The 72089-nt window shown below is 40.9% G+C and overlaps 3 protein-coding genes and 1 long non-coding RNA gene across 4 annotated transcripts; 2 read left to right on the forward strand and 2 right to left on the reverse strand.

The window, feature by feature from the left end:
- The first annotated feature begins 16205 nt into the window (after positions 1-16205).
- SLC24A5 (solute carrier family 24 member 5) lies at positions 16206-37244 on the forward strand. Its single transcript, XM_080394693.1, has 9 exons — positions 16206-28526; positions 28698-28874; positions 30275-30358; positions 30450-30553; positions 30872-30972; positions 31752-32035; positions 32764-32970; positions 35930-36031; positions 36592-37244. The coding sequence occupies exons 1-9, from the start codon at positions 28442-28444 to the stop codon at positions 36912-36914; spliced, it is 1467 nt and encodes a 488-aa protein (XP_080250819.1). The 5' UTR covers positions 16206-28441; the 3' UTR covers positions 36915-37244.
- LOC308066848 lies at positions 29583-30556 on the reverse strand. The gene is made up of 2 exons (XR_013929346.1): positions 30428-30556; positions 29583-29868 (listed from the first exon to the last, which is right to left on the reverse strand). It is a non-coding gene; the product is annotated as an uncharacterized lncRNA (long non-coding RNA).
- Positions 37245-37264: 20 nt separating the features above from the next.
- MYEF2 (myelin expression factor 2) lies at positions 37265-55813 on the reverse strand. Its single transcript, XM_080394692.1, has 17 exons — positions 55482-55813; positions 50196-50425; positions 48922-48974; positions 47647-47654; positions 47444-47537; positions 46387-46578; positions 45569-45722; positions 45102-45151; positions 44955-45018; positions 44702-44803; positions 44452-44502; positions 44309-44377; positions 43924-44022; positions 41225-41296; positions 39808-40010; positions 39647-39698; positions 37265-37800 (listed from the first exon to the last, which is right to left on the reverse strand). Exons 1-17 carry the CDS (start codon positions 55712-55714, stop codon positions 37637-37639), a joined length of 1890 nt encoding a protein of 629 aa, XP_080250818.1. The 5' UTR covers positions 55715-55813; the 3' UTR covers positions 37265-37636.
- A 9469-nt stretch (positions 55814-65282) lies between these two features.
- CTXN2 (cortexin 2) lies at positions 65283-70338 on the forward strand. The gene is made up of 2 exons (XM_080394691.1): positions 65283-65347; positions 69946-70338. The coding sequence occupies exon 2, from the start codon at positions 70000-70002 to the stop codon at positions 70246-70248; it is 249 nt and encodes an 82-aa protein (XP_080250817.1). The 5' UTR covers positions 65283-65347; positions 69946-69999; the 3' UTR covers positions 70249-70338.
- Positions 70339-72089: the final 1751 nt, after the last annotated feature.

Raw genomic sequence — 72089 nt, forward strand, 5'->3', positions numbered from 1 at the left:
TCCCACAGTCATACCGCCAGAGCTCCTTTGTGGCATATAAGTTTATTAAAAAAAAAAAAAAAAAAAAAAATGCCCGTTGCAGATTTTCTGATCAGAACCTAGTAATGCAAGTCAGAGGCTTCTGTTCAGCTGATTCAGTGATAGCTCTCTTCAGTAGGGAGAAATTACTTTTGTGTAAGAAGCAATACCCAGCTTGTTTCAAACCTCAGCCTCTGGCAAATCTGTCATAGCAGGAGACATTCCCTGTTTCTTTGACAGATTGCCCTGCAGCTGAAAGTTAATCTAACATGTCAGAAAAAGTATACAGTAGGTAAAGAAAAAAGCCAAAGCTAACCCTCTCAGCATTTTACATCAGGGCATATTTGAAAGAAACACTCATTTATAGACAGTAAAAAATATTGCTTTAAGTCTTCAAATTAAAAGAAAAAGAAAGCATAAAGATACGCTAGCAATAAAAAAAAAAATAAGCTTACAGAAAGAACAGACCAGAGTCTGTAACCTTCACCAGGGATAAAAAAATTAAAAAATACAACCACGAATTAAGATCCAAGACTGTTCATTTTTGTTATTACAGATCAATTTTCTTTCTTCTTATCGCTCAGAGTGCCAAATAAATAACTGGTTTCAACTATCATGATGCATAAAAGCATGAATTCTGGCTACTACAACAACAAAACAAAAAAAATCTCACCTGGCAATGCTATATGTAATTTTGTTGTTGTCATTCTTTTATATATCACTCCATCAGCAGCCCAAATTTGCTTCAAGTTTCTCTGTTCTTTCTTGTTGACAAGGTCCCTGAAGTTATATAAAGCACCATTCTCAGAAATGCACAAACATGTAAACACACTGAAGTTTTTGCTTTAAATGGTACCCCAGATCTTAGGCAAAGTCAGTAGGATTGCTGCTGGCTAGCACTAGTCTTAGAAAGCCAAAGTGAGCCAGAACTACATTCTCTGTTGGAAATACAGTTTTATCAAAAGCCTAAACATTTTGTAAGAATAGTTCAATGACTGAACTCCCTTGACAAGTACTGAAGCAAGAAATGTTTATGTTATTTTTTCCAGTGATGTTATTTTTTCAGTTGTACCAAAACTGTAAGATTATATTTATGATTTTACATTAGTAAAATGAAAAGACTGAGTGTCTCAAAAATTACTTTCCATTTAATGAAAAACCTGAGAACTGGGGGGAGAGGACTGGTGAGAAGAAGGGTCTGATATAGAATGAAAATACATTTAACAGTGTGAGATTTTCCCAGGCAGCCACATCCAGACCATTAAAACAGGATGAAATACTGCATGCTTACTGCTATTCTAAACATGTAAGGAAAATTTCATAAAAACTTCTCGTGTTGCTAACTTTCTTAAGCAAAGCAACACTCCCGATTCATCTCTAAAGTGTTTATATTAAATCACCAAAACTGTGAGAAAGGAGCGTGATAATCTTTAATCTCTGTATCATTTTATAAGTTGAAAAGAACACAAAGAATGAAGCAACTCACCAACCAGTCTACAAGTTGTATTAAAGCTGTGAACGCCCTTTCTCATTGTCACCTGAAGCATCATTTTCCACTTTTCAGGTCTTTAACTTCCTGTTCCAACACTCTGACAGTTTTTCTCTTAATCCATTAATGGCAAAATAAGGGCAATTGCTAAAGCAAAGCGTGTTTTGTACCAGAGGTCATTTGACATAGTTGGGCTATTTTTCATTCCCCTGTGCACCGCAATGGAAGGTGCAATGGAAGGCACAATGGAAGGCCAGCCCGTCCCTACAGCTCTGCTCTCTGCTGGACACTCCTGCACTTGCACAGCTATGGACAGAGCACAGTTCACATGCAATTTTTGTTCTCATCACAAATCATTATCTGAAAGAACAGAAGCAGCAGACCTGGGCAGTATCTGGAAGGAGGCAGCAGAGCCAAGCCAAGAGATGAGTAGCCAAGAAGGCAAAAGGCAGCAGGAAGTACAGGGAACATCTAGAGGGGAAGGCACCACCTCAAGCCCCTTTACTGCTTTTTCCACCCACATACCTCCCAGCTTGGTGGCACTCCAAGTCCCTCCTGACCTCAGTGACAGAGTGGCTGCCTTCCCCACCACCTGTCCCTGCTCCTTAGTCCCAGGTGAAAGAAAAACTGGAAAACAAAGAAAGTGAGTGAGTCTAAAGCAAGAGTGAAAGCAGAACTTTTAGCTCAGGCAAGCCTGGAAGGCCACTTCAGACCCCCCAGAGACAGGGAATCAGGCCAAGCTGGATAAGGAACAACACTTGGGACAAGCGTGTAACATTCCTCTTCTGTAGGGCACCTTCTCTCCCAGCCAGTCCTACCACCCACAGCAACATCTGCCTTGCCACCTTCTCCTAGTGGCTCTACAACAGTGGACCAGTTGGGCACCTCCCACAGTGTTCACAAGTCTCAAATAAGGATGACAGTGAGCACAAGGACAAAGGGAGAAAGTTAAAACTGTTTGAGAATCAGAGTCTTACTGGTTTCTACAATGACTAAGTAAATCTTGAATTAAATGCTTTCCGAACTCTGCTTTAGCACATCTTTTTTATCTCTGAGGATGATTTCATTAACGGCTGAAAGCACCTTGAAAACATAAAACATTAAGCATTATTCTTTTTATAATGTAAGTTTTGAAAAATTGACCAGGCTCATATTAATCTAATAAGTGGCAGCTTTCCAGCCCGATAGCTTCATAATGGGTATCTTGGCCTTTCGAGAGTCTGGGTTTTTAATCCCTCAGAGAGTATAAATGTGCAATCACATGTGAACTATCAGCCTTGGGAAGGAGGAAGTTCCATGCCATGTTTTACTGCTAGCAAGCTGCTTCTCCTAATAAACACACCAATCTTCATCCTTCCCATTATGATTTTTCAGGGGAGTATTTGTGACAGCACACATGAAGACTCACATCTGCTTTTGTGTGTATTTTGTTCCCCCAAAGATTTGGGAGAAGCTACAACATATGAAGAAAAAACCGTGAGATTTCTTCTTTAGATAAAATGAGATAAATATGAGTATTGACAGTTACCCATCAATGTAGCTCTCAGAATAGTTATGGAATGGGTTTCACGTGGATACCTTGTGAAACAATTTGCACAAGCTAGAGTCCAAGCTTCAAGAGACAAAGTTTCACAGACTTTAATAGTACTGAAAGCAACTTCGGCTCCTCTTTTAGATGAGCTCTCCTGTGGTGCACTTGTAGCACTGCACTGACAGATGGTTGGAATGAGCCTGTATTTTAGAGATTAGGGATTTCTCAAACTTAATTTCATACAAATGCTCAAAATAATCATTAAATACTTCGTTCATACTCCAAGCATTACAGTCAATAATTTTGACAGTCACCAGCAAGCAACAGGATCGTATTATCAGCTAATTGTCACTGCCAAATTTTAGCATCACACAAGTGAAAACGCAGGTGTTCATATGGAGAGGACCAGAGACTTCACACCAGGCTGAAGCCTTTGCTGCACATGTAGTTCTCTCTGCAGTATACTGCAATAATCTAGGTGGAAGGCACTGCAGGGACAAGCATGAAAGCTGTGTGAAGAACAGAGGTTTGGTTTCATGAAAGGTTCTGAGCTTTCAAACCTTTGGCTTTCTGCCAAATTCAAATGGAAATTTATGAAACCATTTCCCATAAAATTATTACAAGTCAATCTAAATGTCTGTTTTTCACTTCAGTTATATACTGTACATATATTTAAAAAATTCTGTAAAATGAAAAGGTGCTTCCAATCATGGGGGGGGGGGGGGGGGGGGCAGGAACCCAAAGAAAATAACTTTCAATTCCCAAAAGGTGAAATGTGAATGACATCAGTAGAATTTTTTTCATCTTCTTCCAAAACAATGTCCCTAATCAACCTAAATCTGGCATGATATTTTGGTTCATATAAAGCACTTACCCCAGGAAAACATCCTTCTGTCAGAGATTTGGACTAGCTTTGGCAGGCCTACTAGTCCCTAGAAAGAAGGGTTGATACACTACTGTCACGAACACTGTGGCTATTGGTTACTGGAGAGAAGAAATCATGTGAGCTACATAAACCTAAATAAGCAAAAAGAAATTAAAACAAGACCCTTCATGTAGAAGTTCAGCCCAGACACAATCACTGGCTGTGCAGGAAGCTCTACAAGGAGCTTCCAAACACGAAATCAGAGGAAAAAGAGTTGATGTTGGCCAGGGAGCTACACAGTATTCATGAATGCTGTAACATGAGGGTGTCTCTGAAAAGAATAACCAACAATGCAACCTCAAAACTAGTATATTTAAGCCCTAATCTTCTACTTAGGAAAGGACTACAGCCTCTGGCACTTTATGAACAAGCTGTTATCATTTTACACATCAAATATACAACAGGCACAATCTAGTTACTGTGTCCCACTTTCCCATGTGAGGCAAAGGGTCTAAAACAAATTTTGCAAAGGTCCTTGTCTTTTTATTCAGAAATACAGCTTCATAGAAACTGCTGCCAGCAGTCAGATAGGAATCAACAGAAGAAAAAAATATTTCCCCTTAGGACACTCTTCCTAAACACTGCCAGTAAAAACCTTTTTATTCTAAAGGTTTCCTTTGGGGATGAGGTAAGTTCAGAGTTTTGTCCCGTGTAGGCTGGCATTTACAACAAGAGCAGAGGAACTCATATGAGCAGTCCTTTGATTCCAGGAGAACAGTTGCAGTGCTGTCAGCACAGCACATGTGATTTTGCATGTGTCTGAGCAAGAAGGGAGCAACAGATGTGAAGAGATCACTGCAATAGGGAAAGGATCCTGTTTCTAGTCTGAATGCACAGAAGGTTTCACAGTGCAGCTTGCCCTCTGTCTCAACACTCCTTGATTTTGGTTTCTAACATCACAGGCTAAATCAATTTCCCCCTTCTGGACCAGAGCTGGAAGAAAACCTTAAGTAAAATGTCTTTGTCATAAAGGATATTACTCCCCTGCAGTGCCAGATGGGTCCACAGACATGCAATTTATCCAATATCAGGAGTTGAATATGGGGTTAGCAAAACCATTTTCTCACTACTCTCTTAAGACTTTTTTTGCTTTTGCTATCCCAGGCTAAGGTTCACGATTTCAGGCTTTTCCCATATTGCAAGAATTAAAATCCTGAGCATGTATACAGGACAGGAAGGGAGGGACAACACGTGCTGAAGAATATTAACCTGAATCAGCTTTCAAAACTGAATGATTAAATAGAGTCCCTCTGCAAACACTCTCAATCAAAAATAAAGTATTAACATACTTGCAAAGGAAACCAAATCAAATTATAACCTTTTTAATTCTGAATAAGTAACTAACTAGATTTTCATGGGCTGAGCAGCCTATAACTAGCAGTAGGCAAGATGGTGATAAAGGGCACCCAGAGGGGGAAGCTTCTCTACACATAGGGAGGGAGACTTTTTTTAGGACATGGTATGGATCCACATGCAAGGGGTCTGCACCACCCAACCTGCCCAGAGGAGCCTGGCAGCTTTAGGACCATAGCCGTATGCCTCTAGAGAGACGGACCAGATGCAGACTGTAAACCGTCCCCTAAGACTCTGGTAGCCCATGGCTTGAGCTGAAACAGAGAGTAGGCTTCGTTTCCTCCAGGTAGGGGCAGGGGGGCAGAATCAGATAGGTTAAGCCAGCCAACACAACAGATTTGTGACCCAGTCTTCAAGGCACACAAGCTGGCTGTAACGTCCACTTCAGGCAATTTAGAAAGAGAGGAGTTCACAGAACTTCATGACAGTTAGGAACAAGTAATTTAAGACCATATATCTGTTTAAGTGTCACCTCTTCCTTAGCTGCACAATCCCCTCTCTATTGATACAGTACACAATTCCTTTGCTCAAATTTGTTTTGTCTAACTCAAGGGTTTATTACTTTCCGGAATTTGCAGAAGACAGAACACCCATACAGTGGGAAGCATGAAGTCTCAAACAGTATCAAAGATCCTATGCTCTCATCTGCAGACAGGAAGAAACTGCATTGAATACTTGACGATAAGGGAAGAGACTTTCCTTGAACTCCCACCACTGCAACTGGGATGCATCATCTATACTGCTCCTACCTCGGACCACCTTTTTGGCTTCCAAGAGGAGTAGCTTAACACCTTTCCCAAGCAGGAAGGTAACAGTCTTTCTAGTCTAGAGAGTCTAGAAAATTAAGGGGATAAATATTCTTTGGCTTGACAACTGCCACACCTAGGGAAATACCAGTAGAGAGACTGTGGGAAGACACCACTGGGTCAGGCTTAGATTCTGCCCATACCTAGAAGGTGTTTCTACATGTCTAAGGAGCAAGTGTGTGACTGTTAGAGAAAAAAAAACATCCTGTGCAGGTAGATAGCACTCATCTGCATAAATTTCCTGCTCCTCATTGTCAGATGAAATGCATTAACCCCAGTTATATTTTCATTGTTTCCCCGCAATTTTGGAAGAGCCATAAAGATTTGATGAACATCCTCTTTAAGCCCCATTGCTTGCAAGTAGTCAGAAGAACATCAGAACTCTCCTAACCAACTCAGTCCAATTTTGCCTAACCATTATGTGCCACTAATTAAATGCAGGGCCACATGCTTCGGCCTTCTCTCCCCCATCACAAGTAAATATACTGCTCATACACTATAACATGATAAGTGGGAAGGATGGCAGAAAGGAGATAGCTAGGAGTAGGCTACCCCAGGCAAAGAACCACTTCTTTTGCCTACAGACCTCTTCCAAATTATCCTGGGAAGCTGGCCAGATTAATTACCCTGGTAGACCACACACAGCCCATGGGTAAGCAGTCTTTCCCTTGAAAACTGACTTGAATTACAAAAATTTCTTGAAAGCATTGTCAAAAGTGCCAGGCTTGAAAAATAATGCTGTACAACTCTACCTTCCTTCAACTGCTGTCTTTTGAGTTGTACTAGTTTAGGATGCAACCTACTGCACCATGTTAGCAGACTGCTGTTGGAAGGGCAGTACAGATCTGTAGGAGGGGAATTACAAAACTCACCAGATCCTAGCCTGCTGGCTGGATGACTTCCAGAATACAGAGTCTTTTTTAATCACAAACACATGTATGCATTTCCCACCATACTTTGAATCTCCCTGCCAGGTCCACTTTTTATGAATGAGATATTGAAACCAGCAGGAATTTTGCTTTCACAAGGTCCAGAAATGGGGGAATTCTTGTGAATCTCAAATCCTGCCAGGTAAGAGATGCTAAGGGACCACACAATGCACACTGGACGAGGGCTGAGATTACCGTTAACTCAACAAGCTCCTGGGAAGGCAGAATTTTGTCAGTTACGCACTTCAGTGATCATTTCTGGAAGCTTCCTTTGAATATCATGCAGAAAGGACTAGAATTTGACTGCCACACAAAGCTGAGCTTTCTTTGGGAACCCAAAGTGCTAAATGACCTTGAGAGTATCCTTACTATGGTACTAATTCTACTATGGTTGTTTCTCTCCAACCATATAGCCTCTGGGCACCATGTGATTTGTACAGGCTGGAACTGCTTAAAGGTGGCTCTCACTGTTCCAACCCTTTGTCCTTACATTATAGTCCACAGAAAACCACTTACATCCCTGCATGAAACACATGGACATGTGTCAGTTTGGTCTAAGAGTGAATTGTTCTAAGGTGCTGGACTGTGAAACAGAGCAGCTGTATTCCCTTACACCAGCTCTGCTGCAGGAAGGCAACCTCTAGCAGAGGGACAGAAGCAAATCACTGCAAGGCAGTCACACCAGAACTTCTGCAGCTGTTTCTCTGGGCATACAGAGGCCACAGCAGTCAGCCTTACGTCAATGAACAGCAACGGGTTTGATGACTCAGTAGCAGACCCTTCAGGCCACACAGGGAGACTGAATCCAACCACCCTGAGAAAGAGAAGTGTTAAACAAAGTCAGGGAAATTCAGGGTCCAAGAAACAGCTTGGGTGAGAAGAGGATATTTAGTCCAAGGCAGTAACCCACAAGTCTGCCATTATTAAAAGGATTTAAACATCTTCCAAGGTTGCTACCTTAGATATGGAAGAGAATTCCTGCTGGGGACATATGGACAGCTTGCCATCTTTATTTTCTGTACCTTTCAGGAATGTTTTCCCCTTGTCTATCTGAACTCATTTTCACAAAGTACTTGACAGTCTGGCATAAGCTTGATATCCTTAGTTTAGTTCTTGCTAATTACACAGCACCTCAGCAACTGATTGTACACTAGTCAAATAAATCCAGAAAGGAGTTATCTCAGTAAAAAATTGTTTGCAGCAAACCAATGAGAAAAAACTTTAAATCAGTGTTTATAATATTTTTCTTACTGCTGGTGAAATTGCAGCAACTTAATTAAGACTATCTTGTTAAAAGCTGAGCAAAATCCTCTGCCAGAAAGGAGGCTTCAAAGTGGGTGGAAGAAAGAACACGATAAACAAGAAAGGCAGTACTGGTCTTTTGGCTACCTCCCATCAGAGAGTAGCAGGTGGTTCAGTGGAACAATTACAAACTTCCTAGGAGAAGGAAGTTTTATTTTCTAAAGACAAAAACCTTTTCCCGTGACAGAAACATCCTCCAAGAAAGTCTTAATAAAACTGCAAATACAGTGAAAGCCACTACTGTCTTCCTGACAAAGTGATAAAAGTCTTAAGTCACCAAGGAAAATCACTAGAAAACAGTCACCGCAGTGACTCTCAACTGTCAGGACACGATTTAAAATAGCCCCCTTCCATCTCAAAACTTCAGTCTAGGCTGACAAAAGCTGAGCAAAAGGCTCAACAAATAGAGATCCTCTCTGGAATAAGGGAAGAAAAAACCCAAATCTAGCCCAAAATCGCCAAACTAAAACCACAACAGAGAGGCCAAGCTAAGCAAGATGAGTCTCAGCTTCAACCCTGACAAGAGTCAGGCATGACTGCTATCAACACTACACATCTTGAACGATAACTGAACCATTTGGCATCAACCGACCACTTGAGGAGCCCCTTTCCACTGATCTTGAGTAGAAGATCCAGAAGCAATGAAAATATGAGATACTTGAACTTCAACATGAACAGACAAGATGAAGGAACCCAGTAAAAGCACAAGAGTTCTAAAATACGCTAAGTATATGGGGTTACATGATTTGTTATTTTTAAACATCCTCTTACGAATGTAATAAATCTTTATATTCAGAAGTCATCATAAAATCAAAGCCATTTTAATAGATATATAAATATATATACAGGCAAATCTATCTCTTTCATGTGGGATGATTTAGAAATAAGTAAGGCAGATGCATATGCAAGAAATTCTACTAGAAAAAGCACCTCAGCATGACTAAGAAATACACAAAATATGGACCTGGCTGTGCAATACCCAGCTTCAGAGTTCCTCACAGAGCTCTGAGTGAGCTCAAACACCAACATCTCTGCATAACATTGCAGAATTAAGGCCTATTTTAAAGATCTCTAAACAAAACAGCCTGTAGTATAATCTCAATCAAAACCATGATGAAACCAAATTTAGGTTTGAATAGTACAAGTACTTTTTTTTTTTTTCTTCAGAAAAAAGGCAGCAGTTACTCATTCAGACATGAGATATCACTACACTAACAGGGGAATGAAGTGAAAACATGATACATAACACCCTGAGCTCTAGGATTGTAATCTCACAGTTAACACCGGAATCCATATTTGCTGTTTGAAACCATCTCTAATTCCACACTGTCTGAAGGGGTTAAAGCCGCCTGAGCTGATTTCAAAAATGGACAGCAGCCGTGAGAACAACTAGTTCCCTAGACAGTTTAGCACTGATAGCTAATCTCTTGTTTCCTGCCTTTTTCTCCCCTCATTCTCTCAAATCCCAGCTTCAGAGGATACAAATGAACGATTTAACCTGCTTCAGTGCTGTTTTCTCCACATCACATTAAAATAGTGGCATGTCAAGAACTCAGAAAGAAATGTCGTGCACCAGAAAAAGGATGTTTATGCTCTATTGTTACAAGACTTTCTGTCCAGTTCAGGATTAATTTCCAAATACTAAATATTTGACACAGCATTCAAGATTATTTGAGAAAAAGACAAAGATGTTTATGAAACATAGCAGATTCAGCTGGTGTTTTGAAACAAAATGTAGTAAGTGCTTCTGAGTAAACTACCATGTGTTTCTAGCACTCGGTATGTAGCATTTCAGAGAGACAATTTGAAACATGCAAAGGAAAACACACCAGCATTTACATTGCTAATTACTAAGCTCAGTAACCAGTGAGCATGGGTTTTCTATTAAAAAAAAAACAACACACACACTCAAAACAAATCAAATAAAAAAAAACCACACACACACAAAAACACCACACACACACCACACAAAAGCTTTAGAGCTCCTTTCCTCTGCTTGGATACTCAGGTCTCCCTGAACACAGGGCAGTGCAGGGTTATTCAGACTCAGGTAAGACCTTGTAACAGAGTGAAACTGTTTCCTCAAAAGTACACAACTAAGTAGGTAAGGGCACTGGTACCACTTTGGCCTTTTGTTCCACTTTACAAAAGAAGGAAACTTGTCCGTGTGTCCACTGAAAATATTTAAATAAGATGCAGATTCTGCAGGCAACAGAAACCAAACAAAATATTTCTGTATAATATGCAACCAACCAACCAAGGCTGCACGCACTTTCAAAGCAAGTTATGAGAATACAACGTTTTTGATAGATTTAAAGATATCAACAGCCATTCAACTATTACAACTTTATATTACAAGGAAAAAGAAACACAAATAAAGAAAAAGAATTACTTACCAATACTACTGACTGCTTCTGCCTTAAAAGTGAATTACCTTTTGGATCCAGAAAGGGTATTAGGCAAGTTCTGGCACATATCCGCTGCACTGGCCAACTGGGAATTAGCAACACTTAGTCATCCACATCAAAAGCAGAATGTTCTTTTTTCCAAAGGTAAAGCCCACCATTTAAAACAAAAAAAAACACCCTTCAGTCATGTTTTAAGTAACAATACTGCTGCTGCTATTTCTGCCGTGAGTTTTTCATCAGTTCTTGGCCACTTACATCTGTAAGGAGCCCATAAGGCGACAGCAAGCAATGCTCTCCTGGACAAGTAATTAACAAAGTCCTGGTCCATCTAAGTTACAAATACAGATCATGCAGAATAGAGAGTGAGAGTGTGTGAGACAGAGGGAGGGAGACAGTCAATTAATTATAAATGCATCTAATTTGGCTATAATACAAGCTGCACATGTGGACTGAGAAAAGTGTGTGTAAGCTGTCACCAAATTGCATTTTGCTAATAATTCTTATCCGTAGCCATCAAATTAAGCCAGCCAAAGTGCCACCTACCCAGGTAGCTATGCCGGCTGTGTTTAGATAGCAGTTAAACAGCTACAGCTTGGTTTTGCTTAATATGATTTCTCTTAAAATTCTGACAGCTGGCTCAATGCTCTAGTAGTTTTTAGCCAAATTATTGCAAGGTTTCAATTTTCATCTTAAACCCTGCATATATAGGCATGTAATCACATTACGCTAAGAAATAATCAGTGCTTTCAAGGTCAGCAGAGGAAAGTGATCAAGAAAATTGTACAAATCAAAAATATAAAGCAAAGTCTTAAGCAGGCACAAGTTCTACTTTATTTCACATTGATGCTCAGCACTGTTGGCCAAAGAAATGCTGGTTTGCTTTAATTTCTGCCATTCATTTTGATATATCCTGAGGTACTGTGACCAGCAGGAGAACAGCATTAGTTATGATGGAACATTTGCTTTCTGAGAGCTCTTAAATTCCCCAGGTGTCCTCACTGCATATTTGGGTATGCAATGGTAGATATATACCTGAAGCAAACAGAAACGTCAGAAAAATGATCTGTTTTATATGCACAACCTTACTGTTTATTCAAACAAGCTAGTTACCTAATAACAAAATATTTAAGAGTATCTGGCTGAGATTTTTCCCATTTCAAACAGAGCATTATGGCAGTATCATTTACACACATAGATAAATTGCTAGATCCGCAGTGACCTCAAAACTTAAGTATTTTATTAACAGAGTAGATTATGTCCCTTCAGAACTTGATACAACATCAGAGCCTGGTTCTTTCTAATGCAAATGCACAGGACCTATCACTTCTGTTAAAGGGATGTTCTTGTAACATCAGAATCTGATATACACGTAGCATAAGAATCCAGGCCACAGAGGAAAGCAGTATTCCCAGACTGACCAGTTTATAAATCATGTTATTGTCCAAACTAAAAAAAAAAAAGAACAAAAGAAACCCATAATGCTTTGCTACCTCCATTAATTCAACGTGGTTTAAAAGTCTGATTTTTTTATTTTATTTTTTTTTACTACTTAGGGGGTTGGGGGGAAAGGAATAACTACAAATGTTCATAAGCACAGCTGCTGATTAATAACCATTCTTCTTGCACTTGAGATTTGTCTGCAGTTGGATACAGCACCCAAGCATCTGGATCTCTATTGGCAGCTTTGAGATTAGGAACTAAAGGTCACCAGGATTTGGTTTGTGAAATTTTCTCTCATGAAATATTTTAATTATATAGCATATCACATTCAGTGCAGGAGAAGAAAATCAAATTAAGGTACTCAAATGCACAAATCTGATCATCTTTTTTTATTCACTGTGTATATTCTATCTCTAAAAATATACATGTGTAAGTGTATCTATCATCAACATTGGTACAAGAACTTCTTTCTTTCCTTAAAGCTATTAAAAATGATATTTAATTATTTGCACACTGAACTTGTATGCACTCCAGTAGGGAACGCAGAATAAGGCAGCATGTGACAGCAGCAAGCTCTAGGGAGACAGGGTTACTCCAGTAATAAATCCACCTGGACTTCAACAGATGCCATCTCCTGTCAAAGCTATTAAAATAACACTTGATCACTTGCTCCTGTTCTGTACCATGTACAGCATAATCAAGAAAATGACTTCTCAAGCAGCTCTTATCTTCAGACATTACAATTTTTTACCCCTACACAGAACACTGACACTGTCTTAATTTTAAAGGCCAAGATACGGGAGGGAATTGCTAAACTCATCCAGCCTGGCATTAGCAGAGCCAAGTAACTATGATTCCAGGGTCCCATCCAGCAATGGTGCATTTGTATATCACACTGCTCTCTGTGCTTTGTGTGGCCACCATCTCCAGATAGCTGTGAAGAATCCACCTGCACATACACACACACTCGTACAGCACGTATCTGTGTAGCAGCTGTGCAATAAAACACACAAGAAAACAGTGGGGTGAGATGCTGAAAGGCAAAAAGAAAAGAGACCTGCCAGGAATAAGCAAGATAATGCACATGTGCCTGGAGCAAACACCAGACTACTGCACAGCTTCAGAGACCCACTTCCCACCGTTCATCTGCCAAGCGAAGGCTGCTAATAGCACAAAGCCTAGAAATCACTGTGGATGTAGAAGAGTTACAAAGAATAGCATGAATTATTTCTCACCCCCCTCCAAAGTCACAACAAGTCTTCAATACAGAAAACTTTCCATCTTTTGAAAGTCAAAGTACACTAATTATGGTTATGGAAACATTCACTGTACATTGTTGCTTTACCTGTCTTAAGTCTCTTCTCCCACCACTGGACTAAAGACATGCTTGGCATGGCTGCTCAGCAATATCTGAAGATCTTAATACACCCATTCTACATGAGCACCAACTGAACAGAAATTGCAGCCACAGCACTCAGCCAAGTATGAGTCGTGCCCATCACACTGAAAGCTTGCTGCATTGAAAGAGACAAGACTGCAATAACCTTGGGCCTTTAGGACAAATACTAATCACTAACTGACACCAGCAAGTCCTGCTTTCTAGCAAAGTGCTTTCGGTTTTGTACGTGTCATCTCAAGAATCACCACATTTTTAATTGATTCATACACTGCAATGATTGCACCAAGGACCCTTATCTCAAACTTGTAAATCACTGGGTTTGCTGTGCAATAACATCAGGAGGAGACATTGCTAACCGTGGCTAAACACTACCCACAGTACACCTGTCAGACAGAAAAAATCATTTCAATTTTTTTTATATGGCAAGAATAAATTTATTGAGGAAAAAGGAAACTGTAGAACTTTATTGCTTCTATAATCGTTTTCAGTTATCTGATTCTTTCCTGTTTGACTGCACACACAAGTGCCTATAAACATCAATGGGAAGTACATGACAACTACTTGGGGAGAGGGGGGAACAACCTTCACTAATCTTCCCAACAGCTTTTAAAATTACCCTTTTTTCCCTTAGTTTTGGATAATTTATGTCCACACAGATAATCTGAAAAAAAAGCTGTAGCCTGTAAACTCTTACAGTGTAAACTGGTATGTATTTCCTTATAGCAAAGGTTACTACCTTATTTAATTTGTTTTTAGACCAACATACACTGTAATATTTGCTGGTATCAAAGAGGGCAGATAATGTAATCAGTGACTTTAATAGGCATTAGGGAATCATGCAACATAAGGAAAGCACAAGTGTTCTATGACCACAGGTTGCACCTGACCACAAACACCTGGATAAGAGTCTCTCAACCCTGGAAATAAGGTCACCACCCCCCAAAACACACAAAACAAACAAACACACACACAAAACCACAGCAAAGAACAGAGCAGCTGTTCTACATATGAATTAAAACTCAGCTTGATTTATCACAAGACACCAGAGGAAGGTGGCATCAAAAATTTGTAAAAACATAGTCAGAAATGGAAAAGGGCGGTTGGCCTGTGTTGCACAGATGCACAAGGTGTCAGGCACTAGCTATGCAAGATAAAAACGTGCCAGGGCACTCTGAAAGAGCGCGCAGCTCACAGATGACACACTAAGAGCATCCACATCCCTGGGAAAATTATTCCCCAAGCAGAAACCATTTTGGATTGATAACAGAGCCAGCTATAAACCTCTCTCAGAATTAGATCTATCTTTTACTTCTCAATTCCAATACAAATAAAAACTACAGTTTTCTATCCCTATGACTGATATGGATTTCACATAGGTCCAGCACTCTACAAGGTGTGACAAAGTGGGAAATACCTGTATCACTTTATGAATATTTTGCATAGCTCTGCTTGACTGTTTGAGACAGACAGCTTGCTGTAGGTAAGATCAAAGAGGGGTGTAGGAGGAATCTGACAAGAAAGAAAAACTATGACCTAGATAAGGAGCATTCCAACAAACATTCAAACTACAACAGACAGGCTATTAGCTGTGAAGAAACAACCTGTCTGCAGAAACCAGTTACATGGCTGCTTTTCAAAGCTAAAGGAAGAGATACAATATAAATAAACAAACAAACATAACAAACCATTGGTCTGTTAAAGGAAGGGAAGAGCAAGGCCACACTGACACTTTCAGAGCATACAGCAGTCAGCAACCAATCCAACCTGCAAGTGCTAAAGTCAGCTGGCATGCAACCACCACAAGAAAAGGTCAAAGGTGCAGTAAATGCACAAAGGCCCTTCCTTTGGCTACTATCAGGTGAAGAAATGAATTAATGTTTTCGGCATTGCACAGACAAATCACTTTGCTTACCCTACTGGGAAAAACTGCTCTAGCAACAGACGGCAAGGCACCTAGGCAGATGAGAAAGGTAGTCTGACATAGTGCAGAAGCATATTAGCACTGCAGACAGCATCATTACCAACATTAACTAGTCGAACAGAACATTAGCAACCAGGCTTGAGATCCAGAGGCAGTCCAGCCAGGCGGAGCAGAGCTCAGCCACAGCCAGCTAATGTGAAATACCGCCCTCATGTGCACCAAGGCTAGACTCTGCACGCCAGTCCAACCCACGGCAGGTGCCCTGAGCTGGCCAGGAACTAAACCACAGCTGTAGGCACCCAGCTGAGTCCTTGTAACTCTCTCCATATGAGCTGTCAGAGATAGGGGAAAGCAACATTAATTTCTTACCCACTTCCAAGGAGGTGCAAGAAGCATACAGGTGTTAATTGCTTTCTTCCCTACCTGCTTGCCTTCTATGATGAAAAACACTTTATGCCACGACCATGTCTCCCTTGGCACAGAAGCGACATGATGACTATTACCTGACCAACAGGATCAGTCAAACATATCCTAGAAATCTCTAGAGTACTTCTCAATGCAGTACAGACTGATGCTGCCCAGGACAGTCAAATGTTTAGCCAGTTTTATTTGTATTCAAGCTTGCCTAATACAAATTTTGTAAAATGAATTGTTCTGTTCCCTATATATATATATATATATATATATATATATATGAAGTTCTACTGGAATGTGCTTCCTTGTCATATACCTCCCTTAAAATGCTGAGCCCAAGGCCAGAATAGTTCTGCTTTCCAGATTCCAGTCTTGTTTTTCTCTGGGTGAATATGGGTGTAAGCAGGTTGACAAAGAACACAGTGAAACCCTCTTTAGGAGGAATGAAGGTCAAAGCAGCAAGTTTTCTGCTCCACCAGCAGCAGTAGAAACACTATGACATGTTCTGCATAGATAATGATTACAGTTTATATTCACATATTCACATTTGCAAACACTCTCCTGGTAATATGATGAACAATACATGTGGTTCCTCTCAATGAACTATGCTTTCAAAGTTGTCTTCTCTGAACAGCTGGAGGAATACTGGTCTCCCAGTTGTCAGGCAGGCCATAAAACATAAGACTTACTGACAGTCTAAAAAAAGCTTTGTTTAGGTACTACACAACAGAGCCAGCTTCTCACAAGCCATTGCCAGCCCCATGTTGCAGGGAGATTTTTATGCTGTCAACTTAATAATGCAATAAAAGGCAGAGGACAGCTTTAGTTATAAGTATCAAAATATAAAATTCTACTACAGATAGTGCTGGGAAGATAAAGTCTCTTCTCACAGACTAGAAGTGACAGCTTTGCATTAGAAAGCAGCAGTAGATATCCAAAAGCTCCAGGAAAACCTGTAGTAAAGGCACCAAAAATCAAAGTGCAGCTGCTCTTTTTACTGTTTAAATCATTATATATTAGCAACAAATCTTGTTGTTGGCCAACACTCAGAAATGGCATATGGCCAATAAAAGGTTCAGTGGAGTTTTCCATCTGTCACTGAAATCAGCTATGGCTCCAACTCATACATAGTAAGTTTAATGTCATAATTATTTGTGTACTAGACATCAGCCATTCAGTCTAACATAATCATTTGACTACACAATTTGCTAAATATACTGCCCAAGCAAAGCACTACATAACCACATAACTGAAATGCATGAGGTGCATTTATAGTATATAACGCTAGCACTAATAAGAGGTAAGTGTGTGAGTAGAGGGTGCTGTCTTGCCACAATAGGCTATGCAAATAGAAACACACTGAAGTATCCTCTTGGTATGTAACAGACACAGTAAGAGGCAGCCATGCTCTTATTAAAAAATCAAACACATGCAAGACAACAAGTCACGTGAGCGGTCACCACATCTTTTTTTGCACCCCTGCTTGTCCATTACAAATACTAAGCACGTGGATTTATTTTGCTGTCTTCGCTGTCCTGCCAGCATAAGAAGGCTGACAGACTAAGCTTTAAACTACTTTGCTTCACTATGGGTCCAGGAAATACCTTCGTAAGAGCATTGTTTGAGGTTTTTTAAAATTCTTTCTACAGCATATTCCATTTTTTAGCAACTATGGAAACAACAATGGTATTTTTTCTCCCTCCCCCACAGCACTCTGGTGCTATGAATCCTGCCTGCACTGATAGGTCTTTAAGGCTGTATTTAGACCTGGATTTTCCAGACACCCAGAATTATATTTCAATCAGCCAAGAGTCACAGTCTGCTTGGCCCCAGATTTGGGTGCAGGCACAAGCATATTTTTATTTTCTAGTTCAGTCAGAAAAATGTGTAACATTCCCAAATGCAGAACTTCAAAGGGAGGGGGCGAAAAGATGTTCTAAACTGTGCTAGAAGTCAAAAGCAAGAACATTTTTGTTTGTGCAAGTTTGCAACAGTACTCTTCCTCTTTCCTAAGCCTCACTGCTCTGCATTTGCTCCAAGAGAACTGCCAAAGTAGTTTAGAGCTACTGGATCTGACCTATGGCTGGCTTTTAACATTTATAACCTGAGAAGCTGGGAGCACAGTAAAGAGGGATGCAGGAATTCACTGAAACTTTTTATAATATTTATTAATCCCTCTGTGGTTTGGTTAGAGCTGGCACAACTTCACAGAAATAAGCTAATTTGCACAGAAATGGGCTCAGGGCTCCAACAGATTATGGCAGTTCACAAGAACAATTTTTACTGCAAACAAGGTCCTATCCATAATGCTGTTTTGCTCATCAGAACAGGGAGAATAAAAACCGAGTAACTTTTAAAAAACAATAAAAAAACCACCTCAAATAACTTAAATGCTCAACTCGGATGCCTAAATGTTAGTTATCTTTATTAGCAGTGGAAACTTAGAGTACCCAAGACATGTGAGGCTAGCAGACATAGCAGGGCAGCAGATGAAAAGACAGGTAGGATACCCTCGAGTATCCAGAGGTCAAACACCCACAGTTATGGAACTGAACTCTATAACACATTTAAATTCTTGGGCAGCAGATATCCCATTAAGCACATCCAGTATTCAATATCTCAAGGACAATTAAACTGAACATTACCCTGGTTTCAGATGGGATAGAGTTAATTTTCTTCTTAGCAGCTGGTGCGGTGCTGTGTTTTGGAATTGGTGTAGGAACGATGTTGATAACACACTAATGTTTCTGGTTGTTGCTGAGTAATGTTTATCCTAAATCAAGGACTTCTCAGTTTCTCGGCCTTGCCAGTGAGAGGGCTGGAGGTACACGGAACATTGGGAGGGGACACAGCCAGGACAGCCAACTCAAATTAGCCAAACGGATAATCCATACTGTAAGACATCATGATGAGTGTATATAAGCTAGGGGAAGAAGAAGGAGGGAGGGGACTGGAGTATCCAAAGGTCAAACACCCACAGTTATGGGAACAAGACTGGAGTCTATAACACATTCAAATTCTTGGACAACAGATATCCCATTAATCACATCCAGTATTCAATATCTCAAGGACAATTAAATGGAACATTTTTAAAGCCTATTTAAATTTGCATAATTTTCTTTAATGTTTCTGTAATATTGAAAGAAATATTTAAATCAGAAAGCATACAAAAAAAGTATTTCTAAGCAGGGCTTTTAAAAGCCTTGAGTCTTGCATTGCCAATTGTTTGTCCTGTCTTGAAGGTTAGAGATTGTGCAAGGTATCTTACCAAGAGTATCAGCTCGTTAGAGTTGATGGAAAATTAAAGTAGAAAAAAAGGTCGAGGAAGTCCAGGAGACACAAACAAATCCCAGAAGGGAACCAAAGAATACACTGTTCACAGTGTAAGGACAGTTTCCCTCACCTCGAATCAGAGGGGTCTTCAAAACTGTTAAATTGAGTAGAAGAATCAAAGTGGGCATGGTCAGTGGTCACTTCAAGAGGAAAGCAGAGGGGAGGAAGACCAGACACTTTATTTACATAAAACATACATAAATACACCACTCCCCCACAGAAAGAAAATAAGCATAGTAGGGAATTAAAAAAAAAAAAAATAAACTAGCAGTTTCCACTACCTAGAAAATGACCAGTTCTAGGACAGCTGAATGTTGCCAAATACTCTTCTGCACTTCATTCATTAGTCTGCTAATGAATGTTGGTGTCCCTAAATTGCAAGGGAGCACAGGAGCACAGATGTACACATTCAACTCTTCCCCTAGGAGACACTACTTCCTCCTTACTATTAACCAGAGGATTGTATTTGATCTCTCAAAGTTTTCACAGGAGAAGACACACCTAAAGCTATTCCTTGATTCCAAGTGATTTTGCCTTGACTTCAGCTGGCATAAACACCATAAAAGCACAATGAGAGGCTCCACATTCTTAGCTCAGCCCAGCTAACTTCAAACGCTAACAAAGATGTATTTCCACTTAATGCAAATTATATAGTGGGGAAAATGTGGAGCTAGTTCACAAAGGTGAAGCTGTCACCACTGCTTCTCCTCAAACAGATGGGAAAATAGGGCGAAAAAAACTTGACCGTTTAACTACAGATTTCTCAGTGTGGCAGATGAAATTCAGCAACAGCAAACCTGAGAAAGGAAAATACCAGCTTTACATTTATAATGACTTCTGAACCAGCTATTCTCATTCAAGTGCAGAGGGTCAGGGGTGGACATAACAGATTAGAGCCAAAGCAAGTGAAAGCAGATCCACTGGATTCACCAGTAGCCATCAACAGAGTGTCTATTCCATTTCTAGTTGATCCACTTCCTTATTTCCTCACAATTTTTTAACTCCTACTGGTGGCTTCCAGCCTGTTACACTGGATCAGCTATTCATTCAGTCAAGCTCTAGCTGAGAAATCTTTGGCAATGGATAGGAACATCTAAAAATTATCCAGGAAAAGATAAGCTGGGAATTGTTTGTAAAAAATGTTTATCAGTAAACCAGTCAGTACTGAAACAGCTTTCTTGGAAAGCAGGAACAAGACAGCAGCTGGGGACCTGGCTGCCATTTCCATCCCCTGCTTACAAGAACGGTCCGTGGAAGAAGTCATGTAAACTTGCATATACTATGCACATTGTCTCCACGGCTGCTGATTACACTTAGTAGTGACAACTGACCAAAACAAAATTATGTTTCTAGTGGCCATGGAACAGATGCATAAGCTAGAAGCTTTCAAAATTATGAGAAAACCTGAAATCACAGAGAATCCATGCTATGTGAGAATATGAGAAACCAGCTTTAGTGACATTAGGATATAACAATCATTCTGTCCTGAGGGAAAAAAAGTTTCAGCTCTATCACATCAGTTCCTCTGTCATTACAACATGTTTCTTGTGAAAGATACAGTATTAGCTAAATATTCTGTGCTAGCAATTAAGACATCAATATGTTCAATTTTTAAGGTCTGATAAGAACTTAAAAGTTGCCTTAGAATATTAAAAGCGTTATGTTCCAGCATATACAGCAAGTACAGAATTACTGTTAAATGTGTGAGGTTTTAAATATTCTTCATTTCACAGTGGAGCTTTTTAAAGTTAGCATTGTGAAGGAATAATCAGTAGTAACTCACCAGCAGTTTATGCAAGCTTGGGAGAAGCTAAATCCTCTGACAAAACAGAAACTGCATTTCTAGTGATGAGATATCTCATGAGGAAGCAGTGGGGGACTGCACCAAAGCTCTCTAAAGAGACACATTCTTAGAGTTTGCAAGAATTTTATGCTTCAGTTGTCTGCAAGGCTCAGTTTGAGCAGTAATAGTTCTGTCATCCCTCCAACAGAAGCACAGAATTGATTTTGTTCATTCATTCTCATGTAAAGTTTACAGTGTTTCCAGAGGAATGGCAGGCGTCTGCACACATTGTATAACTTGTATATTAGTCTGGATATAATTTACATGAACTCTAACCAAAGTATAAACTGGGAGAACCAATTTATTGAGAAGTTCCAGCTGAATTTCAGCCAGTTTTCATAAACTCCAAGTTCACAGAGCTATCTACCTAGGCCATCTTTTTGGCATGCAGATCTGTTTTGGTCGCTCAGCTATGTTTTACCAGAATTTTCTGCTCTTCAGTTTGCTGCCCTCTCTCTCCCCACCCCCTGTTTATTTCAGAAGACACAACAGGCTTATGCTTCATTGTCTAGCCAGGCTGCCACAAAGGGCCCTGCTCCAACTCCTGAGAAAACTGTTCTCCACTCCCCCCTTTTCCTCTCCTCAGCAAAAGCACAGCCAAAAAGCAACCAAGCTATTTTTTATCCTGCTGGCCTCACCCCTAAGGCTGTACAGGGGTGAGGGGAGGAGGGGAGAATTTCCAGGAGCGTATCACAACATGCTCAAAGTAACAAAAGGTTAGCATCACAGATACTGCACCAAAGCCTGAAGGTACTTTAAAATGCATGGAGTCTCCTCTAGACTGATGCACAGTAACATAACTACTACACAAGTAGTATTCTGCAACACACTTTCAGCAATCAATTTCTGAAACAAAGACACATCCTCAAACCAACAACATCATATTACATTGTAAATAACATTAGTACATGCTGATGTTATCTGGTGAAACAACTTGGTAGCCTATAAGATAGAATTAGATGTGTCTCTTCTCTAGTATGTCAATAATAATTATTTTTCTAATGCTTGTTCAGTTATAGGAATACATGAAAAGAAGCAATTGCATTGGAGAAAACTTGTTTTGACATTGTTTATATACAGACACTTGCGTACGGAGAGTTTGGTTTATCTCCCGAGATATCACTGAGGTTACAGAACTTGCAGGCAATAACCATAAGAATAATATTATAATCATAAGAATAATTATTTCCATTTTATTTATGTAGAATGTAAATTCCTAAGTACTTGCAAACTCAAGGTCAGCTGAAAGTTGGAAGAGCAGCTAGACTGTTTCATTAGCAAGACGATGAAAAACAACAGCAAGTCTTTAACAAACCCAGCAGACTGAAACCACAGAGGCTGTGACATACAACCTTCAATGCACATCTTTATCTCCAAAACAGTTCAAGAGAAGTACACTGAAAGGATGGCAGGCAGCAGATGAAGCCAAGCCTCAAGACAGCCGGAGCGAGAACTAAAGCAAAAAAAAAGTCATAGAAAACACAGACTTGTAAGGGTGGAAAAAACAATTGTATACTCCAGTGTAAGTACAAGCATAACTGTTTGTTGAAGGGTCTGTGTCAACAGGAAGAGGAAAGAAAACAAGTGGAAGCCAAAGTCACTGAGAAGGACCAGAAGTTCTTGGTGCACAAAACTGGCAGGAAAAGAGAAGCTTAGAAACTGCAGGCAAGGAAGCAGTTTTCTTCTCTCTGGTTCTCCTTTGACCACAGAAACACAACCTTGCATAAGGGGGGGGGGGGGGGGGGGGGGCGCAGAACATGACACCACACTACACAAAAACAAAGAACAAAACAAGCCTTTATCAAATAAATATGTAACTCCCATATGTAGTCTCCCATATGTTTTGTGGTGTATTTACCTGCCCCACTGACATAAGAACGTATTAGAAATAGAAGAGATGGATGTGTATTTGGTCTAAACATAAACTGCTGAAAGAATGGAACAGAGCAACCTCAAGTGACCATGGTGCAATGTTACTATTATCCATAGGACTCCCCTGACAAACCTCAACATTTTGCTCCAATTTTTTGGCCATCCTGCATGCAAACTACGTGCTTGAAATATACTGGCTCTATTTGCAGAGCATCCACAATTTTCTATCCTTTTTGAATTATGTGCAGGCTGCTGAGCTTCACAGACTTAAGATGTTCTAAAGCACTGGGTATATTGAGATACTAAACGAGAACTACACAAAGAAGCTTCTCTACAGGATTATTACTGGCTAGCAACAGCCCTGCTCTCCTGGTATATATAGGTGTATTTATATATAGGCAGTATATATAAGCGCATCTAGCCTTAGTGACAAGATTTTCTGGTGCGATCAGTCTAGAAAGTCAACCACCATAAGATGTTCAGTTTCATGATACCACAAGCACTGACATCTACAATACACTCCAATTGTCTTAACGAGGACTTTTAACCAAAGGAAAGCAGTTAACATGGAGAAGCATTCAAATACTGCTGGAGAAGTTCTTACTGACTTGAACCTTAAAAGCATTTAACCTGGGGCATTTCATTTTCAGTTTGAAAGATTCCTTCAATGTCCTGACCAGACAGATGATCAGACTACCCAGTGAGCAAGCTAAGACCATGAGAACTACTGTAGAGCTTCACCAAAGAGACAGCAGAGGAAGTGAGAGGGGCCTTTGGGCCCAAAGATGGGAGGCACAATTTTCCACACTTGAATTAACTGGGAAAATGAACAGATTCAACCTTCTGCAATTAACAATACAACACTCTCCTTTTAGCAGTCATTCACCTGAGAACAAGCAAGAAAAAAATTTGACAAGGAGTTTCTAGCTTTTTTGACATTGTAGGTAGCCCCAAGTCAAGCTGTAGCCTGACAAAGGCACAATCCACACTATCACAGGGAGTGACTTTACTCCACAGCTTACAATGAAAAATACTCCACAACTGCAATCCCAACAGAAAAGAGCAGCCTCAACAACTCCCCACCCTCACCTGCCTCCTCCAGACTATGTAACCTGAGCTTCCATGGTCTGCCTGCCTGCCAAATATAACCTCATCACTCACTCTGAAATGACTGAAATACAGCTGGAGACAACCAGACAGCACAATCAAAAAGCTGTAAGCTTCCTGCATTTAGCTCACAGATGCATTAACACTGAAGTCTAATTACGGACCACCTAAAAGCATACACCATTCACAGCTTCACAGATTAGGGTCAATAGAAACCGTTCACCACACGTGCAAGGTCAAAACATGAAGTCCTAGAATATATTTGGCTCATGCAAGCTGGCTATCACATGCCATTCTTTCACAGCCCAGCACCTTTCCTGGTTGTCTCCAGGGATTGCAGTTGAGTTGTATCTTCCAGTGATCTTCAGAGGTATTCACAACAAAAGCATTTGGCTCTTGTGTACTTCAGGAAGCTAAAGGTCAGAAATCAAATTCTTCCCTTTGAAATTGTACTAAAGCCATGAATCAACCCATCACCCCTTCCTCAAGTCATGAGATTAACTTTGAAATAATACTGCAATGTGTTTATTTGCCTCCAGCGTTAGATGTTCAGATTCCCATTTTTAAGCTTTCTCTACAACTATTTATTCGAAAGAAAGAGGAAGCAAGCTAGGATTCTTGTCTGGCTAATGTACATCAAGCTGATGCTTTAAGAAAAACAGCAGCCATCATGAGAGTTGGCAACTCTCAAATCACTGGTTATGGAGGAAAGAATATTAAACAGATATCATCAATCTATCTAGATCCAGGAAGTGAGCCATGAAATGCTGACAAAGGGGAATATCTGGTCTGACAATGACGGCATATTTATCTTTTAAATGAAGAATAATGGAGTTACACTGAAGAGACTCATTTTAACTTTGCAACAGTAAAATATCTATCTCATCACCTAAGGGTGATATCTGAGCCCCTCAGGGTAAGAGAACTTATTCCATCAGCTCTTTTAGAGACCACCAATTTACAGAGATAGTTACTCTAGCCTTCAAAGCAGCCACACAAACAGCACAAACAGAAGAAAAGGAGTATGGAAACCAACCTGAACAGTGCTAGCACAGCCTCCCATTGCAGCAGTAGGCCAGGCAGTCAGTTCATCCTCAGCTTCTTTTCTACCAAGTAAGGATAACACCAGATTACCACAAGAATGATGGAGTTTGAGGGTTGGTTGGGCTTTTTTTGAAGATGAAAACTTCTTCACCCATTTTGTTTCCCAGCACATTAGGCCTCGTGACTAGGAGCATAAATGGTGTATACATGAAAAGAACACCACTGTGCACAGGGCCCCCATACTGGGACAGGAGACATAACACTAGGGTACAGCTAACACCAAGCTGCACTCCTGCCAGTGCTGGGGCTGCATGAGGGCACTCATCCAGATCCAGATTGAGCTAATTTTCTACAGACCACTTACAAAAACAAACCAAGCACCCAACCAACCCCAGAAACCAAAAACCATAAAGGAAAGGATGACACAGACATGGAGTTGTAATTGAAACAGTAGGTTGCTGCTTCAGTTAGAAGGAAAATTGCAAGAACTTTTATCATTAAGGAAGCCAGAGAAACTCAGCCTTCTTGTACAGGTACATACAATCACCTATACCTAAATTAGCTACAGATCATTTACTAGGATCTTTACCTCCTTTCCCCCACCCCCCCAGCATGACCAGAACCCAGCCCACACAAAAATCTTCTTGTTGCTGTTGTTGCTTTAAGCTAGTCATGAATTCATCATGCCATCCCCATATCTTTTCTATCCAAAAACTGGATCCTACCAACAACTACTCCCACTCCCCTTAAGTTCTGATAAACTCACCTGCTTTTTTCCTTCACTATCCGTGTCCTGTTTGCTAAAATTACGAAGAAAGTGGGAAAGAAAACCCTCAAACAATACTAAGCAAATCTATTGCTTATAGAAAAACTCCTTGGACTTTCACAGAAACACTAAAGTCCTACCCCACTCACAAGAAATTTACTACCTGCTGTGTGGAGACACAACAGCTGATCCCAATGAACATTTTCTCCCACCTGCCCCCTAAATAGCAAACAGCTGGAGTCAGACCTCTGGACAGCCCAACCTCCTTTTGGGGGTAGCAAAACAAATCCCTGCCCTCAACCGAATGTGGCGTTCAGCAGTAGCTGGGAAAGTTCACTGGGAAAGAAGCTACAGCTGCTGCAGTTTGATGCTGCCTTACCTGTTAAAGAATGTTGTGCTTGGGCAGCCATAAGAGCCTTCCAGTACATCCCAGTGGGTGGCAGACTGTCAGTATTAGCACCCTGACTAGCAAACAGCTGCCCCTGTCTCTCCTTCAGAAACTCTGAAAAATTTATTTAGTTATTATTTTTACTAGTAAAGACAGTAGGGCTTTATCTTAACAGCAGCCCAAAAAATGCAGCAGCATGTGTTACATACGCAGCAGTAGTTGACGCACCTCAGCTTTGCAGAATGCTCTCTTAGACTGAAATAGCTCAGACCAGGCAGGCAGCCATGCTGAGGACAAAACACTCTCTGACCATCAGTATTCTTGCACTGGGTCAAGCATGCAGATAGGTAGCACGTGGTTCCTCATGCTAGGAGACTAGTTTTTTGGGTTGGGTTTTTTTTTCTGTTTGCTGCTCTCTCCAGGGTGTGCTTGTCAAGGAGAGGATAGCACAGCAACCTCACTCACAACTTCTCAGCAAACTATGTGGGTTTCACTCCAGTAAAACCAAAGCTCTGGCTTTGTTTCAGCTATGCATGGAGAGGGGGTGTCTATAGTAAGGAATTAGAGCTTGAACTCAGAGCAAAACCAGAGCACAGTGAAACCCTCAGATCCTGAGATGACATGACTGAGCTTTCCTAACTACATGGCAAGTGTGTTGCTGTACCAAAGAACTTGTTCCCATCAGAAGCATGCTTGTAAGCAACTTAAAACAATAAGAACAGTCCATCAAAAAACATCTAATTGACATGAAGCAGCTGATATTAGAAAACTGTGGTGAGGTTTTAAGAGTAGGCAAATAATAAGCTGTAAGGAAGAAAGGCAGTGGCAGAGAAGCCACTTACCTTGATAACGAAACCCTTTCTGTTGACCTGTGTAAGGAAAGTGCTGCCAGTAATTTAGACAGCAAAATTTGTACCCTTTTGCTCTGGTGCAAAGTGGGATTCAAAAGAAAATCCTTAAATCTTTCCAGATGAAAATGATTTATTTTCTCCTGTAAAGCAGGAGAAGCAGCAGCTGCTGTAACTCTGCTTGCAGTCTGCTTTTCAGAGAGTACACAGAACTCATTTCTGAAAGTTAGTTGTCATCCCTAACAATCTTGTCCATTAAAATAATTCTTGGTCTGGTAAAGAGCATTCTGGGCCACAGAGGGGTCAGGAATAGGCAACAGTAGTTGCTGTAGAATTTGTTGTTCCAGAAAATTTTTCTCTGAGAGCCAGTGTTCATATTCTAATGGCGGACATACCGTTCTGTTTGGTTCAAGCCAGAAGAAAAATATGCACTTCTACACCTTATCTCTCCTCCTGTATCCTAGAGAGAGGCTGATCACGTATTAGCCAAACACCACAGATGCAAGGAATGAGAAGAGTTTAGAGGGATTAGATGCAATGAAGCAAAACAGTATTTTCCGGTTTGCACTTCTTTTTCACAAAGACAAGCATCAGCCCTGCACCAAACAAATTATTAGTAACAATGCAGGCACCTCAAAGTGCCACTTGGCATAAGGGGGTTGGAAACGTTGTGGGAGACAGGTCCAAGGGCAATGCGATGGAAGCATGACTCTGAGAAAGCAGTGGCTGGGGGCAGCGGGGGGAGCAGCCTTACAAAGCCATCTTGCTAAAAGGCTGTATTTTACTATTTAATCCTCAGTTACACACATGACTTCATTGTGAAAAGGTCAGCAGACAAAGCGGTTCAGTGAAGCGGGTCTGAAGGGAGGGCCTGTGCGGCAGGTCGCGGCTGCGCTCCCGCCCGGTCCTTCGGCCAAGCAGCACCGCGGTCCCCGCCGCGGGTCCGGCCCGGCCCGGCCCGGTCAGGTCGGTGGATCCGTGGGAATAAAGCGGGGAAGCGATACGGGGAAGGAAGGTTCGGTGCACCTCCTGCCGCTGCCCACCCCCGCACGGCAGCCGCAGCCCGCACCACAGGCCCCGCAGCCACGGGCGCGGCCCCGCGCTCTCCTCACGAAGGCGGAGGGGGGGCGGCGGCTGAGGCGGGAACGCGGGCCCGGGCCGGGCGCGCGCGGAGCTCAGCACGGCCCGCGCGGGGGGTGGCCGGTGCCCACGGGGGGGGGCAGGGGGCCGCCCTCACGTGACCCCGCCGGCCCTAGCGCCGGCCGCCGCCCGCCCGCGCTCAGAGCCGCGCCGGGAGCCGCCGCGATGCGGGCGCTGCTCCTGCCGCTGCTGCTGTCGCTGCTGTCCCTGCCGCGCGCCGCGCGCGCCCAGCGCCTGGCCGCAGACGCAGGTAGGGAGCGGGGGGCGCTGCTGCCGGACCCCCGCCCGGGCCCGCCGCGCTCCGCCGGCGCTGCCACAGCCCTGCCGCCGGCGCGGGCCCTCGGTGCGCGGGGAGGGCTGGGCTGCAGCCCCCCGGCAGGTGGGCGCTGCGGGGCGTAACACCTTTGCGCGCGATTTTCAGCAAACGGGACCGGCTGCGTCCTTCCTTCATCGGAGTTTCCTGAAGGATTTTTTACACCGCAGGAGAGGAAGGATGGAGGGATCGTTATCTATTTCTTAATTATCCTTTACATGTTTCTGGCCGTGTCCATCGTGTGCGACGATTACTTCTTACCCTCCCTAGAGATCATCAGCGAATGTAAGTGAACATCCCTGTCTTTTCCCTGCAAAACTAAGCACCTCTTTGTAGAACAGTCTCTTTTTAAAAAGCTTCCAAGTTACAAGTGCTCCGCGGGCAAAACTAAGTAAGTTTCAGTGTCCGTGCATAGACCTACCAATACAATATTTAATTTGATACAATATGTTGATAGGGATCGAAAAAAAATCCATACTCTGATTAGACTTTGCACAGGCAGTCTAAAATTTGCTTTCCTTGTGCCTGGAGGAAAATGGTAAAACTTCCTCGGGATTACCTGAGCTGACGGGCAACTCTGGGGTGAGCAACAATGCGCCCAGGCTGCCGGCAAAAGGGAAAAACCACAAGAGGGAGGGAAGGGAAACAAACCAAGAAACCAAAACTCTCCCTATATTAAAAACATGGGAATTATGTACATTGCCAGTTCCTGTATTTCTCTAAGTAGTCAGCAAGGAGCAGGATGACCTACTGTTTACATATTAAAGGCAGGACGCAGGAGGGGGAGGAATACCACGGATACAACTGTCCTAAGTAGTCTAACAAACCTGTAATAATTCCCCTGGCTTCAGCAGACCACCGAAAGAGATGGTCTTGGCTGAGAGTTCAGTATTTCATTGCCAAGAATTAAAAAAAAAAAAACAACCCACCCTAGGGAAACTTATCCCTGAACACTGGAAAACATTTTCCAGACCAGAACACTTACAGAAAATGTAAGCTTAAACACTGCTGTACAGCTGTATTTTATTGATGATAAATAAGCATTTGTCAGACTTTTTTCCACAGTTAGCCACACACCCCTGTGCTCAGCGGGCAGAACTCAATCCACAGTGTTGGTTACATTTCAGAAACAGTCAACTTACCAGAACAAAAATCTCATTTCACTCAAGCAAGACACAGGCTCTTATACTGTCCGTACGAAGTGAAAATTTGATTTTAAGATCGTAGCACTGGCTTGAATTTAACTAGTATTTCTGAAGACACAGTAGCATGGATTTCCCTGGAAGATAGACAGACTTGACATGGATCATGTAGCAATATCACACCAGAGTCCAAGGACTCTCCCCACAATTATTACCCATATAAAACAGATAAAGCCTGCACACATATGCCTATTTTACGTTGCAAGATCATGCCCAAGTCTCTTGTATTATCAGTACTTTTCTGGTATTTACACTGATTTCTGTAATAAAGTTAGAAATAAATTAGCCCAATAAATGAGGCTGTGTTCTCAATGTATTATTTTACCAATTTCAAATAAATGTATTAACTGTATGAAAGTAAGCAAACTTCATTCTATTAATCTGCAGTAGCTTCTAACATTATACACTAATGCAAGTAAAGGGTACAGACTACTTTAAGTTATTTTATTCTTCTTTTAAGCAATTCTTTTGCTCTATCCTCAGGCCTTGGCCTCTCTCAGGATGTTGCTGGAGCAACTTTTATGGCTGCTGGAAGCTCTGCTCCAGAGCTTGTCACTGCTTTTCTAGGTAAGAGACATATGTTTTGATTCCTCAGAATCTAGAATTCTTTTCCTTGCATGCCAAACTGAAACATACCAGGGAGTCATTTTCCTTATAGGAGTCTTCGTGACAAAGGGAGATATCGGCGTCAGCACCATCCTTGGATCAGCAATCTATAATCTTCTTGGTATTTCTGCAGCTTGCGGGCTGTTTTCCAGCGTGGTATGTATCAACTTTGATAGTTCTGCTCCTAAGAGCCAATGGTTATCCTTTCTCATTTACCAACAAAAGCCAAGAGAGACTTACTATGACAACTGCCAAGTTTATTATTTAGTAGCAAAACCAGCATGTAATCAGTTAAGATAACTTGCTATGAAAGTTTTTAAAAACACTACCTTGTTAAATATCATACTCAAGTCATTCCTAAGAATCTTAAATCTTTACATAATATAGAAACAACATATTGATGCAGCATTTACAGCACTTAGTGAAAGTATTACAGACAAGTTTAAGAAAAGTAAATGAATCTGTGATCTGCAGGTTTCGAGGCTATCCTGTTGGCCGCTGTTTAGAGACTGTCTGGCATATACAATTAGCGTAGCGGCGGTCCTTGCGATGATATCTGACAACAGAATTTACTGGTAAGAGCACAAGTAGTGTCGAATTCATGTTGACTGGAGATTAGCGAGACAGCATTTTGAAAAACAAACAAAAAAACCCAAACTTCAAGTAGCGTGAACTGCCATTCACTAACAGAAATAAACATCCTGTGGGTTTCAAAAAACAGAAAGTCACAATGCTTGTAAAAGATTATTACCTAAACATTCAAACCCTGCATATTTATGAAGTTTGATCTGCATAGGTTTGTCTGTACAGACTTCACAATTTCTGTAACTGTTCTGCCACAGCAATTAGTCTTCATAGGTTACTCCTTTTGAGCCTTTCTTTTGATAGCATCACTGTTAAGAAAAACATTTGTCTACCAGAAGCAGCGGATCATGAGCTTCTGATGTTTTAACTCTTCCATCAACACCGAAACTCCTGTTGCCTCAACAACTCAGGTCCAGCACCGGATCTCTGAAGTTCTGAACTCAAAATAGCACATACTATCCCTCTCTATCATATGAAGTCTCGATTTTGCAAACGTCAGTAAGATACCCTGGAAAACATGCAGCTATACAAATACACAAAGAAGATTAAGCAGGGGAGGGGTATTAATCGAACTCCTGAAAGACATGGGGACACTCATGAACTTCCATAACACCAGCCATACAACTGCAAATATATGCTTTTGTGTGTTTTCCTTTTCCTACTCATGCAAATTTTCTCCCTCTCCTTACAACAGCCATTTTAGCAAGTTAAGAGAGTCAGAGGGTATCTTTATATTACATGTTATGTAAAATCTATTTTTTCATTCTAGGTATGAAAGTGCATCCTTATTATTGACATACGGGTGCTATATTCTGGTACTGTGTTTTGACATTAAAATCAACCAATACCTCATGAAAAAGTTCAGTCCCTGCTGTACATGTTTTACAAAAGCTATGGAAGAGAACGCTGAGCAGCAGCCACTGGTTGGATGGAGGGAAGAGAGCGGACCTCTGATTTGTCAACAGTCGAGAACAGATAGTGGAATTTTTCAGGACGAGCTGAACTATTCCCAACTTTCAACAAGCTTGCATGGGCTTGATAAAATCTCTGCAGGTATAAGTGTTATTACAGTTGTCTCTGGCGCTCCGCATGCCTGTCTGCATTAGTACTAATAAAAGCAGATTCTGATACACTAAGATTTTGTTCACAAAAAAACTCCAGCATAGTATTTAATTAAATGATTCTTCCCTGGAATATAACATCAAGCAAAATCAGAGTGGGAGTATTTATATGAAGTTAGCTGCTAGAGGAATGCTAGGAAAGTTGCTCATTTGTGTCAGTTGTAACAGCAGACTTCCATCAGCCTTTGCAATGCACATATGAAACTTCCCAGCAACACTGCTTGTAACATGCAGCCGAAAGACACATCGGTACAGTACTAATGTATACTATTTTCTTACGACAACGGCAGGTCTGTAGCCAAAAATATGCATGATATCAGAAGTAGAGGAATAGCTATGATGTAGCCACAGATCATTAGATTCCTCTTTACTTAGGCGAAAAACAGCAGTTGGTACTTACTCTTGGTAAAAAATTATGTAAACCTTTACAGAAAAGTTTGCTTTTCATCCACATTAGTTCTCTCCTATAGTGACATGGTAATAAAACATTTCAGAGTTTTGTCCAGTGTGATGTAGATACTGGGTAAGACTACAGCTAGAACTTCGAAGTATTTTTTACCTTTTCCCAGTATTCTCACAAGCAGAGGCCAGTAATATGCCTGTAAGCTATGGATTCAAACTTAATGCTACAATTTAAAATAGTTACTTTTTCTTCAACAGATCATCCAAGTGTCTTCACCATGCCTGAAGCAGACATGAAGAGAATTTTGTGGGTGTTATCCCTTCCTATTATTACAGTACTCTACTTGACTATACCAGATTGCAGAAGACAGTTTTGGAGGAACTGGTTCATGGTGACATTTTTAATTTCAGCAGCATGGATTTCTGCAATAACTTACGTTCTTGTATGGATGGTAACAATAGCAGGTAGGTACCTAAAGTGCTGCTGCTATACAGAATCAACTAGTCTAGAATCACTGAAAAAAGTTTTCTCCCTGCAAAGAGTTTTCCCTTCCACAATCAACAGTCACTTTAGCAACACATACTTTGCTGTAAAAACCACAGCAAACAAAACCAATGAAAACTTATGTTTGACTGCTTAGTTTGCCACCTTCTTCCATCTAAAGAAAACCATTCAGAGTTTAGCTGCTTCAGACTGCTTACCATCACATGAATGTTTACATAGCTACAAAATCCAGCCTATATTAAAAAAAAGAAACAGTTTCATTAAACTGCTTCAAAAAGTGATACTGTCAGATACACAGCAATAAACTAGTCAAGCTTAAGTCAGACAAACATGGAATCCACCAAGACTGAAATTTAAAGTTCAGGGTTCTGCAGAAGATTCATTATCTCTATACCTACATTTTTCTCAAACACTACAGTAAGAGATTTTGCATTAACTGCCAAAAAAGCCTCCCAAATTTTTGCCCTATTTTATTTCAACTACAGCATCATGCGTTTATTAAACATTCTTGGGGTGTGTATATGTATACCTCTTACAATTGTGCATCATAAAGTGAAGCAGTGAAAGAATTGCATTTAAGTGACAGAAGGGGTATGAACTTCTGTGTAAAAACATTCTCTTAAAAATATCTTAAGGTACTAAAAGTCTCCTCATTTTACTGTTTCTCCAGTCAGCCTGAAAAAAAAATCCAGTTTTTAATTTTAAGAACAAGCAGAAAACAAATCTCTAAACAAGAACGAAATGTTACAAAGCTTGCCATTTCCACATTATAGCTCACTAATCCTACTCAAGCGTTCTGCTAGTTCAGCACCCTAAACTCGTTTTCAACTTAAGTTCAATGAATAACTCCTTGTTCAGTGCAGAAACAGACCTACACGTTTGATAAACCTTTGAGAAATTACTAGTAGGTCACTGGATATAACACCCACCAGGTTCACTCCTTGGCCAAATAATTTTCCACTTGTAACTAAAGGGCAAGGGTTTACTGTCTGAACGCTAGAAGCCTTTGAAACAGGATTCAAATGAAAGTTACGGCTGTTCTACTAGACAAACCACTAATTCATATGAAACCAGGTACACTGGAGATTCAAACAGTGTATTAGTGTTAGTCCAATTTGAAGAGCCATCACAAGCAATATGGGGTCTTTGGCCCACTACTTCTATGTCAAATATGTTCTATTTACACGTTAAAATGCTAAAAGTTACACACACATTACATTCAAGTCCAGGTTCTTTCATGAAGGTTGACTCAAAGATTCTATCATTGCATATACAGCCTATCAGAATGTCATGACGGTAGCATAGCTGGGGACTAAATTTTGATGGTCAAGAACAAACCTAACTTAGTACACCTTTTTGTTGCTAGCAAAGAAAATTTGACTACTTACAGCAGGATACTGCTACCAATGCACAAAATTAACTAAAGGCTAGAAAAATAAGACCATTCTCTCTTTTATGGTCAGTTGCCAAAAAAAAAAAAAAAAAACAAACAAAACAAACAACCAAAACAAACCCCCAAAACAACTACACATTAAATGGAAAATAAATCTATCTAATAACAGAAAAATTAGATTCACCTGAGTTTAAATTCTTTCTTACAACCTTCAGAGGCCTAGAAACTACTGTTGGGTACATAAGGCTGTATTCACCTTGGTTTGCTTGGTGTGACCCTATTATTTTCCAGCCTGAATGGTTTATAAAAGCTGATCTTGTCAGTCCCTCATCCTACAAGTCTCTTACATTAGCAGTGATGGAAGAATAAATACCAGTACAAATTCTGCAACAGGAACATGTTAGTCCCTCTGAACCAACAAATAGTTTCAAACATAAATTTACTGGGCTGATCTAGACTAAGCTGGTATGTATTAGGCAAGCATTGCTGACCTAAGTTTACAGAGCACTGCCTCTTACTTTAAGAAAACTGTTCTTATTAGTGTTCAAATATTGCAAGTAAGAATTCAGATTTCAAAAAAAAAAATATTAAGGTACTTTTTAGTGAACAAAAAAGTTTAAGAAAAACTAGTAACTTAATAGTTTGAATAGAGGTATCAAATACTTCAGCATATCGATGCTTTTGAATGGTACAGCTGCTAAAACAGTTTTGAAGATCTGAATCCCTGCATTTTAAGTGAGAAATTAATATGCTTACAGGACATGTAAGGCTAAAAAACAAGTGGGGAAAAATAAGCTGCTGTTTCAGTAACAATTAAACTTTTATTAATTTAAACCAGTATTTACCTGAAGAAACTCACACTTCTAAAAGATTACTTGCACTTAAAAGTCATATAAAAATTCTGCATTTTGATTCTTCAAAATCCAACAAAAGAACTTTCTAACTGGAGTGAAATGGTAAGGCCATGTAGAGACAGTACTGTAGTAATGATCCCAATGACCCTCCTCCCCAAGTAAATTCATGTGCTTTATTCCCCCCTACCTTTAAAGAGGGTGGTTATAAGTTATTGCTTCATGAGCTTTGAGCACTAACAATGAGATGCCCAAAAACATAGAAGATATTATTATATTTTCTACAAGGGAAAAAAAAAAAAAGAAAAAAGTAAACTGTTAGGTATTTAAACTTCTACTGTATCTGAAAGAGAAAATTAATAATTGCTATTGTCTTGACCACTGGAGACATTCCATGCAGGTCTTTGAGGAACTTAAAGACGGTTACTGTACTACAATTCTTTTTCTATTTGACTGAAGAACAAGGACAGGGTATTTCTTTGTTGTCGTTCTTTTTTTTAACTATTTCATGGTTCAGTCACTTCACATTTAGTTGAGTTAGCTGACACATTCCTTTTGAAATGACTGTATGATTACTAATCCTTTCTCCAGCAAACAAAGTCCAAAACAACTTCTTCAGATGAAACTTACACTAAAAACATACTTGCATTTTCTACCGTTATTTATCAACTGCAGGTGAAACACTGGGAATTCCAGAGTCAGTAATGGGTCTCACATTACTAGCAGCAGGAACAAGTGTACCAGATACAGTTGCAAGCGTGCTGGTGGCTCGAAAAGGTAAAGATTTTAGTATCCAGGCTCATTCCAATGCATGTCTTTAAAAGGTACCAAGAAAAAAAGAATTCTAGTCAACATTTCCAGAAATTCAAGGAGTAACTTCAAAAGTTTTGCTCCGAATTCTAGAGCTTAATTTACTAATAATAAATAAATAGCTTACCTGAAGCAGCTGTGGCTCAGACTTTTAAAAACCTCTCAGTATCTCAGAGAAGTATTCTAGTTTGTTTTGTTGTTGGTCAAGTGTTAGTTTTACTGCAAAACAGAACTGTAGGTCTTGGTATTTTCAACTTGACTGGATTTTGTAATAGCCTGTCTAGCTTATCTTAAGTGCAACTGTGCAGATGCTGGTGATTTAGGGAGACCTTTTTTATATTATTTATTTTAATGCTTGTGGTACCCAAAACCATATTCTGTAGAATCGTGACTATAATTCTTTCAATGCAAAGTCTGAAAAGGGTGCTCTGTAAGAAACTGAAGGCTGACAGCCTGTTCCTCCAAAACAGTTTAGCAGCTTTGTACAATACAATTAAGCAGACTTATTTGTACTTCTTCTTTTACAGGAAATGGAGATATGGCTATGTCTAACATTGTAGGATCCAATGTATTTGATATGCTCTGTTTGGGAATACCCTGGTTTATAAAAACTGCCTTCATAAATACATCAGGACCCATAGAAGTGAACAGCAGTGGTTTGACATACACAGCCATTTCTCTTATCTGTTCTGTTGTTTTTATTTTTCTGGCAGTTCATCTGAATGGCTGGAAAATAGATAAAAAGTTGGGAGGAATTTGTCTTGTACTGTACTTAGTATTTACTGTTTTAGCAATTTTATATGAACTTGGCATCATAGGCAACAATCCTACAAGGGTCTGTGGTAACTAGTTTTAATCAGTTATTATACTGATGAAAAAAATAAAAAGCAGGAGAGAAAGACTGGTTTCTTCATTTAGTCAAAATAAAAAAAAATAATCAAAACTCCCATTGGGCTCTAAATCTTATTTACAGAACTAAGTCATGTCATTACAGTAATATTAAGTAGAACGAAAACATCACAGCCTAATTGGAGCCCTTTCTTTTAGAGTCAAGAATTACAGTATGACTACAACGCACATATAAAACCAAAATTCTGAAAAAAGACATCTAGTTTTTACATTACAATGTTGATACACGCTGAGGGGGAAAAAAATAAAAATCAGAAAACACTAAACAAATCCCACTATGCAATCTTGAGATTAACAGAGAAAATGGCTTATTTTATTAAAAACAGTATAACCATTCATTTAAACTGAATGACTAGAGACACTTGGCCTAATTTTCCAAAGGCGCTGAGCATCCAAAGCTTCCACGGTCTACAGGGACCTGCAGGTGCTCAGTGCCTCTAAAAAAAAATAACAAAAATCAGGCAAATTGTCTTTAAAAACCAAACATAGTAAGATTCAGTTAACAAGTATCACAGTATATTAAACACTATACTGTTAAAGGCTGGTGGGATTTAAAAGTTCCTTTTTACAGTTTTTGTAAGCATACAATGTTACTAAAAATGACTTACTAGGATAAGAGAAGCTAAACAGACATAGGAATGTTCCTGAACACACAGTTTTAAATTATGCATTGCGATCCAAGCGTACATCAATTTCTCTGCCACTGATTTTTATGCCGTTCATTATCCTACAGGCCTTTTCAGCAGATTCTGGTGAGTCAAATCTGACTGTTCCACAGCCCTTTGATTTTCCATTCTCCATTTTTATTTCTGCAAACATTACATGACCTGAATAAATAAGTTAAACAGCAGTTATTTCAAGTCTTCAGTGCACTAACAACTTAAAGAACTCATCAGAAGTCACAAAAACAACCATTTTTAAATATAATCTAAGGGGACGTATGAAATCAGCACTTTCAGACTGATGGTATATTCACTTATTCAGGGAAGGTGACACAGGTCAAAACAGCAGTGAAGAATCCAAATTAAGATCCACTACTTCAAATCCTTCTTTCACCCTAGCGTAAGATGAAAGTATGCCTGTACTTGACCTCAAACTTGAAACAAAGTGCCCTATAACACTAAGGGCAAGTTTTGTGTTGCATTCTACCGACTGCCAGAAGTGTAACTACCATCAGGTGTTAACTGAATTACAGTTCAATCCAGTCCACCATGTTCATCACAACATTATCAAGCAATCACAACAATCAAGCGATTTTGTAAAGAAGCTGCACGGCAAAATTAAAAGACTTGAAAACAGTAAAGTTACCAGGCTAGGACTGGTGGCAAGTAGCATGTACTATTAAATTCCCCGAAACATTTTCTTGAGATGGGACACTCAACTCATGAGGCAACATTTTTATCTAGATGTCTTGGTACCTCAGAGAATGTCCAATGCCTGGAAGCTAATGAGTTTTTGTTTATGGTATGTTGTAGCACACCAATTCTGAGCCCCCAGATACCACTAGGAACAATAAACTTTCCCCTAAAATACAGGGGTTTTTATTTTTAAATATCATAGAAGACCAGCCTTTCACTGAAAGAAACTGAACATAGAGACAGTCTTTATATTTCCTTACAATACTGGTGTGAACACAATCTGTTGCTGATATTTGTGCTTATAATTCTTAAAAACAATTCACATAATTATTACATCTGTTAGTTGCCAAGGAGATCATGAAAAAAAATAATAATTCTGAACTATCTGAAAGTTGCCCAGGCAGTTAAGAAAAAAAAAAAAAAAAAAAAAAAAGAGAGAGAACCTGTTTTGTTGTATCCTCCAGCTACAAAAACATGTGAACACCTGAAAATTCTTCATAATTGAACTGCAAGTTCTAGCATATATCAAATCTGTAAATAGCTGTATGAAGACTGTCTTAGTATGTTTTATTTGTCTTTTCTGTCTCTCCAAAATAAGAAAAGCCATCCTGTAATTCAGTTAAAGCTTTCCATTCTAAAAGTATGTTTTCAAAACAAAATAATCATATTTCTACATCCAAGTTTCATTTTTCATATACTTCTGTGAAAAAACAACTTTTCTGAATTAAATCAAAAGAATTATTGGATATTTGTAGCAATCCTTTATCTTATATAAAAAGGGCCTTTATTTCTTAACATAAAGAGGAAGCAGTACAGCCTGCAAATATGCTAATCGGGATCATCTATTTGAATAAAAAACAATCTGCCACTTTGGCAAAATTGCTAACTCTTGATTTGATGCAGCACCACTTCTGGAAGCAATGCATAACCTGGACGGCCCAGGTCCCTGCATGCATTTGTCTAAAAATAAATGCTACGTTATATACTCTGTTTTGGCCAGTGGATACATAATACCTGCTTCAAAAAAGAAAAAGCTCAAAGAGTAATTAGTAAGTAGAACGGGTTAAAGGTTTATAGCAGATGTGCACTCAGAGTCACCAGAGCCCATACTGTACCTTGGGCTCGCGTGTTATGTCACACCTAAACATTATTTATATAACTCAGGAAAACTGGGGGAAGTAAGAAGGACTAGGCTAGCCAGATTCTTCTTCACGATAAGGCAACAACGTTGTCTTCCTGTCCTTATCTAATAAACACCATATAAAACACAAAGTCAATGAAGCTGAGCAGGGTTAAGATTCATTCATATACATACCACATTGGCTGAATTTCTCCTTTAGCTTCTGCCAGGTCAAGTCAAAAGGAAGCTAGAATAAAAAAGCATTATTGATAACAAAATATTACAAAGAGACAAAGAGCATGTAATCAAACATGCACACAAAATAAGCTCATGTTTCTACGTATTCAGATGCTTACATTTCTCACAAATATCTGGTTGCCTTTAGAGCCTAATCTTTCTCTCATGCCACCTCCTATCGGGCCAGGCACAAATCCTCGATCAATATCAATGTTCCTTTCCAGGCCTCCACCCATAGCTGGTCCCATTCGATCAAACCCAGAACTCATCCGATCCACTCCCATTCCTCCAGCCATACTGTTCATACCACCCATTCCACCACCTACACAGAGGAAGAAAAGGAGGATAAAACAAAAATCTCTTTTTAGTAATAAACATGCAAGTATTTTAAAAAAATAATTTAAAAAATTATTTTGTGTCAGGAGAAAATAACTTTAATAAAACTGCTTTAATATAAAACATAGCTTCATACATGCGCAGTGATTTATCTAGTAGCATGGCTAGTATTGGAAGATACAAAGTGTCAGTTCTGAAATAAAAGTAAAAAACAAACTGCACCAAGCTATTAGTCACACTAAGGTAGTAAAACGGTGAACACAAGTAAAGCATTCACATTTAAAGGCTGTCCGGTTTTATTAATAAAATCCTGGTAACCTGTACCAAAAAGAGATCAAGTAAATAACTGCAACAATGTCAAGATACAAATAACTTGACCATATATGCTTGTTCATTTTGCTTCCTGCATTCACATTCAGCTTTACTTAGTGCAGCCGTACCCACACTTAATGACACAATCTTCTAGCAAAAGCGTATTTGGCAGAGAACAGATGCTACTTCAAGTACTGTGAAGAGCATGGACTTTCCTATGACATACACAACAAAATATATTAATGTATATTATATATAAAGATCTAACATCAATGGCATTCAAATATCCTATTATAAACCTGTCTAGATTCATAATTAAAAATTAATGTAAAGCATAACTATCAAGATCATTCATGAGGGACCTTCTCTTTAAGCCTTATGCCTCTCAAGATTGCCACTAGTGAGATTTTTAGTTTCTGATCTGCTCTAGCCTGAGGAACTCAGACGTTTGCTGTAATACAAAATTAGTATCGGAGCCTTGCACAAAATTAAACTGAGCGATAATCTGAAATTCAAGGCTGATTTTTTATTTCAGTTATGAAAGATTACTGAAGTTCAGCTTCATGAAGTTCACAAAAATAACTGTGCCTATTTGTCTTTTTTCTGGAACGCAAGTTTACTTGAATCACTTCTCCCCCCAAGCCAGAAGTTAAAACCATTTCAAAACGAAGATTCAGGGAAAGACTATTAGCAAGTTTTCCTCTGAACTTTTACCTCAACAAAACAGCTTTAAAGACTATCAGACTTGCAGTCACATGCAACAGGATTCTACTTCTTCCAACACTGGCAAGACACTACACCACAACTAAATTCTCTGATACAATTATACATACACCATATCATTACATTGCCTATGCATTTACATTCTATTGAAACAAGTTAACCTACTCATTCCAGATCTTACTGGGCCCATGCTAGGCGCTCCCATTCCTCCTGCAAAAACACCAATCATTGCACCACCTAAACAGGAAAAAAAATAACAAAGTGATATATGCTGAAACCACCAGTTAGTGACAACAAAGCACACGCTGAGCTCAACGTTACCCGGCAATTCTTTTCTACAGAACACTTGAAACTGTGCCTTTATTATTTAAATTAAATAGGAAAGTTCCTCCTTCTCTATTATAGGATTTAAGCTACTCTTACTTATTTCTAGCTTTTCTCCCCCTCTGACAGTCTGTCAGCAGCACATGTATCTTAAAACTAAATGAGCCATTTCCCACATTGGGAAGAACAGCCTCCAAACTGAAGGGTTCATCTTATTTGAACTTCATAGTACAGAAATGACCTAGTTTCTCCCATTTTTAGGAAACCAGTGCAAAAGTGAGAAGCAGCTCTCCCAATGTCTTTCTTTACTGCAGATGAAGATGAATTGATGGAATTTAGTGGGGAGAAGGGAGAAAGAAAGGGGATCAATGCTTAACAAAAGCTGTTTGCAGAACTGTGGAATCTCCAGAATGGTATCAGAGACTGATTCGAGAGTGAGGTAAAAATAGTTCTTTTCATTGAAGTGCTAATATTCAGGAAAATAATCCCAAGGGAGCTTCTAGAATTGTAGAAACTCCAAAGAACTACATTCCTGTCACTGCAGAACAGAGTGCAACTGTCAGCTGCATTTTTCTTGCTTGATTTTCACACCTAGAAGAAACAGCTCAGTTTTTACTTATGGGAAAACAGATCTGTAACTGTCATCTTTTGGCTAGATACCATCATTTTAGTATCTAAAAAAGGTCATCCTGAGTCTTCCATTAGATTTGTTTTCTCCACACGGTTCAAAACAGCAACAATTGCTCCCTGCCAGTCTCTTGTGGGAAATATTTGTCTCCAGACAACATGCTGTCATAGCTATACCAAGACCTCAAAAAATACGGACTAGCCTGTTTAAAAAAAACTACCCTCTTTCAACACCAGCAGGATCACTCCCAGTGCTTCAGCCAATGGTTTGCGTATGACAAAGACCTTATTACTTGTTCATTAGGCCAGAGACGGTCTTGCAATGAAACACCAAGTCAAATTTTGAGACTTCTGTCAACATGACTGGTTTTTGCCCTTAAAAAGAATTGTAAAGAACAAAAATTGCTGGTTTTCCAGAGCTAGAAAACCTTAGTTGTTTGCTACACCTGCTCTTTCAAAGAGAAAAAAAAAAAGAAAGTCTCTCCAACAGTCTAAGATGCACTTAAAAAAAAAAAACCCAAAAAACAACCCGAAAGCTCAAATAATCCTAATCAGCAAGATTTCAGCTGTTTGTGACCTTAGAGACATCCTTTACCTGTAGTTTCCCCCCACTGGCTTTTCACCAATGAAAAATTATATACTCAGAGATGCTCTATGACACAACCTTTGATTTTTTGGATACTTCAAAATTTTGGCTATTCAAACGGCAACTCCAATGATTCTGTTGCAAATCAAACATCCTCATTTTCACTAATTGATGCCATAACCCAATCAAAGATTGTCTTTAAGTTGCCCTCATTGAAACTGGCAGGGTACTAACGCAAAACGCACTCACAGCATTTAAGATGCCATTAACATAAATATAGCAACAGGAGTACACTAGGGTCTTCCCTGATTAAATATGTTATCTATTAACTATTATATTTGTAAAACCCTACAATTTCCTTCCATTATTTAAGGAAAAGTTGGGAAACTCTTATCTTGGTTCTCAGAATAGTATTTAGATGTCAAGATTGCTGATTGGTTTTAAGTTGAAGCTTGCTGGATCTACTGAATGAATGACTCCCACATCAGTTTCTCACAGTGGCCACGTCATTCATTTCAAAACCAATGTGTGTTACCAGAAGACTTGGAAGTCTACTGCTTGCATGAACATTTATAACTGAAGTGGCTTTGGATTTTCCCTTAAGAAACAGATTTTATCCTATGTTGCAAGTAGACAGTTACAGTGAAGGAGGGGGAAGGAAACCTGTCTCCTATACTGCATTCATCCAGGTAACAGTATAGTAACAAAGGGTAAGAACTGTTGGCACTCCCAGGTCTCCTAAGAGAGAAAAGTATCTTGTTTGAGGGAACCCAAAAGTAACAAGATGAACTAGGCCAACAAGACATGACCTATAAACAAAACAAAGTGGCTCAGTTACAGGAAAGGCCAATAAAACCCATTCCGAGCTGCTTGAGCTCAGAAAGCAGGAAGAAAACGGAGGGCACCAAAACTCACTGTTCCCATGCAATGCTACCTTATTTGCAGTAAAAACAATTTTCCAGCATGCATTTGCAAAAGCAGGCTCCTGGAAGTTACAAAGGTGGCACATGGGCAGCTTCTTCACAATTACCAGAAGTGTATACTTTAATACCCAAAAGACTCAATACCTCACAAAGTTAACAGTATGAAGCCAAATGCATTTCTTAAGTTGTTATTTTTGGATATATTTTACAGACTGAAAAAAAGCCCCACACTTTAACCTCCACTCTAAGCAACAGCTATAATAAATACTCAGATTACATCCTTATAGTAATGACCAGGGGAGAAGGAACAGACGAAGATGACCCAGTGAAACCAGGTTTCTTCTGCTAGTAAAACTCTCCCAGTATGTTGCAATTTGCCACAGGAAATTTAACAGTTACCATACCCATCCTTCCAAAAGAATCTCCAAACCCACGGTTCAATGCCATGTCACTACGACCAAATTCTCGGTCCATATTTCCTCCCATTCCACCACGGAACATTTCTGTAGGGAACAAAGCAAAAAAACCATCAGAAATATTCTGTTAACATATATCTAAGCTGGTATTTATACAACACTCGTTTCACAGCTGGTTGGTTAAATAGAAGTGGGTTTAAGGCACAAGTCAGAGGCACGTACTAAATACTTAACTCCCACACCAGCTCCTCTGCCTCCACTCATGCCACTGACTGTATTTCCCTTGAACTCATCTACATCACCCATCCCAAAAGAAAGGGCTTTTAATCAATATTAGCAAACTACTAAGTGTACAGGAACAATGTTCACCTACCTCCCATTCGGCTGACTCCAAATCCTCCCATATTAGGCATTCCTTCAATTCCACGAAATCCACCAAGTCCTGTAAAATAAGGAAGGGTGCTTTCTATACAATATTAAAAAAATACTTAATGCAAAGAACTTGACTATACGTACCACCTCCCATTCTATTCATTCCACCAAATCCTGGACCGTCTATTCCCATACCTTTAGAACAAAAAGACGAACACTTTAGAAGACAGGTAAGATCTTAATGGATTTAAAAAAAACGCAGAGGCAGTTAACATCTCAAAAGAACACTACACAAGGCTTGCTTTGTCAAGAGTATGTCATTCTTCCAAACACAGAAATGATAATGTTAAACTTAAAGCTCTGTAAAAATCAAAAATTAAGATCACAGATTTACCTCCTGGACCCACGGTCCCCATTCCACCACCCATGCTCAACTGTGTTGCACTGATGGGCTGTCCACCTGGTCCGAGTCCCATACCAATGCCACCAAGACCACCTTGAAAACAAAAACAAGTAACACAAGAAAAAGATTTTCCTCTATATCATAGAGACCACAGTAAGCAAAAGTACTACCAAACAAACTACAAACAAAAAGACTCTGTATCAACATATATTAAGTGCAAGGAAGAGAAACAGTGTGAACTCACGAGGTAATTGTGAAGTTTTGCTGTCTGCAACACGGAAATCTTCATGAGGAATCGATTTGTCATCCTGATAAAAAAACCAAGGATGTCATAATATGATCCTTTCAATGTTTTGAAAGAGACATGTAAGGTAGAAAGTAAGCAACTCACCATTTTAACATGCATGGGTCTATCAAACAGGAATTGTCCATTGAACATAGCTGAAGAAATGCAAGTCAAGAAATCAACTACAGAAGACAATTTAACTATTTTAGAAGAATCACTGTAATAACTTATTTTATTTCTGTACCATTTTTAGGAGTCTTACCTTTCCTTAGTTAATCTTTAGAATGCCAATTCAAAGGCCAGCAGAGACTATGCAAGCTGTTAGGTATATAAAAGCCAGTTTCACACATCACATTCCCACATATTTTAATCTTGTTCAACATTATCACAAACACCTTTTTAGACTCCAGCAGTAAATTCAGTCACTAACAAAAACGTATATGCACAGTATTACACTCTAGTCCCTACATACTAGTTACAAGGCAAGTAAGTACCATTTGCAAAACGACGCTATCAGAAGCTATTAAAGACTAATCCGTATTTGACCAACTATTTTTTAAAACCAAGGATACATATTGCTTGAACAGCTTCAATCGCTTGTTCAAAGGTAACTGTTCCCATTCCTCGACTCTTGCCATCTTTATCTTCTTTGATGTCTGCACGCTTTACAGTTCCAGCAATGCTGAATACCTCCTTCAGTTTCTTCCACCCAACTTTAAAGTCAAGCTTACACACAGAAATACATTAGTGACTTCAGAGCATGTTTCTGTTCTGCCAGTACATTTGGAAGAGATTTTCTGCATTGTTGTAACCCTTCAGCTTCACAAAATGCTTGATATATGTAAATAGCCGGGATTTTCTAATATAGACACACTGCAATCAAGTCAAAAAATGTCAACTAAAAGCAACAATTTACACTACATGCACATATTTTACTTTAATTAGCATATTAACATTCAGAAATGGATTGGTTCTTGTCAAGAGCAGCTGTACTCCCGTAAGTCCTCTTGAAGCCATAGTTCTTTTGTGCAAATAAAGAACTTAAAAAGTTCCAATATAACAGTTTGTTAGTCTAAAGTAACTAGCAAGATAAACTGAAGCATACATTTAATTAAAAAAAATGCAACCGTAAATTTATAGTGGAAAGATGTATAAATTATTTTTTCAAATCAACATATGACTGTGCAATAATTAAGTGTATGTCAGCCTCAAGAGTTTAACTTATCTTTCATGTCCATAAGCTGTATACATAGCCAACATTTTTAGTTTAATATACTAATTGTGAACTAATTTCCCATTTCCTCTTTATATGAAACCCGAACTATGCATGAACATAAGATGGTTTCTAGAGATCAAATATTACAGTTATAAAAAAAAAAATTAAACTTACATTAGCAACAAAAATAGTGGACCCAAGCCTGCCTGCCTGCAAGTTGTTGATAACCTCAGGAGGAATGTTTGGATTATTGAGGATAGAAGGTGGTAAATTCATTATTCCAGGTGCCACATCAGGTCCATGTCCTCCTGGAAACTGTCCTCCTACACGCTGTAATGCCCTACGAGCATGTTCACCTTCAGGATCCTGAAAGATGGGCAAAAATAAAGCCAACTTAATCATCAACAAAAGGACTGGCAACAAACAAAAAAGTACGATTTGAAATTCTACATAAACCCATCAAAATTATCAACTAATATCCTTGTCCATGTCAGAGGGATCAAGAACTGAATGAGCATGGAGACCTAATTCCCTCACCTCTAGAGGTGGGTCCTTTCAGATGAGGGTTGAGGCATATTGGCAAAGCACTTGTTGAGGAAGCGTGCACTGCCACTTCACATGCTGTACCTAGCCTATGGACAAGTAGAAAAGATTTCAATCTAAAGGACTGTCAGTCTAGCACCTTCTTCCAAGAACTGAATTAATTTAATTAGGTTGTTGGTGGGTTTTTTTTTTTTATTATTTAATAATACTATTATTGAAGTTGTAACAGGACAAAAAGAACGGCATCAGACACCATCATATACTACAACACTACAACAGAAATGTTGACATTAATTTCACTTTCCAGTCAGCACAAGTTCTCTACTTCCAGCCCCATTTTTGCACATATGTAGTGGTAGTCTGATACTCAGCTCATTCTGTGCCATATTTTGAAGCAGGTAAGCAATGTAAACATAGAATCATTTAGGCTGAGAAAGACTTAATGACATTAAAGTAAGAATATGAAGTTGTTTTAAAGAAAAACAGATTATTTTGACTTTAGGACACACTTTTTGTCAGTTCACTCGGCATAGTACCAAGGCCAACAGGACTTTAGCCCGCGAAGAAAATGTCATTAAAAAATTAAACTGGAAATTACACAGCTAAGATGTTCAAAACACTGTACTGCCATCTCTGTAGTTATAGTATCTTCACTATTTCAAGTTGAAAGCAGTAGCAATAACCATACCTCTTTAATATTCAGGGGTCTTCCACTAAGATCATATTTGTTCATAGTTTCTAATGCTTTCTTAACAAATTCTTCATCTTTGAATTCAACCACACTTAGAGAGAACAAAACATTTAGAGTATTAAAATAAAGTTTACAATGTTAAAATTAACAGAATGTTTGTATAGTCGTAAGATTCAACACACATAGAAAAAGAAACTTACCCACAACCCTACATCCATGATTCGTGATCATATGTAAAGAGAAAAAAAAAAAGCAGTCAGTCAGCACATATAATAGAACATTTAAGATTCCAGTTAAAGATCCCAGCTCACTGTTAAATAACTATTGAAGTTATTTTCAGCTTCAAAATCCATAATACATGCTCTTTACTGGTAGCCAATCTGAATTTCCTCCTACTTTCTCAACATACATACCTTTCAAATGCAAGAGAATATATTATCTTATATTCTCTTTGAGCCAAACCAGAATTGGAAAAATGCCACACAGATCCATGTACGGACAGTTGGGGAGAGGAGGTGGAGGGGAAAGGGTGGAAAGAAAATAACTCAAAAACTTAACCAAAAACCAATCAAGACACTCAGTGTGTCATTAAAAGCTGTCCAGTGACTACAAAATTCACATCTACCTACATCAAGTATACCAGTACGATGAACAAGGAGTCTGCATACCTCTTCAGTATTACTAGCATAATTGAGAAATTACTTGGTAAGAAAATAACCTTATTGACTGCACCAGAATCCTCCTAATAAAGCAAAGAGTTGAGGATTGCTTTAAGCAAAGCAAAGCTGACAGCATGTTTTAGTTTTAACAAGCATTAAAGAAAGTCATTTACAACAATGGATACAACCTCAGTTAAGACCGAAACCTGCATTGCTGGTGTTCTCGCTGCAGGTTCGGACCTACTATTGGTCAAACTTTTGACTATTTTTAAGAAGACAAAAGAGCTTTAACAATCTTCACTCTTAGTGCCTCATTGCTGGCACTCTGTTGGCTACCAACCATCTCCATCCATTTAGTTTTAAGAAAGCAAATAACATTAATCCAGCGTTTAGAGTACCAACCCTGCAAAGCTGTCAAATCAGGCACTTCAAACAGTATATTCTTTGCTAACATTTTATACTCATTGGCCCCAAGAAGAGAATACTACACTAACAAAATTTAAATAAGATCAGTGATTTATTGAAGGTCCTTCATATGAAACAGATTCGTACCAAAACAAAGATGTTGGCTAACAAGAAGAATTAAGTAAATGCCATTTGTTAACATTTACAGAAGTATTTTGTCCTTTACAGCCAGCTAGCGTGAGTTGCATCAAAGTGTCAGACTACTTCTAGTACAGAATCCTCAAGGCTACCTTGATGAAAATCAGTGTAAAAATGAAACTTACTTTCCAATAACTGGTACAGGTATTATACAAAAATAAAACTGCTGAGGAACTTTTAAACCTCTAGCAGATTGTTGCCCACGGCACTTACCCTTGATTTTCCTTCAGCATCCTTAAACAGCTCCACGTATGTAACCTCACCAACTACATAAGACATACAAAGGGAAAATACCAAGAGACAATGCATTTAACACCAGTATCTTTCTTTACTGTGCCCCTGTGCACAACTCTACAGAGAAGCACCTATTATTCACCAACAATCAAAACCAGACCAGCGTACCTCCTGTCAATGGCTATATAATTTAGCTAATTTTCAGAAATATGCAGCAGCCACATTCTCAAAAAGCTAAGAACAAACAACTATATTTAACCTAATTCATACTACAAATCATGTTTTGGCCAGTATGATATAGTTGGTGAACAAATTCAGATATACACAGTCCCTTAACCTAACAAATGAAACGTCAACGTTCACTGGAGAGTGTTAAATTTATCATCCTACTCACAACACCTGTTTTAAGGTGACTTTCTACCTGAATGTCTTCAATCATAAGTTTGCCTTCAATAATAACCAAATTTACACATCAAATATTTCACAGCAAGCCACTCACTTTCTAAGTAGGAAGTTTCAGTAAATAAACCAATCAAATAGTCACGTCACCTTACAACAGATAAACCAGCAGTTACAGAAGGGGGGTTTTGGCATTTTTCACAGCCTAAAAGCCAAGTGTGCTTTGCATTACTTTTGAAGAATCATTTTTTCAAGGAAAACACAGAACTAACTTTTTACAGAATTCATGTATTAGTATTATTTTACCCTAAACTCAAAAGAAAATGTTTAGGGTTTTAAGATTACTCTAGCAGAACTGCAACTATAATAACAAGCTTTTAATACAAATCTCCAGACAAACAGTCATGGCAGTAGTGACAATGCAGACAAAGTTAATTCCACAGCCAGATTCCACCAAAGAAATACAAAACAACTTTTGAAAGACATCCTTTATTATTCATGTTAACACACTAAATGTGTTGCTTAAATACAATAGCCCTTAAAAGAAAAAAAAAAATCTACGAAGACTACAACTAGACGAAACACAATCTCTTTAAGAAGTCATGAGGTCATGCATATACTCTCTACTGTCACACTAGAATGGCAGAAGATTGTAAGCACTTCATTTACCCATTCTACCCTGCAATGCAATTGTCTCAGATGAAAGAGGGGGAAGGGAGATAGATGTACCAAGTAAAGGCCAAAAAAAAAAAAAAAAAAGTCATCAAATCAAATCTGTGTGGCTCAAAGGACATACACATTGCATTTAAGTTCTACCCCTTTCTCCGTGAAGTATATTATAAAGAATAAGTTACCTTTCTCTCTCATAAGATCTTTAATAGCTTGCCATTTCATGTCATATGGGATGTTGCTAATAAAAACTCTATTACGATTAATAGTCTTCTTCTCTCCAGTGCCTGCATTCTTGTCCTTTGAATAGGGATGGAATCTATTCTTGTTTCCAAGAGAAGGGATTGCCTTCGGTTTTGCAATGTACTTCTCTTTCACAGGTGCTTTCTCTTCTTTTGCTGTCTCATCATTATCCCTACATTAAAAAAAAAAAAAAAAAGCCAAACAAAATTAGTCTTGTGTTGGATCAGTAGAGTGTCACACACCCTATACATATATATATATATGTGTGTGTGTGTATACCTCCTATGCTATTAGAACTTCCAGGATGTTAAACACTGCTTTTCAAATAAGGAAAAATAAATTCATGTTACCAGTCTAATTTCAAAAAATGTTGCTTTATCTAGAACAAAAAATAATGTTATAGTATATCTACTCACTATTCTAAGTAAAGAAAGTACATCTTTCCACTTCAGTTACATCTCATTTCCATTATGTTTGTCAAGATTCAGCAAGATGGTACTATGAAACTACAAATATCAAATGACTCAGCTGAAAAATAAGCTACAGCACCCATGCTTTGGTGCTTCAATAATTTTCACATTAGACTTGGCTAATTCAGATGACATTCACCACAGAAGTGAGAGTTGAAACAGCCTAACTAACAGCTTGGTATACTTCATTCAATGTAATAGTAGCAAGACATAAAAAGTTTAATAGGTTGTAAATCAAATTACATCTTATTCACCACACAAATAATTTTTATTTACAATTTGTGCCAGACTGCTTTTAGACAAAAATTAAAATTCAATTAAGAACAAAAAAGGCTCCTTCACTTTCACTGCTTAATGCTACTGGAATTTGAAAACCTGCTAAATGCATAAGAAATAGCTGTATTAAGGTATGATCTCCATCTAAGACTAATTAAGTCACCAGGTATTATCCACTAGAAGCAACAACATAATAGACTTTGGCCCTCAGTCTTTCAAAAATCTGGCAGCAGCAGCAGCTGTTCTCTTTTAAAAATCTTTTTATTTTTAGATGAAAATGCAGGAAAATTTGCTTCCCCTAAAGCAGCCCCAATCTCAACTTTGAAAAACCTAGACACTTTGAAGATAATCAGATGAAATAGCAAAAACTCTTTAGCACTCTTGAAAGTGTTACTATCACGAGGTGATTTAGCATGCTAACAGAGAACCAAGGTGCCTGAATTGTTAGTTTAAAAAAGTGAACTGCTGAATTGAAAGAATTCAGTGATAAACCCACACAAACATGATCCATTTACAGGTGCTACTTAAGAGATATACATCAATGTCTAGTTCACATCTCACCACAGCTAATGAGAAACTGTACTGGGTCTGGCTGAGCCCCACAGCAGCCCCTGTAGCCCCAAGCTTTGTGTTGGTAGCCAGAAAGGTGGTGGGAACACACCAGTGTGTTGCTGCTGCTGAGCAGCACCGGCCCAGCACCAAGGCTGCCTCTCCAGCATTCCCACCACCACCCCCAAATAGGCTGGGGGTGGACAGGATCTTGGGAGGGGACACAGCCGGGACAGCTGACCCACGCTGACCAAGGGGATATTCCATTCCACACGATGTCTGCTCAGACATAAAAGCTAAAAGAAAGGAGGAGGAAGGGGGGCCATTCATTATTTACTATGTTTGTCTTTGAGAGCAACTGCTACACATACTGAAGCCCTGCTTCCCGGAAAGCGGGCGGACATTGCCTGCTGATGGGAAGTAGAGAATAACATCTTCTGTTTTCCTTCATTTCTGCTTGCACAGCTTTTGCTATTGCTTCACTAAACTGTCTTTATCTTGACCCACAAGTCTGGGGAGTTTTCCCCATCTTATTTTCTCCCCCTGCCCCATTCTGCTGAGAAAGCGAGTGATAGAGGCTTGGTGGGCACCTGATGTCCAGTCAAGGTCAACCCACCACAGAAATTTTAAAAGTACTTTTGCACCAATGTTTATTTTAACATTAGCCACCAAAGTTAGATCAATTACAAGGAAACGTCCTGTAGGACTGTCAAAAGTGATCACCTGTGAACCCACCTTCTTAAATTACATCACTGTCTTTACAATTTTTCCCACATTTCAGAAGGCTTAGTTTTTATCTCATTTTGACAGGTTGAAAGGTTTCTGGTGTAAAATTAGCCAAAACAGGCATTTCAGTTTTATAACCACAACGTATGGCAAGATCACCAATTTTGATTGCAATGAGTATTTTCAGCTCTCTGCAGTTATTAACAAAGCAGTAAGTGACACATAAATGGCACTCAAAAGCACATACAAATTGCCTTTCATGAAGCTGAAGATATTACTACTAAAACTTGGGCACTTTTCAGGGAGGAATAAATTCAAATACATCCATACTTCTCCCACGACTTTTTCCCCAATTTTAAAGTACTCCTATGATATGAACTTCACAGTCCTTGCATTTACTAGTGGATTAAGAAAGGATTAGCAACTGAGAAATGCATGGACACTCCTCTGGGCTAAATATTTGTAAAATTTAAAATGAAGTCAGCAACAAGTTATCTGGTTCAAGCATCCTCCAGCTTCCCTCTGCATCATTCCTCTGCCACACCATCCTGTCTGTTGTGGCAGTACAATTCCTGTGTGGCTGTGTAATGAAGTGAAATGGAGGGAACAATGCAGGGAACTGGAGGGAGCCAGAGGGAGAGGAGAGGGAAAGAGCAGAGTATCAGGTTTTCCTGTCAGTTCAGCTCCTTCCAATCCAGTCCCATTTGTGAATGCAAAACTCCTGCCCAATGAGATTCCTAGCAAAATCTGAGTTCTTCCTTAAGTTTTAGGATTAAAGCAATGGATTCTCTCTAGCCTTTTAAGCTCTTTCCTGCTTAAAGGATTATGAAACAGCCCCTGGGTGTTCAGTGTGGTGCATAGGAAGAGCCAGGTCTCCACATACAGAATCCAGAGGTTGTACAAGACCTGGCTGTACAAACCAGTAGAGACCACAGAAGATGTGAGCATAAACACTTACATCTGGGAAACAAGAATACACTTCACCTAGGTCTGAGGATCACAGTCAGCCTCCTAAAAATACAGGATTAATTAAAATAAATAATCCTTCTTGCAAAACTCTCATATGAGTCAAAACTAACGCAAGCCAGCAAACAAGCTGGAGACATAGATCCTTCTGTGGATGTAGCTCCTACCCTTCTCCTTGAATATTAAAAATATTTTTAATCAAATAACACATTCAAAGCAATGTCACATTAATCACCTATAGACTACAGGGAAGACAGTCTCAGAAACCGTGAGTGGACATTTTCTTGGGGGAAAAACAACAGTGATTTCTACCCTTTACCTTCTGTATGAACTAATCATTTTATATGTTTAATTAACATCAGCCTGTGAAAACACTAGCAGATTTCTAGGGTTGAAAGAGACATGCCTACATTAATTTCTTTTTAAAAAGCATGTCCTCCATTGATTAGAAAGAGCAATTTTTACCTTTTGAAAAATAACACCTTTGAACTTCCATAAAGTTTTGGAAACAAAAGACAAGGTTTCCATATACAAAACTAGAAGCCTAAAAAATAATAAGCACAAGATAAATCAACATGAAAGCCCTAAAATCTGTTTTATTTTAAAAAACAGATTTCTACTCCTCTGCTCACAAGTGTCCATACAAATAGTAAGATCAGCAGAGATAGAAACACAAGAAGTCCACGACACAACTCCAAAGCACACAGCTGAGTTTAGCTTTGTTACAACAGTTCCACAGCTCAGTACCATAAACTTAGGGAACCGTGCAAGTTGAGACCAGGACTCCCCTCCAATTTAATGTGAGTGCTAAGCAAACATGGTTACTGAAATATTTTAAAATATTATATTTCACCTACACACTGACAGCTAAATCCGTTGTACATATGTTTTGGGGAAGACTGGAAACTACATATGAAAGAATAAGATTTGTAACTGTTACCAAGAACTCTGCATTATTTTCAAACTTCAAGCTGTAATGTCTACCACCCAGAATGACTGGGATTTTTCATTTGCTTGTGGTTGGTTTTGGAGGGAAAAGAACAAAATCACTGACAGTAGGAGGGATACAGCGAAATTAAGTCATTATTTTAACAGTAGCAACCCCAAAAGGCAATAAAAAGTTATATGCCTCAAAGGTGCAAAAGGGTTGCAATCTCCCTGCGAAAACTCAATTATAATTTGCATCGTTTGGAAGCTGAGGGCCAGGCTCAGGAAAAGAAAAATAAATTGCTGTTTCATGGTAATGTGAAATTTATAAATTGTAAGCTATTTGAATTTCACAGCAAGTCAAGTAAAGGCAGGAAGTACGCCTTTATTCCTCCACCTTTATACTGAACTTGATCTCATGTGCATTTTTTAGTTGTTTTTTTTTTAATTTAAACACAACAGCACCAGACGGGAGCTGCTTAGAACATGTCAAAACTTCACAGATCTCAACAGCTTTGATGTTCTGCAACAGTAAGTCTACCATAAGTGTATTTTTCCTCTAAGTCTGAAACTATATTGGAAGCAATATTGAAATTCTAGTGCTACAAGGCCAAAACCTAGTCTGTGTGAAGAGCGATAACCCTTGAAGCCTGACATCAAGAACGACCAAACACAGAAAAAAGTTATTTGCAGTGTTGTCCTAGAGCTGGTATTTCGAGCTCCCTTTCCCTACGTTCCTCTCAGACCTGCTAGGCAAGGCACAGTCTGCACATTCCACGTAGGATAATGCTACAATTCAGAAGAAAAGTTTGCACACGTATGCAGGCTTTTTGCTTGATTTTAAAGAGTCGCTCACTACAGCGCTGCCTCACCGTTCCCACGATTAGTCCAACGGCTTTACAAAACATACCCGACGGTAAGCAGCGGCACCGTCACCCCGGCCAGCCGCGGTGTAGGCCACACCTGCCCCGCGCCCTGCGAGGCGGCCTGAGCAGCGCCCCTCAGCCCGGGCCCCCCGCCCGCAGCCGCCCTGCCCTCAGCGGCCGCCACTCCACCGAGAACGTCCGCCTTCCCCCGCGGCCGGGCCACGGCCCGCTCCGTGCGCCCGCCGGGAGCTGCCCGAGGCCGGGGCTGTCTCCCCCGCCACCCCCCGCGGCGGCTCCGCGCTCAGGCCGCGGCCGCCCCGTCCCCCGGCGGGGGAGGAGCCCGGCGGGGCGTGAGGGAGGAGAGGGCCGGCCGCCTTCCCCCGCCGCGGCCTAGGCGGGCCCCCCGCGCCCCCCGCGCCCCCGCACCGCCCCCCGGCCCCGCACACACATTTTGACGCCATTAGCGCTGCCCCCGCCGCTCTCGGCTGCTGCCGCTGTCGCTGCTGCCGCCGCCTCCTGATCCTGTGGCGGCTGTTGTAGCGGCTGTTGTTGCGGCGGCGGCTGTTGCTGCTGTTGTTGTTGTTGTTGTGGCGGCGGCGGCGGCGGGTTGGCGGGGGCGGCCTCCTCCACTCCGCACTGCGGCGCGGCGGCCGCAGTCTCCGGCTTGTCGTTCTCCGCCATTTCGTCGCCGGGCCGCGGCCCCGCTACCGCTGGGTTTGAAAAGAGGCCCGGAGCGCCTCGGCCTCGCCGCGCCGGGCCGGCCCAAGTCTCGCGAGAACGGGGCTTGCGGCGGGCGGGGAGGGGGCGCGCGAGGCGGCTTTATGCGTTGCCATGGCGACGCTCGGTGGGCTGCGGGGCCCGCGGCCGGCCCGCTGCCGCGGCGGAGCGGCCTTCCCGCAGGAGCGGCACAGCGCGGCCCGCCGCTCGCCTGGGGGCTCGCCGGGCCCGGGCCCGGCCGCGCTTCCAGTGCCGCAGCCCACCGGCGGGCAGCTCTGCCCGAGGCTCGGGCCTGTGCTCCCCGCCCGGGCCGGCCGCCCCCGCCGTGCGCAGTCCCCCGGCTGCCGGCCCCGCCACCCCCGCGGCGACCGGTGGCCCCCGCCCCGCGCACCTGCAGGGGACAGCCCCGGGACGCCAGCGCAGGCCCCTCACCGCAGCCAGGTCGGTGAGGCTGGGGGGTCTGCAAAGCGGAGGGTGCTAACGACAAATACGCCATGGCACAAGCTCAGCGCTTCGCCTTCTCGTTTCCAGTAGCACTGTCCACCCCAGCAAATAGCGGCTTCACCCTTCACTTCACTGGGAAGCGTGGTGCTGACTGATCCTAAAGCCAGTCACCGCTGTCACCGACTTCTCTCTGCTTCAGAAAACAGACTGTAACTTTTAATTGCTCAAATTTTATGCTAGGAATACCCAATGAATCAAAGCCATGATCTTTTAAAATGACATTTGCCTTGCCTTTTCCCTACGTTTATAGTTTCCTTGTTCCTTCAAAAATCAGTCTAGTCACAAGCTACATCCTCCTGCTGCCTATATGATGTTGTATGGCCTTTTTTTTCCAAATATTTTGGTACTTCCAGCACTAAGAAGATCCCCACGTTCATGAGGAAATGAAGACTTGAATTCTGTGGATCCAAATCACCCTTCAACCCTGTGTTTTGGCACAGCTCGCAGACCAAATATAGGCCCAACCCTTCCACCTAGCCTGCTATGGGTTGCTGGGACACTCTGCTAGTATTGGCTAAAAAGCTATCAGCTTGCACCTAAATTCTCCTCCAATTGCAGATGTCTCATTATTTATAAACATACAGAGCTACTGGGCAAGTTAAGCTGCAAGTTCAATTATAGTTAGAGCACTGGAAGCTTCTAGATGGATATTTGTCTTATTCTTAAATAGAAATAACAATTAAATATGAATAGTTGTAATTCTGCTATAAAATTTCAAAAGTACATAGGTCCATGCCATGTACACACTGCTAAACAGCTTGCATTCTCTGTCACTCATCCCAGAAGATGTTCATTTACTTACGAGGTAGAATCTGTGACATAGTCCTCTGAGCTTCCCTTAGATTCTTCAATTCCAATTTCTCTCTGTCACTTGGGGGGAAAAATAAGTTGTAAGCATTTTTAAAAGAAGAAAAGAATTTCTATCATTTGGACAGAGTTTAATCACTTCACTAACCACAAGTACCAAAGTATTTCTTTGTATTTGTACTCCTTCTGATATAAGGAAAACCATTCAGTCCTCTGCAGTAAATTTGGGTCAGTGGCTTCTGGTTGCTGACCCACAGGAATCCATGCACTTCTTTTAAGAAAACCATAAATGAAGGTTAAGAAAAGTTAAGCAGTAAGAAGGACCCACGCCTCTATTGGAGTGTGTTTCTGACAAGAGATGGTTAAGAATCACTGACCTGGACAACTGTGGGTTTTGGAAGTAAACTTCTTAGGAGCTGCTGGGACTCTTTGTCTGTGTGTCCTCATGACTGTCATACCAGTTGTTGGTAACACCTGAGATTTTGGAGAAAGCTCAAAGATACTATGAAACAACCTAATAACCTATTAACCTACATCCCAGATGAAGCTAGAAAGGCATGTCTAGAGGTCTGGTAAGAGGTGTAATTCTATTCACATATTAACCATAATTAGATAAATAACTTGGTATTTGTGATAATAATCATCACTGAAATAGTTAATGTTTACTTGAAATTGGTGTCATTATGTTTTACAGCTCTCACTTCTATGGGAGGAAAGGGGGTAATTCATACATTCAGGTATGATAAACTCTGTTATCAGACCTCTGATTGTGCTTTGCACAGAGCAGCTCAAGTGTTGGAATCCTATACTCTCTAACCCAATATTATGGCACCAAGCAGCTGATACTGAATTCCTACACCCATGGGCTGGTGGACGCTAGTAACAGGAGGAATTATTGGCTTTCTTACACACAGCTTGCCTACTTGTTCTGAATAATCCACTGGCTACTTCAAGTGCTACCTCCTCAAGTTTGTTTGCCTTTTTGGCCCACATATTGGGTCTGGCTGTGATGGTGCTAATTTTCCTCACAGCAGCCCTCATAGCCCTGTGCTTTGTATTGGTAGCTAGAAGGGTGGTGATAGCACACCAGTGTGTTGGCTGCTGCTGAGTGGACCTCACGCAGCATCTCTCCAGTGTCACACCACCACCACCCACCCACCCCCAAATAGGCTGCGGGTGGACAGGATCTTGGGAGGGGACACAGCCAGGACAGCTGACCCACGCTGACCAAGGGGATATTCCATTCCACATGACGTCTGCTCAGACATAAAAGCTAAGAGAAAGGAGGAGGAAGAGGGAGCACTTGTTATTTACATTTGTCTTCCAAAGCAACCACTACATGTGCTGAAACCCTGCTTCCCAGAAAGTGGCCAGACATTGCCTGCTGATGGGAAGTAGAGAATAACATCTTTTGTTTCCCTTTGCTTCCACACATGGCCTTTGATTTTGCTTTATTAAACTGCCTTTATCTTGACCCAGGAGGGTCTTTTCCCATCCCTGTCCTCTGAGGAGGGGAGCAATAGAGCAGCATGGTGGTGGGCACTTGCTGTCCGGCCAAGGTCAACCCATCACAGCCTAGCATCCACACAGTTTTGTACCAGTAAAATTACCAGCAAAATTACTTGTCACTCAATGTGTTTTGTAATAAATACTGATAACTGTACAATTCATACAGTGATATACATCTGTAAATGTAGAGGTGTTTTGTACTGGAGTTGCATAGTAGCATAGTTTAGCCTAAAGCCTGGAGTTGTGCAACTAACTGGCTTTGCCCTAGCCCCCTCACACTGCGGCTCCTATTTACAACGATCTGTTTACCTCGGTTGCCTCTTTCAGGATTCTATCGAAGTCTTACATCCTTTTCTAGAAGTCTCACACATAATTTCTGTTCTCCAAAGAACAATAATAAACATGGGAGTGTCGTCTAAAACTCCTGGATTCTTGAACTCTCATTTAGTGCTTAACTATATGCGCACAGAGTTTAGGTCAAGCTGACCCTCTAGAGTTGCCAGGAAAGATGAATGAAGGGACTCCTAATCAAGGGAGTCAGCTCTGGGAGAGACAAAACAAAGAATATCCTATCTTCACGATGCAAGCCATGTATACTTAAATACCTTGTTTATGTTAAACTGGTTAGTTAACTTGTGGTCTTCAGCCTTGCCCTAGAAGAGAACTATCCTCATTATAACACTAAAAATCACAAGCCCTAAGAGAAACACCCAGGCCCACTGAAAGACCTTTCCTCAGAGAGCATGTGTAGTAGTAAGGGAAGTCGGGTAATGGATATGCAAATGTATAGCAAATAATCTACATGGACCTGCCCTCTGGGTAGGGAAAGTGCGATAAGATTTTCTATATAAAGTTTGTAACTTGTACTGCAGTATACCAGCTCCGTTTGCTAGCGTCCAGACTTGCACAACTCTGTAATAAAACAGCATCTCATCTCGGTGTGCAAGATCGGTTCATTGCACATCAGGAACGGACTCGCATTTTACAGACAACAGGAGAACACCACCACAAAGAGCTGTTAGGGAGCTGACAGGGGTAAACTGGGGTTAAAATGTGGGATTTCTTTAGTCTACAAAACTGTGTTGAAAGAAGTTCAAGTTTTTCCCTAGGAAAATTTCTGTGTATAAAACAAAAATAAACATTAAAAAATCTACTTGGCATAGTAAGTGAAAAAAACAAAAAGCAGTATCTTTCTATGCTTGTATGCTTGCTGAGAAACTCTCCTTTGTTACACACTACCAATCCCTCCTGAGAAAAATTTAAAATTATCTTCTAATAAATGGGCTTCCAACATCTCTTCTACCTCTGTTCATGTCCTTATAGGAGACCGATGCAGCCTCTGACAAATGTTCATGTCACAAGGGGACTCCTTATGTAGTACAAAACTGTTAAAAGTGTTCTTGATCTGCTGTCCTAACAAATTCCTCCTAATGTAAATAGTGTTTCTCTGTTGTGGGTAGGGTCTATGGCATTATGGCTGTATATTCTTGACAAGCAGAGAGTTGACAGCACTATTTACACAGGGAGTTTAGGATTATGGAATATTATTAGTGCTCTTGCATATATATGTAAATATAAGCATCTGTAAAGGAACTACTCTTGGAGGTCTCTTGCACAAATAGTAGTTACAGAGCTAAAATAACTACACGTGTTCTAAGTATCAGCATTCTTTTCAACACAGTAATTCACCAGTAAATTCAAATCTTAAGTCATCACTGACAAGTCATCACTCTCAATTTGCTAATGACCAAATATGTATCACCATCCTTTTAGAAAGGATCATTTTAATTGGTCTTTGGTTTATCTCATTATTGTTGTTATCTTTGTTTCCAGTTAAGTCATGATCAAAAGCAGTTCATCAACGCCTTCATCAGGTGGGTCTTGTGAAACCTTGTATCTTTCTGAAAGTCTGTTTGTGTGGAACTTGAGAGAATGGGACTTCTGAGCCTCATACCGTTTTAAATCCATTGACTTTTTTTGCATATGGCTGTTTTCATTCAAACATTTCTCTCATTTACACAATGCCTGCATGGTGAATGTGTTGCATGTATTTTTTTCTTATTTTGTTTGCTACGGCACCTAAATGTGATTAGTATTTTCTAGACCATGTCCTTTCTTCTGAAAGCCCCAAGTACAGCTGGAGAAGGGTTACTTTAACAATGGATTTGCTTTCTAAATCATTTGACTTCTGTAGCTCATGTAAAGATTACTTTTTGCATAGTTACAAGTATTTCCAAACCAGGCTGCGTTGCCTAAGGCTGCACCCAACCTACGCTGCTTTACTTGGTGCTTAAAAAAATTAACCCTACTGTGCAACTGACACTCTCTTTTGCATAGTTATAATGGACCTGAAGTAAAGCAAGTATTATCTTCCCCAAACACTCTCTTTGCAATTAAACATTATCATTCCAGTCTGAGAAATATGTTGTTGTTTTTAAATTCGGAAAACAAAACATTTTACACTTCAAAAGGGTAAACTACCAAATTCAACAGCCTGTCTGCCAGCAGGTATCTTCCAGACTCACTGCAGCAGTGCACAGCCATTTCGCAGCCAGAGCCCACCTAGTGCACAGACCTTCACACCTGCAGCTGCGGTGCTGATTGCTTCTTCCGTCAATTCCATGTCCTTTCGACACCTTTCCAGTTTGCCTTCTCTGTCTTGTTTTCCCTCCCTCATCCCACATAAGTCTTCAACAGCACTAGCTGGCTCAGATACACACACACCCCCAGCAGAAGACTGTACAGATGCCTGCTACACCAATGAAACTGGGTGTTGAGGCTTTTGTTCTGCATGTTGTATTTTTATAACCAGGAAAACTGCGGCATCCTATAGCCACAATATGGGATTGGTCACACGGGAGACCTGCTCTACTTGATCTGCAGGGATCTAACCTCTTTTTTCCCCCGCTGAAAGCTTAAATCTCCCTAATTCTCATCAATATTTTTTGTGTGTGTTATGCAACCCTTGACCACAGCTTAAGAGCCTAAAACTTAATCACATTATTTTTCACCCCAAAAGGCTGCACAACACCAGACTTTCGGTAGCACTTTTACTGGTCCTATATTGAAACAATTCACATCACCCTCTTTTCCCCCAAATCACTACTCTAGCTGCTAAAGTTATAAAAAAAAAACAACCCCAACAACTGAGCAACTTGCTTGCATTTTGGTCCTTCCTTCCACAACACGTGGTCCCTAATGACAGAGTGCCCCTAACACACCTGCCATCTCCTCCTTGCAGGGTGAGGCAGTAAACGCCTACTTCCTACAGGTCTAAAGAGACCCCATCCCTCCCAAGGCCTCAGAAGCCCTCTGCCCGCTCCCTGTTGGCCAGGGGCTTGCCCCAGCCCTAAGGTGGAGGAGCTGAGGACACACTTGGGGACATTTGCCCTCCTCATGGACCAACTCTCCTGTCCCACTCACACCAGGTGGCACTGTTGGTTTGCACTGTACGCATGCATTCTTCCACCTTGCCCAGCACTAAGGCTGATGATGCCTGCTGGACTTAAAAGCCGTGATTTCCAACCTTCTTCAGTTTCTGAGTCCCTAGGCTTCTCCTACTTGAAGAGCGGGCCTGTTCAGATATTTAACATGGGGAGACTGCTTTGTAGAACTTGTTTTTCTGCCTCATTCCTGGCAGTCACCAGAGGAGTACACCCAGGGCTGTAGATCACACATTTAAACCACTGGTGAAGTCAGTACCTAGTAAAAGCATAACCTTTGGACAAGCACAAATAGAGATTCAGATCTTTTAAGACTACAGTAAAACACATGGCAGAACAGAGGGTTCTTTTCCTTTTTAAAATGTTAAATACCCTGAATTAAATTACATAAAACAATTTCCACTTGCAACTCTGATCAATACTTAATACATAATCCTCCCTCTTTTACTGTGCCCCGCTATTACTGCTGTTACCTCCCCCATATACTGTTGCCTTCTGATGATGCATATTCTCATGAACTTGCTTAAATTTGCTTAGGAGGGGAGTTTGAACTTGACCTGTTTCTCCTGTGCACAATATTCTTCTCTGACTCTGCCTTCATCATCCCATTTTAAATTTCTAGCAACTGAAGGGAGAGATTGTTTGCTTATGAAGGAACACTCAAAGAGCTGTTCAAAGCTAAACTGAAAAGCAACTTACAATGGAGTTAGTTATCCCTCAAAATAGTTACATTTTCTTGACACTTACACCACTCAAATGATCCCTAAACATGAAAAAGTATTAACTAGCTAAGAGTTCCCTGTTGCCTTTCCCTCACCGGCACCCACTTGGCTTTAAGTGCCTCGCCCAATCTTAAATTAGATCAGTTGAATTTGGAAGGTCAACACACCAAATTACTAGATGATTGTAAGATCTCTATTGCTACAAGGACTCTCCTTTGAAGAAACACAACACTCCCTGAAATAAGGATCAAATCAACAGCAAATATGATTGAAGTGAGATGGAAGTAATAGTTATTGTTCTGTTGAATACAAAGATGGAGCCTGAGAAAGAAACAGAAAGTGAAGAGTGGTGAATGTACCACTTTACCATGTATCCAGAATGGACACATACACTGCTATCACAGTTGCCTTACAAAAAAAACACGGTTACTGTGCAAAAGCAAAACTAGTGACTTTCAAGCGAAAAAGCAATGAAACACAGGAAAAGATTATGTCATTCCATCACTTTTCCATTTTAAAATATAACATCTTGAACAGAAACAGTGTTATTTTTCTGCTGACAACTGGGAGCTGAAGAAGGAGATTCATTCCCTCTTGCTGGCTGCCAGTTTCTTTTCCAGTTTCATTTCCATGAAAAGTGCATCTCCAACACATAAAACCACAGTAAAATCTTTAAAATAGGACATAAGTGTCAGATTCCTAGAAATAATCACATGATTTCAGCAACCTCTGCCACGCCACAGTACAAGACGGGTAATTGCTTCATAGTTAAAAACTAACATTCAGTTCTACAAGAATAACAAGAAAAAAGGATGATATATCAGCAGGGAGGAAGATCCCACAAGTAAACCTTTTGAGGAAAGATGGTAGTGAAAGACCCAGCATCTGTGCCCAAAATCTGACAGAAGGGGCAAGACGCACCCACTCAGAGGTTATGTATTTCTCCTATCAGTATTGCCCCTCATACCCAGCCAGAGCAGACATAGTGGTCCTGGCTACTCCCAAACCCTACTTACAGTAAGGTTCTCCATGTACAGCAATGCTCAGCAATTACTGGAAAAGCCTGGGCTTATGTCATTCTCCCAAAACAGTTGTGCTAGGCTGAGGGAGTACCATGAAATTCTGAGCCCTTGTGTACTTGCTAATCCCCAAATCCCAAACCATAGTTGCTTTCCTCTAGCAAGAGACCTTCATCGGGCCCCAAGTCAGCCAAGGACAGAGCTAAAAACGAAAATTGGAGCTCCTTAGGAGCAGAAGAGGCTCCTTATATACATATTCTGAAAGCACAATCTTACACTATTTAAAACAATCTATTTATAAACTCTTCGTGGATCTTTTAAATATGAGAGGCACTTCAAAAATTAGCTTGACTTAATTTCAGCAACAGACATTGCTTACCACATGACTGATGATGCAACGTTAGAAGATCAAACTAATGACCATCAGCGAGCGCCTAGTTAACCATCAATTTAACCATTAGTTCTACTAGCAGGAGAAAGCATTTTTTTGAGACTACCCAGTGCTTAGAAGCCCACTGCAGACACAGCAGAAGAATTAGGCATTAGAAGGGCAGGCGATGCAAACCCCTTTTCCCGGCTCGTATTAGGAAGGAAAAGGTTTGACCTATCGTAGTGCTATTGTATATAGCAAAGAACACGTGGAGGTTTAAAATTATTTTCTACTAGTAGCTCTACGGTAGCCTCAAAACTCCCGTGATGTGCAGCACTATGAGCCAGTCCCGTTCTTCTGCCCCATGTGCATCCCTACAGGGTGGCGTACAAATAAAGCATTGCTATCATTTAAAACACATTTGCTGTTTATTAGTGCAATACCAGATCCAGCTTTGGGAAAAGAATTCCTCTTGCCTTATCCACCTTCAACACCTGCTGTCGTGGCAAATGGAAGCCTCTCTGGTACACACCCAGCAGCACTAAAGGAGGGCTATAAAGGCTATGGGCTTGTGCACCGGCCCTGGCTCCCAGCCATACGTCACCGCATGTTATAGGCTTTACTCGCCGTTAGCACCAAGGCCACGGGCGACCGCTCGCCCCGCCGGTGCAGCCCGGGCAACAGAGCTGGGCGACTGCGCGCACAGCCCCGCTCGCCCTGCGCGGGGGCTGCGCCGGGGCGAGCAAACGGCGCCGCTTCCCCAGCGCGGCTCCACAGGTCCCGCTGCGCACCGGCGGCGAGGCTCCGGGGCTGGGGGGCGGCGACCACCCGGCCCTGCGGCCCGGCTGGGGGGCGGGGGGCTGCTCCCGCAGCGTCCCGGGCTGGCCCTTACCGATGCGCGGCACGTAGCGTTTTGCAGGAAGTTTCCACGCTCGCTCCCCGGTTTAATCCGTGCGGAGCGGGGCTGGAGGGGAGCGCGGCTGAACGGCGATGGAAGGGGGCGGGCGGGGAGGAGGCGGGGGCGGCGGCAGCAGCAGCGGCCGTGTTTAATTTTTTAATTAGGGCGGCTCGAGCATCTCCCGGCAGGGTGGCAGCGCCGGGCGGTGAGGGGAGCTCGGGCGAGCCGCCCCCGTTCCCGGGGCCCGGAGCCGCCGCGGCGGGCCCGGAGCCGCGCAACGCCCCGCGCTCCGCCACCATGAGCAGCGCGGCCGCGCAGGAGAAGGGTGCGTAGCGCGGCGCGGGCGGCGGGGGCGGGGGGCGGCGCTGCCCTTGCGGCACCGCCCGGCCCGGCCCGCACCTCCCTGCGGGCCAGGGGCAGCGGGGGGGGGGGGGGGGCGGCGGCCGGGGGCTGCGGAGGGTGAGGGCGCGGAGCTGCCCCGCAGGGGCCGCGGCAGGCGGAGGCGGTGCGTGCGGCCCCGCAGCAACAATTGCGCTGCAGGTGCTGCCTCTCGCAGCCCCATCCCCGGGGAAGCGGGCACCGCGCCCCGCGCTCGCAAGTTAAGGGTGATGCTAGCGAGCGGCTTGTGTTCCTGCCTCCCTATATAGATTACACAAATAACAGACCGCATATACGAATTCACAGCACGGGAGCTCTTGTCCAGTGGAGACTCCAGGCTTGTGTATTTCCTAAGAATAAAATCTCATTTCTGCAATTCATTGCTTATCTGAATTGTGGAAGTGGCACTGCCCGGCTGCTGCTGCTTTGCAGGGGAATGCCAGTTATGTCAGAAAGTGTCACCTGCACCCTGAGTTACTGCGCTGCAAAACCACTGCCTGTTGTGGTGGGCTCTGCTCCCCTGGCAGAACAGTCAGCCGTGGCTGCCTTGGCTGGGCAGCCATGCCCTGGCCTTCCTACCTTACACCTCCCTGGATGCTGGCTTAGAAACCTTGCTCTGACGGACGGTTTTCTCCCCAGCAGTTTAGAGAATACAGGCATGCAATGTGCACACCGCCGTGACAGGTTGGCTGTGTGGTCACAGAGCTGTTTCTGCAGCATTTCTGACCATGTGTTGTTAACTCACATAGCTCAGATCCTTCTGAGAATTCCAAATTCATGCTGATTTCTATTTCATTAGGTCTTCTCCATTGCTAATCCTTTCACCCTACCACCTCCTAAGCCAAATTCCTGTAATAGCATTACTGGAATACAGTTCGGTTTCCTTGAGCAGATAGTTAAGTGCAAATAAGTTGCTTCTGAAAGTCCCAGAGGATGCCTGTTTGTGTCCCTAACCACACCAACACCTTTTCAAGTCAGGTTTGCTGTCACTCAAATGCAAGCCCTGGACGGAAGCTATTTGAAGTACCTTCAGAATGACCAGATCCATGAACCAGCAGCTGGGCTGCAGACATCCAAGGGGAGAACAGATGGCAACTGATTTGGTCCATTTTGTTACGCGCTACCGTTTATGAAGTGAGTTTTCAGGCACCTGAGGCTCAATCGTGCCAGGAGGATGAATGCTCCTAGCTTGAGCAGACATTAAAGGTACTAATTTCCGGTACTGAGCCATTACAATGAATGAATAAATAAATAAATTTATAAGGAGTTCTGTGAGGGAAGGACTGAACCCCAAAATTCAAGGAAGATTATTGAGCAAGTTTTTATTTAACACTTAACTGGCTACTTTCTTCTCAGTATCTCTGAAAACATGAGGGTGAAGGCTAGGTCTCAAAAAAGTGATGCCCAAACCACTAAAGAGCTGAGAACTTCGGTCCACACCAAACACTGGCAGAGTTGGGCTGGTGATGCTGCTAGAAAAAAATTTCAACGTCTTTCTTCCAGCTGCCTCACAATACTTGGTGCCCATGGTGCTCCTCCACCCTCCATAGGTGCAGGCAGTGCCCTTAGCTCATACAGGGGTTTACATGCTAAGCCATTTTCCACATTCCTGTTTTCTCTAGGACTCTGATAGTTTCTTCTGGCCTCACAAGAGCCTCCAATGGCCTTTTATTTCACAGCAGGATGTTAAGGAGCCTTTTTTTATGCCAGTGTTTTTATATAGGCAGTGAATCAAAGGATGAGTAAAGTCCTGACCTATAAAAAAAGTCAAGATAGATCAGTCTGAGGCCAGCCCTTACAAAATGACTCTGCAGATTCTAACTGATATAATGCCTGTCACCATCATACTGCCCTAAAGGTTATCTTCAAGGATTTTTGGATCCAGGCCACGTTAGTTAGTATTCAGAGTCTTCTGACTCACAACTTGATACATACACTGCAGCAAATGAAAGGGTATCTGACTAACTGGGAGAGAACATCTAACCTGTATGCAGCACAAAAATGTGAAAACAACCAAAAGGCGCTCAAGGTCAGTCTTGGTACAACAGTTTTGGGGATACATAATTAGAGCAAAATGTTCTGTGAACTTTAAGGCTTCAATTACAATTTCTGAAATTCAGGACAAGGAAGAGAACACAAAGCTAGATATTAGAGTTTCCCAGGACCAGTTCTCACCCCAAGGAAAATGCCCACTGTTTTCTCATGCAGCTGTTTCAGCCAAACTCTTGCCATATAAGACTAAGATATCCATTTCTTACCACTCCATGTTTCAGCATCCGTCAAGCTTTGCACAGAGATCTGTCCCATAACGTCTCCCGACAAGCATATAATGTACAAATGAACCCCACTAATTCCAGCGTGTAACCTGCAAAATCAGTAAGATTGGAAGTCATATTCTTGGAACGTGACTATGGTGAAGAAATGTCACCTATGGGCTCAGCTCAAATGCAGGGTTCTCCATGGGCAGTCTTATCCCTAAGATTTCTCTCCATGTCTTTCAAGATAGCAATTGGGTTTTTTGGGTCTGGCTTTCCCAGGTAGGGTCTACATATAATTTTCCCATATAAGCGTTTCATTTGATTTTTATAACCCAGTCTCCTAGGACTTTCGGAAGGTAATTTTTTTCTTTGACTGGCTCTTGTTCAAATCAACTGATTTGTGATGTAAATTTGTGATATTGAACTTTCTGTGATTTTTTTTTTCCTACAGAAGGTCAAACAATAGAAAAATTGGAAGTATGCCCAATGAAAATCCGTACAGCAGGTGGGCTTTACCTATGATATATTTTCAGAAAATAAATACTTATTGTTGTTGACATTACTTCTAATTCCCATAGGCTATATCTGGATCTTTTCTCCAGCTTAACAGGAATTAAAACAGCATGACCCAAAGAGCAGAGTATCATTCAAAACAAAGAAGGATCTTATACACAGCTCTATAGAATAAACAGAATCTTGGTTCTTATAATCTGACAAATCTGTAAAGACTGTCATAGGAAACCATATTATTTCATACCTACTATATTGAGGGTTACTACAAAAAGAAAAAGACTTGTGCCTTGCCCTTTTAATCTTTGTTTTAAAATTTTCATTCTTTGGGATAATATTCAAAAATCCCAAAAATTCTGAAGTGAGAAAGGAGACACCAAATAAAATAAAAGTTCTGTCCATTTCTGTCTTCTGAGGAATACCAACTCTTATTTTTACTTCTGTTTTTATTAATTGTAGGCTGACTCAGAATACGGCTGCTTTCAGCCATGACTGCAGTACAGAGTAGAGGAACCGGCTCTCCCTCTACACTGGCTAGCAGCGCAGGTACCTGAAGCAGTGTAGCCATGGCAGCACGGAGCTCTGAGTGGCCTAATTACTCTGCCAAGAAATAAATGGATACTGGGAATTCCCTGGGGGGAAAGATGGTTGAATTGTTAACGAAAAGAGTTTTCCCCTGAGGCTCAGATAGTTAAATAGGTGCTAACAACAGCCAGAAACCCTCTGGCTCCAACCTTTGAATGAAAATGCCTTTGTCCTTTGGCACTTCTGATGTCCCAGTCTTTCCAATTCTCCTGCTGTCTATAGAGACAGAAGAAAAATGTGATTTCAATATCTGATGGAAAACCTAAAATAAAGCAAAACGATTCCCACCCCTAACTAAAAGCTATGCATAAGGTCTCCTTAAAAATAAAAGTCACTCCTGGCTAGAAACACACAGAGCTCTACTGGTGGCAATGGTGGGGTGGAGATGCTCAAGCATCCTGCCTCCATAGGACACACACTGGGGTCAGTTCCCTGAGCTCCACGAGGAGCATGTTCAGACCTGGTGTTTACTGTGCCTGTAAAAATGGCAGAATATCTATGTATTCAATGGGGAAGACCAAGAGAAGGCGGCAACGAGAGCAAGATTTAGGAGAAGGGAATTTACTGCTGTTATTTCTTCTCCCACCAATCTTTCCTCATAGAGAAGAGTGGATATGTAAAGAGGAAGGCGAAGGGGCAATTTTACCAATATGCTCGCTTTCTTACAAGCTCAAAATGCACACAGCGTTTTTCTGAAAATGGAGCCCAAGATTTCACTAAAATTGCACACACAGTGTTTTGTTTTACAAGTTGGATGGATTTATTTATAAGCTAAATTTCATGAGCAAAATCCACATTATTTGGCTGAAATTCCCTTCAAGGTCAATGCAAATTGAACAGGTTTAAGGACTGAGGTGTAAAGCTGTTTGGTGAGTATTGCCAAATCAGAATCTGTAGGGTTGTGCCCAGTCTGACAAAACACTCTTTGCAACAGCTACGTGCTGAAATTGCTGTGTTTTGAGGAGACAGGGAGCCAGAATATCCTGAGCTTGCTGTCTCATAACAGAGGCCATAAGTGGATGGTATATAGAGGCTAAAAGTTGTAATTTTATCACATTAATTTAAATGGGGAAAAACAACAGGACACTACTAAAATCCAAGCTGGATTTCATTTCCAAATGTTCATACGCTACAGCTCAGAGATACACATCCCATTGAGACCTAACCAAACTGATTCTACTTTTCTATGCAGGCAAAGAAGCAATAGAGGTGAAAATCCCGCAGAGTCACCAGGATGTGATGCCCAATGATGAGCAGTAATTACTGCAGCAACACTTCAGCCAGCATGAGTGTCAATGAAATGTCTGCCTTTCCTCTGACTTTAGAGCAAAAAACTGGCTTTGCTTTTGTGGGGATTTTGTGTGTTTTCTTGGGACTTCTAATTATCAGATGCTTCAAAATCTTGCTAGACCCCTACAGTAGTATGCCCTCTTCTACGTGGGAAGATGAAGTTGAGGGGTTGGATAAAGGAACATTTGAATATGCTCTTGCATGAAAACTCACAGAATATCCTGCCTTAAATTTGATGTTGATTTCATTTTGGAAACCAACTGTTGTCACATTTGTTATACATACCTGCATTTTGGAGATATGTTGGTGGCATCCATTTTGTTAAATAAATATTTGTTGCAAACTCCAAAGGCACTTCATGTTGCTTACATTTGAGGAATAGTGGAATGGTAGATAAGAAAGGGTTAATAGCAAAGAAATACTGCAATAAACAACTCACTAGAAACTTATCATTGCAAAAACATATTTTAGGAATCAGGTAGTATCTGCCTCTTTAGAGGAGGATCTCATTTCTACTGTGTCTAGTGACAGGCTGGAGAGAAAAGGCGAAGAACAAAAGACATGCTTATGAATGGTGAATGTGTAAGTGGTAACTTCCTCCCCTCCTCATCTGACACAAGTTTTTGAAGCACGGAGACTGTGCTTGTATACTGAGAATACAAAAGTGGAAAGCAACAAATGGCTGTGTCTCAGAGGAGGTGCCTCCAAGAGGTGCATGTCCATGCTGCTGTGATGAGAGGAACCAATACCAAGGAATTAACAGGAAAACTAAAGATCACATCAACTGCTAACTCACCTCTCACCTTCCAAGAAAAGCAGGTGCTATACTACTAACTGTTTATAAGGAGAGTGTACGTTGCTTCTCTTGTGTGAAACTTGATGTGGTCCTCTGCAAACAGTGCATAGCTCATATGAGAGTATTTTTTTGATAGGTCTCCCTTCTCCTCCTCTACAGCAACAGAAAGTGAAGCAGAATTAGTAGAAGGAAAACAAACATCATTAAGGAAATTTTTGATTCTACAGACATTCAGCAATACAAAATATATTACCTGGTCAGAACTCCAGTCTGAAGCACCACCACAGTCCCAGTCCACCAGTGTCTCCCATATCATGAAAAATTTTAGGTGAAAGAGAAAAAGTGAATGTTAAGTAACCAGTCTTACAGTCTAGCTGAATTGGCCAAGGCATGCCAATTTGTTACTCCAATTCATTATGGAAGATGATTCAGTTTAAATTGGAACTTAAACTGTCTGGTTAACAGCTTCCAGCAGTAACTGCACCAGCTTGGCAAGGCCAAAGCAGAGGCGGTCATGCTACATACCCATTTCTACCCTGCCCTCAAAAGGGACAGGGGTCCAGAGCCAACTGGAGATCTCTGTATTCTCCAGCCCCTTTCCGCAGCTGGCTCTTCTGTTTGTGCCCTGTGTATGATCTGGACTGTCAAACTGAAGAATTGGTCACGGGAATTCCTATCAAGGCAGAAGAACAGTGAAAGCAGACACTCAAATCTGAGTATTCAAGGTCACCCTCATATACCCAGCTGTTTAGCAAGTGTGACAGTACTTGACAGAAATTCAATTCAGTTTTTAGGAAGGTTGGCATTAGAATTTTAAGCACTGTCACTTTTGCTAAACAGCTCTGTTTGCAACAAGGAGCAAAGACAAGGAGATCAGTTACAGCAGCTGGTTTCTTTTGCATGTATTCTGAAAAATTTTGCCCTATATAATAAGCTGAGGCAGCCAGTGGAACAGCAGCCCTCAAGTGCCATTTGGAACATGAAATACTTGATTGTACAGGGGAGGACATGAATCTCCTGTCTGAAGAATATAAGAGAGGAACAGCCAACACTAATCTACGCGGGTCCATTTGAGTTATAAAACATAAACAATTTTGTGAGTGTAAGAGCTTTTACACTGCTTCAGATTCTGCATAAGAAAAAATGCCAGACCCTCAGAGATTCAGTATATTGCATTTATCCTAGTTAATTTAACCACAAAATCAAAGGTAGATATCAGTACACTGATTTGTGTCATCTGTTACTGCTGG

The sequence above is a fragment of the Falco punctatus genome (assembly GCF_963210335.1).
Source record: "Falco punctatus genome assembly, chromosome: 7".
NCBI lineage: Eukaryota > Metazoa > Chordata > Aves > Falconiformes > Falconidae > Falco > Falco punctatus.

What these genes read in the sequence shown, in the direction of transcription:
- SLC24A5 (XM_080394693.1), top strand. Translation starts at nt 28,442, where the DNA reads ATGCGGGCGCTGCTCCTGCCGCTGCTGCTGTCGCTGCTGTCCCTGCCG. An exon ending in GCGGGCTGTTTTCCAGCGTG is followed by an intron (nt 30,554 to 30,871) that starts GTATGTATCAAC and finishes TGTGATCTGCAG; the next exon opens with GTTTCGAGGCTATCCTGTTG. An exon ending in TCTGACAACAGAATTTACTG is followed by an intron (nt 30,973 to 31,751) that starts GTAAGAGCACAA and finishes TTTTCATTCTAG; the next exon opens with GTATGAAAGTGCATCCTTAT.
- MYEF2 (XM_080394692.1), bottom strand. Translation starts at nt 55,714, where the DNA reads ATGGCGGAGAACGACAAGCCGGAGACTGCGGCCGCCGCGCCGCAGTGC. An exon ending in CAAAACTTCACAATTACCTC is followed by an intron (nt 44,804 to 44,954) that starts GTGAGTTCACAC and finishes TTTGTTTTCAAG; the next exon opens with GTGGTCTTGGTGGCATTGGT. An exon ending in ACCAGATATTTGTGAGAAAT is followed by an intron (nt 39,699 to 39,807) that starts GTAAGCATCTGA and finishes TTTTTATTCTAG; the next exon opens with CTTCCTTTTGACTTGACCTG.
- CTXN2 (XM_080394691.1), top strand. Translation starts at nt 70,000, where the DNA reads ATGATGAGCAGTAATTACTGCAGCAACACTTCAGCCAGCATGAGTGTC.